This window comes from Ruditapes philippinarum, unplaced genomic scaffold, assembly GCF_026571515.1.
Source record: "Ruditapes philippinarum isolate M1 unplaced genomic scaffold, ASM2657151v2 ctg7170_1_1_1_1, whole genome shotgun sequence".
Classification (NCBI taxonomy): Eukaryota; Metazoa; Mollusca; class Bivalvia; order Venerida; family Veneridae; genus Ruditapes; species Ruditapes philippinarum.
Window position 1 is genome coordinate 1 of NW_026860540.1, and position 51,404 is coordinate 51,404.

Sequence of the window (51,404 nt, forward strand, 5' to 3'; positions counted from 1 at the left end):
TATATATATATATATATATATATATATATATATATATATATATATATATATATATATATATATATATATATATATATATATATATATATATATATATATATATATATATATATATATATAGTCTATAAAAATGAGCCAAATATATATATATATAATTTTTCTTCCATTGCTCATTTATCACATTATCATGACTGTGTTGTCTTAAACTTAACCTGTTGGATGCGAATATGTGTATAACTAAATGATCTCAAATAGAATTGTGTTAATGAAATTCAAGTGGAATTAATATCAAATTCTTTGTAAAAATTACTAAATCAAAAAGTAAAATGAAAAAAAGGCCCTTTTCCGGGATTCGAACCAGGGTCTCCATATTCACAGAGCGAACACTACCACTACATTATTTTGATAAACAAATGTGTGATTGTTTAGGTGGTAAAAGACTTCGGCGATAAATAGTATGTTTTATGTAATAGTATATGAAACGAGATAGTTACGAGGATATAACACTGGCTGGGGCGACATGAAGGGATGTTTCTGCCAAAATAATATTATGTCGAGGCCAATAGGCCGAGACGATAATTTTTTGCAGATACATCCCGAGATGTCGCCCCAGACAGTGTTATATCCCCGTAACTAACTTGTTTCATATACTATAACTGTTTTATCCCAATTTAAAAAAAAAAATGTTTTGTATTAGAAATTAGCAATAAATAAATAAATAAAAAGATAGATAAATAAATGAAGCCCAAGATAAAAGAACCAATACCATCTAAAGCTGTCGTAAGCTTACTTACAGCTTTTTATAATAAGGCAGTTGTTTGAAGGTGTTTTCGCTGCCGCCAAAGAAAAAAAGAACAAGAAAGAAAAAAAACGAATCAAATAAACAACAAACAAGATAATTGTGCAACCATTAAAAATTTAAAGGCGTCAAATGTTAGAGACGGATTGTAAACTGATACCTTGTGGAGAAAGTAATATTGATTCAAGATTTAAGTACTTTTCAAGTGGAAATAATTCATTCAGCGGATGTACCTTTTGATTTGAGCGAATGAATTGTATTTCATTGAATTATTCCGAATGTTCGTTACCATAACATAACATAACATAACATAACATAACATATAGTTTATTAGCATAATATGTGTTTACATACATACATAGCCATTTACAATGCAAGAAATACAGACATGAAATTTTTAACAGAAGAACGTGATCAATTCAAAAAAGGATAAGTATATTGATAGCATGTACATACAGTCAATTTTCAAAAAAAAAAAATACAAATTATCTGCAACTGTGACTAGATCAGTATATAAAACATTAACTATAATAATTGCGTTTCTTTGATCATTATATACATGTAGTATGAAGTATAAAATACTTAATAAATCGCCAGTGTATTTAAACGTTGTTATTGGTATTTCGTAGTTGAAAGGCAGAATATATGAATTTAGCAACATTGGTAATACTTTTTGAGGATTCACATGATAGAAGGGTTATGAACATTTGGATTGATGACCATCTACAATAATATGGTTTAAAATATTTGGTTCTTAGTTCTCTATATTTCGGGCATACTAATAAAAAATGATACTCATTTTCAATCATGCGCATATTACATTCTTGGCAAATTCGAAGTTGTCGATCGACATGTGTGTATCTTCCAGTTTCGATAGCTAGTTGATGAGAAGACAGTCTAAATTTAGATAATGCTATTTGGTATTTTCTTATACATTCTAGATATTTTTAAAAATTAAAAGTATGTTTAAATAGACAGTATGAAGATAATCTGTTAGAGTTGTTGATATTAGTGTACCAAGATTGTTTATAAATATCAAGGATTCTCTGTTTGATGAAATAATAAGGGATGACTATATTATTTTGATTAATCCATATGTCAGCTAATCCTATTTCCTCTAGAATATGTTTTATCTGATAAGCCCAATTCATGTTGTTATATGTAATATTTTGATTAGCATCATTTGACAACATATAATAAATCTTTCTTATTAATACATTGGAAGATGTCAATATTTTAATCCAGTATTTAATCATTAATAGTTTTCTATATATTTTCATAGGTACTCTTCCAACCTCACCATATAGCCCTTCTAGATTTGTAGATTTTTTTTACACCAAGCACCTTACGTGAGTATTTGAAGGATTTAACAACCTCTAATTGTTGTTCACATAAAATAAAATTATGTTGTGTATGACGTCCCCTTTCGAAAATCATTATTTTTGTTTTGTCGGTGTTTATTTTTAGGCCCCAAGTATCACAATATGCTTCTAGTTTGTTTAGTAAATCCTGAAGTGCATTTTGAGTGTTTGCAAAAAGAACCGAATCATCGGCAAACAATAAAATGAACAGTTTTAGCTCGTCTAGTGTAAATATTCCTTCGATGTCTGTGTTTAAATTTTCGACGATATCATTTATAAAGTATAAAAACATTAGACTAGAACTTGGGTCTCCTTGTTTGACCCCAATATGAGATTCGAAGAAGTCTGAATATTGGTTTTTATATCGAATACATTGTTTAACTACACTATGCATAGATTGCATAGCTTTAACAATTTTTGAACTGACATTTTCAGAAATAAGTTTATGCCATAGGAACGTTCTATCTATTTTGTCGAAACATTTTTTATAATCTACAAAAGCTGTGTAAAGTTTTTGCCACAACTGAATGATTTTGCGTTGACTGAGTGTAATAAAAAGATACAATCCGTAGTTGTTCTACCCTTTTGGAAGCCAAATTGATGATCATTTAATTTTTCATTTAATCGCGACCATTTTGTGACTCTATTTAATAAATCTTGCGAATATATTTTACCTAGTATATTTATAAGACATATACCCCTATATTTGTTTGGATTATCTATGTTCCCTCCTTTAAAGATTGGTACAATAGTTCCCTTGCCCCATATTTTTGGGTACTCCCCTTTATTAAACAGTCTGTTAAAAAGTGAGTGTAATACTAATGCAATCTTATTATATGAACATTTATAAATTTCATATTTCATCTATTCCACTACTTTTATTATTATTTTGCGATAAAACAGCAAACTTTATTTCATCATAGCTTATTTCTCCATCCAAATAATCGTCATATATTTGATCATTTTCAACATTCACCTGGTGTATTTCAAGTATTTCACCGTATACATTTTGGAAATGATCGAACAAATCATCTTTATTTAGATTTTCGGACTCAGTAGGTTCTTTCTTGTATTGGCGTTTAATATTTTTCCAGAATTGCCTAGGTTTTTCTTTGGCCATTCTTTGTAACTCTTTGTAATCTTTTCTTGTTTTTTATATGCATTTTTTGCTTTATTTTTAATCTTGTTATAGTTACTTTTAGCACTTAAGAATATATGTTTATTTTCTAGAGTTTTTTTTTCGGAGAAACTTATTTCTATCAATTTTATATTGTTTACGTGCATTAAAAAATTCGTGATTAAACCATTTTTGTTTATTACAATTTGGTTTTGTTTTATTGTGCAACGTTTTCGTTTTGCCAAACACATCAAAAGAATGCTTACGTATTATATGAACAAACTCTATGACAACATTATCTATATTAGTTTCTTCATTTTCAATTGACGATATGACATTTTGTAGATGTTGTTCATCTAGCCTATTTAAGAAATCATCCACATTTGTAGGATCCCATTTTATATATTGCTTATTTGAAGTATCATCATACGATGTATTTGAAATTTGTTTAGACAATAAAGTACATTGTAGACCAGAGTGGTCATAAAATTCGTTCGGTTCAGCTATTTCAAAATATGATATAAGCTTAAAGTCTTGTTTATCGAGCAAAAGGTAATCAACAGTGCTAGAGCCATTTAATGAATGAAACGTATACTCTCCATGCGTATCGAAGTGCAACCGGCCATTACCTATGACCAAAGATGTATTTTTACATAAATCAATAAGACGTCGCCCTTGGGCGTCAATGACGTGGTCACAATTATTACGAGTTGGAATGTCAAAAACATTATCAAAAGTATCAAAATTATCAAAATTTAGATATCTATCGAAATCTAACAAATCGCTACATGTCGAAGTTCTAGAATTTAGGTCACCTAAAACTAATATTTTACCTCTATGTTTAAATCGTTCTATATCAGATTCAATTTCTTCATAAAAATCAGAATTATCTTGGTTAATAACATTTGAACTTGAAGGTACAATATATGTGTTACAAATCAGTACGTCTTAGTCAAAATAAAACAAAGTTTTACATAATTTAATCCACATAATACCATTTTGATGTTGGTGAAACACAGATATTTTATCTTTGAATATGTTTTTATAGTATAATGAAAGTCCACCACTGTATCTCCCTTTGGTAATGTTACGTGTTTTATTTCCATGCAAGTGGACACCTATTGACCCTTGTATATCAAGATTAAAATGCACATTTTTATTAAGCCATGTTTCTTGTAGCAAAATGATGTCGTATTGATTAAGGATTTCTAAGAAGTCTGGGTCACTTATTTTTCTAACTAGACCGTTGACATTCCATGATAAAATTTGAATATGTTCTTGACTGTCTTAGTTTTTCACAGGCATCATAAAGGCTGGCGGGTCGATAACCTTGTTGTTCATGTAGACTTTGGTCAGTTTTCCGTTTACGTAAAGCTTACGTCCCTGATGACGTACCGTTTTGCCGGCCCGTTCGAATCCATCGATAAGGTCACCAAACATCTTTCTGGCATCACGTGTAACTTGGGGACGCTGTACCCCCACTCCCTGTCGGGCGGTTTTAAGTTTCTCCTTGACGTCCTTGTCGAACGACTTTTTGCGGATTGTTTCGCGTTCGTCGGGATTTCCGAATTTGGCCACGATGGGTCGCGGTTTCTTGGCTCGAGCGCCGCCCAGGCGGTGTACCTTTGGTAAATTAATGGATGTACTGTCAATACTAAGTTTGTCAGAGATCATTTCCTTGACAAGAGCGCGGCAATCCTCTACTGGTGCACCTTTGTTTACAAGTGGAGATGGCTTTTCCGCGATTCCATAAAATATAAGATTGTCATTCATTGCCCCATTGTGAAATAAAGCTCAACCGATATATAGCAGGTGCAAAAAACTCGACTGCTATGTAGCAGTCGAGTTTTTTTCCCTATATGAATCAATGAAAAAAACTGTACTGCTATATATCAATACAGTTTACAAATGCTCATTGAAAGTGTACGGAGTATAATTGGTTAGTAAGAACAAAGAACAACTTCCAAACCATGCGATGAATTAGAATTATCGACGCCCTATTTGTAAATATTGATGTAAACCGATTATGAAAGAAATAGCAAATTCGAGGTGTATTGGCCAAAAAATATTAACCTGGCAGTTCATTAACTTTTTAAAGGTCATTTGAATAAACACTGACCAGTATCTTTCGAATATATCGATATATTTGCTAACTTCACTCATTAGTGAGGTGTGGTGTATTGGTATAGCTGTCGGACTACCGATCTGAAGGTGTATGATTCGATTCCTTACCAACACCACTTTATGTTGTTGTTTTTTTAATTTACTTGCAAGATTTAATTTGAAATCGTTTTACTACACCTTGGTTTTGATTTGGTATAGTCGAACACGATAACGTTTACATTAACCGGTCGTACCATTGTTATATAATGGGTTGTTCAAGTTCTTCAATTATAACACGTTGCCTTTTTAAACTTGGATGTAAACACGCGTAGGGGTTAGAGAGTTCAGATTATGAAAATCTCAGGATATGAACATGGGTTTTCGAGTTCGAATCTCTAATTGTCCACATTTTTGGAGTATGGTATTTACTTTCAGAATTTTTAAAGTGTGTCACGCAACTTTTCATTTCTCTTTAATAATGTTTTGCACAATTTAAAGTTAAACTTATGAAGGCGAAGCAAAAGTGAATGTTTTTATTTTTTAACTGTCATTGAACAAATTAAACAGTATTATCAATTTTATCTGAATTCCATTCGCCACGTTTTTTAACAATTTTAACTCAGAGAGCGAACACTCTACCACTACGACATTATGCTTAACGCACAGAAAATGAATGATTTATAAGGTGGTAAAAGATTTAGGCGATAAATAGTACACTTTAATATAAGAGTTATCGACACCCCTATTTGTCAATATTGATGTAAACAGATAATGAAAGGAATAGCGAATTCGAGCTGTACACTTAGTCTCGAGTGTAACAGATAAAGGTAATGTCTGTTAGATAAATGACAGAAGTCTAGACATGTGTTATATTAAATGTTGATATAGGGCGAAAAGAGCCATTTTCATTTTACCTGATCAATAATAGTTTGTTAGATTTCAGAAAGCTCTTTATTGTTTTATGCCCTTTGTCTGAAAATATATACATAATTTACGGATCATCTGGAAATATCTGAGACGCCACGCATAATCACTATTGCGTGGCTATTTAACTCTACATGTTTTTAATAGTTTTAAAATCTTTACTTTTTTTCTTTTTTTTAAAACATTTTGATTAAACCAATTTTGATATATAGTGTAAGATGTATGATAAAGTTTTTCAATGATGTGATTTTCACCAAAATATATCATTTCACGATTATAACTACATGTACCAGTTTATTATTAATAATACTGAGTATTTTGTGTGCAAATCAAAATACTACTTTATTTACATTTGGCTATTTTAAGACATATTATTTCTCATTACTGAAGGAGAAGAAAAAATACTTATTAAATGTGCTCATTTCTAATAGTTACGTAATGTGCGTAAAAAGAACGTACACTTATAACTTTGAATTTCAAACGTGGTTTTCAAAATTAGATCTGTCTCAAAAAATATGTTGATTAATGGCAATTATAACAGAACCGTCAATGTGTATAATTTACTGCTAAAACATGTTTCATGCGTTGAAGGGCTTTGCCGATTTCCTCACTTCCACTCCGTCATTTTTTCGCCGAAGAAGGGGGATGAGCTGTTAATTAACCTGCGTGATTTGCTCCATTTCTGTTCCCTTTCTGGTAGGCCTGCCCGATTCCCGTTCTATTTCGGCACTTTGCCATTTGTTTTGTTTTTGTTGTTTTACAGAAAGAAGAAAAGAAGATCGCGATAGTTCATTGTGTGCGGGCTATTTTCAGGTCTGGTGGAGTCAGACCGTAACCGAAAAATACGAAAAGAAGATGTTAAATTGAATAATAATGATGTCAATGATTAATGTCGCCATGTCACATCGTGTTTTGTATTTTTTGCAACATCTTTACGTACAGACATCAGGTTTGAACGTCGAACAATAGGAGAGAAAAAACTCGAAAAACTTCAGACATACCAACCAATTGTTGAATATATCTACTATTCAAATCACTCGTAGTTTAAACTAGTTCACAGACTTTCATTAACAAAATTGCAATTTGGGTATAATTTTCAGGAATAACATAAATGAAAAATTGTTGTTTGTTTTTAAAACGAGAACTCAAAAGCTTTTGATATATACAAATAAAAGGTTTTTTAACAAATAATGCCTAAGAAGGAACCTCGATGATGTCCAGAGGCCTAAAACATAAAATTTGAATTTCTTACAAAGATCAACTTTGACACTCAAACGGTAGTAATGGTTTATATGCAAAAGATAATATATAAATTTCACTTACCACTACCCACCATTTCTTTTTCGAGTGCTGTACATGTCATGCCGTCTTTAGAACACCAATCCTTTTAAACTAGCAAGTCTTCAACTTAAACTTTTATAATATTATACTTCTCTATGGCAACTAGGGCAATACTAGCTAATATATTATTTCATGTACAAAATTATATTGTGCAAACGAAAAGATTTAATTACATGCATTCTTAATTAGACTACAATCCTATCTTTCTCTCTTTCTTCTCTCTGTTCTTTTTCTCCATTTGCCTACCATTTTGTTTTCTTCTTTTATATACATATAATCTTTATTATAATTTTAGATATCTACTCTATTAAAGTTTGTATATAATTTTAATTACCTCGTCTAGTATATTTTAAATATTAAGTTATTTAAGACAAACCATATAGTTCGCTAAAGGAGAACATTTACGCAATAAACATTGCAACAATTTCAAATCGATTTCAAGTAAAACTTGAATATTTACATTATCTCGTTTTTTGTTAATGATCCCGCAAGGCAAAAGTTACATGTGCAGTGTACATGCAAAGCATAGACTTAATTTAAGGTCCCATCATTATAAACAGGATCTGTTTAATGTTCTTGAGAAATCTGCTTGCTATTAAATGATTTAAAAGTTAACCCATTTTACATGACCCATTTTTCTTAATAACCTCTTTCGGGTCCCAGTGACATCTTCTTACATAAATCAACTTTTTCACTTCAAGCGACGTTCAGTCTTTCTAAATTTTAAACAGGTTATTTGTAGATAAAAGGTTTAGCATAATTGTCAAATCAAAATAATTAAGGTTGAAAATGAAATTTGCCAGCGACGGTAAAATAGGAAACACCTCGATACCCTTCAATTCTGCCCCTAGAGAAACAGTATTGATAAAGATTAACATTCATTAATGCAGGGTTTTCCATTTTTTACAGACCCGGGCTTTTGCTATTACGTTGGTTATATGAGATATAAACGGATTTTGCTGCTTTTAATCAGATGAGAAATGAAATTGCATGCTTGCTTTTGAAATTCAAAAGCCTACTGAGAGGGGACCACCAAAACCGGACAACCACCAAACCCGGACGATCCCGAAAATGCCTAATTTAGTATTTTCTTTGTTCAATGGTTGTCAGTCACTTTTTATCAACAATATATGCATGTTTCTTCTAAAATTAAGTTAATAAATTTATTTCAATCTCCGTAAAAGGTAATATTTTAATGTCTATTTCAAGAATGTTGACGTTGAAATTTGGGGGTCAAGAAAGAAATACATGACCTCATATACCAGCTATAATCATTTGCAGAGTAAACAATAGAATATCCAAAACTTTAGCATTTGTTGCTGAAATATTGTACATCATGTTAAAAATCAAAAATAAAAACACCCAAGCTTTTATCTGAAATAAATCTGGTCATGTACATATCTGTCCGGACACATGGTACTGTAGTGTAGACAATTTAGGTAATTTTGATACCCTCCTTGTCAAGCCTCAAATGAAAGTGTCAATACAATCAGAAATAAACAAACATTCAAGTGTGTTAGTAAGGAGAAGAACCTAGCTGAACTGTGTCAAATTTTAATATCTCTAGGTTTAAAATTTTAATATCTGTACGGAAAAATGTTCAAAAAGTGTCCGGTTGATGGTCCCCGACCAGTATATATTTGATTTTTGTAACGTTAAACATTTTAATACTGTCAATAATATCTTTATATTTAAAGATGCATGCCTCCAGATAAGGCAAAATATTTCAAAGAATAATCAAACTTGAGAAAAAATGTACTGACATTTTAAGAAATGTAAAAATATTCAAGATTAAAGTAATAAGTTCCATGTTATGCGCGATTAATGACTGATTTTGCAGTATATTTTCACCACATTTTATTGTCATTTTCTATAGCAAGCTGAATAATACGCCAACACTGGTCTAAAGGTCGTAATGCAAATAAGGCTATGAATGTTTCTATTCCGCAAGTATCTATAACTGAGTTTCAAGACAGAACATATTCTTTTCATTCACCGCACAAAAACACATTATAGGTGGATGATAATATTATCACAAAATAATTTACATTTGTTGCATTTGACAACAAATGATGGAACAAGAAAATATCCTATTGTCTCCATCAAGAAAGAACATACATATCCAATCTTTAAATCATTTCTAGAAATTGATAATAATAACGACGGCTTATCACAACCAATGATATTTAGAGATTAATACACGGCAGAGTAGGCCTAGGGCCGGAAGGTGATAATCCACCAGCAAAATGAATAATGGCCCCGAGGGTTCAGTCCGAAGGCAATATTCATTTTAGGGCCTAGTATCACCTTCTGGCCCATCTATGACGTGTATTAATGTCTTATATACACTCGATAGGTCTAAAATTTACTTGGATTAAATTTCTTCGTTGAAATTCCTATCACAGTACATTTCAACTGTACTATACAGTAACTTCTAAAGAGTTGCTTCCCTTATGTGTATGCAACAGAATCTAGAATCACGATTTATGAAATTGAAGCTAGCATTTTTCTTTAAATTTCAATAAAGATGTGTTTGTGGAAATTACGCTTATGTTCAAATTATAAAATCAAGCCAGTCGTGTTTCAATCCTACTTTAACTTAAAAAAAAACCTGTGTTGATGACTTAAAATGTGAAGTCATTGTTTCAGTGTGTGCACGTACTCGTGTTCAGTGGGCCGATTATGGATTGTACAATTTAAGATTTGATGACCATCAAATATAAGTATATAATTTTAAACTGTCCCCTTTGTTGATAAAATAATAATAATAATTTAATTTTAGTAAATACCCTTTCCACAATTTATATTCATACCATAATCTGCATGCAAACTGCCATGTGTATATATCATGTTGTTCTCATGTATATGTACTGTAGAACCTGATTGTAAATAAAAGTATATGTCTGTCTGTCTGTCTGGATTTCAGTTATCGGCCCCGGGCCGCAATAATCAGTTGAAATTAAAGGCCATTTTGTAACTTTATATAGTAACAAGTGTATAAACAGAACTTGTTTTTGGCCGTATTGAAATAAATCTATCAACTCGTTCTGTGCTTGCTTTAGTACATGTAGTAGGCTACCTACAACATTCTGAAGTGTCAACTTCCAAGAATATTTGAACGAAGAAAGTCCAGATTCAATGTATGAGTTTAATGTTTCCTCTTGACCATATTTTTCAATAATCTGAAGATATCAGGTATGAATCATGTGCTCTGTTTGTCAACATGTAAATAGCGCACCAGTCTGTGAACAAATATATTTTTGCCAGGTATTTTCCCGGTAAACGACACTTGTAATTGTCCAAAGAATTGTCATTTCCGGTAGTCAATAATGTTCTCAACAATGTTAATGCTTAATGCACTTAAAGCAAAGTCCGTCACGGTATTGCTACACAACTTTTGCATGTACTTTACACAAAATCTGTGAGATGTTTCTAATTTCTAATTTATGTCTGTCAAAGAGTATTTTTTCCATAATTCGCATCCGCAAATATTCATATTATACATACAAATCCATATTTTGACCGTTTTAATTATTTATTAATACAAGATAGAGAAACTGTGAGCTTTTCCCGCCTTTTCTTGTCCCTTGCACAACAGGGAAACTGTTTCATGTTAAACCCTGACATTTAACATAGCTTGTTGCGTTTCCATACATTTCTCGAAAAGCAATTATAATTTGTGCAAAGTAAAAACATTATATCAAATAGCATGCAGACATGTTGAAGCAATTAAATAAAGGTAAAACTAATTGGCTTGTAAAGGTTAAAAAGTTACTAGACCATCGTGGGTTTTCACAATCCAGATTGTGTAAATCTTAAAACATTTCATCTGTTGTGTAACGAACTTGCCCTTATCCTGGTGTAACGAAATTGCAGTGAGCAGTTCTTTGTTTGTATATAAATAGTTTAAAAGAATGTATTTAGATATTCTTCTAAGCAAGTTAAGAATTGTTCTATCCCAATTACGCATGTCGTCTCATCAGTAACTATTGAATATTGAAATTGGTGGGCATGGCAGAAATCGTGTGGATAGAAACCAGCGTTTGTGTTTATGGATGTGATAACAATGATGTAGAAGACGAATATCATTTTGTGTTGATATGTCCAATTCATTTATATTTTAGGAAACGTTTGATAAAATCGTTTTTTTTTTACAAGAGGCCAAGAGTTCATAAGTTTGTTGGAGTCATGTCATCTTCTAATATGCATACACTTTTGAAACTAAGAAAATGTATCTATTAAACTTTTGCCTTGCATATAACTCTAGTTTTTTGAGTGGTAGAATGATTTGCAATGTATTTTTGTTTAATTTGTTTTCATGTTTGCGTTTCGATATATTTTTGCACATTTTAAATAATTTATTGTAAACACTGTAAGCATACAACTTAGTTGGCGAGCGAATTATTGAACTCTGTGATAGTAGTACAATTCTGTATGTACCCTATGATGGAAAGAACTGATATATACAATGCCCAACCTCCGTTTATTGCTCATGGAGCGTTAATAACCACTATTTTTGTGTCTTTTTTTTTTCTTTATTCATTTGCCTTTTAAATTTCTATATTTCTTCTTTCACGTATGTCAATGCAATGTGTATGATGATGATCTGTCACTGGTCAAATCAATAAAATGTATTGTTGTTGTTGTTAATATTTTATAAATGTATTAAATATAATTCCTAAAATAAAACAGGTATGGAAATTTTAGCACAATGCCGTATTGTCTGATTTTTTTTCAATGTAGTTTATGAACCAGGATTTAAATTTTAAATGAGATATGGAATACCAAATATTGACATTTTTTTTATAAACTTCTGTCAGTTTTAAAGGTCCATTAAGCACTTAAATGCTTTTATTTCCTAGAGTTTTGTTATTATTATTATTATTATTATTATTATTGCTATTATTATTATTATTATTATTATTATTATTATTATTCTGTTACAGCTTTCGAGACGTGCACATTGGACTTATAGCTGAAGTGCCTTTTGCTTCATTCCCTGCGGTCTGAAGACCGCAGGGTATTGGTACGCGTTTAACTTTTGAGGCATATGGAGGAGCACGTGACCTGTTTTCGGTAAATGGAGGAGCAAGAGATCTGTAAACCGTACAGGATTGGTTAATTGACCTTTTCGAAAACCTAGCTAATACCGTTTGCCGGTACGATACGGATTTATCTCTAGGGAATTAGTCCGAATTACACCTAATTAACAACAAAAAACTATTACGTGATATATCTAATTTTCTATAATTATTTTAACCGTTTAAGGTGGTAAAACTTGAATGATGTGTTTAAAAATTATCAATGTTTCTTTAATATCTATCTCAAATTTTACAAAAAATAAATTGTTTATACTGATGTCCATATATCAGAACAGAGAAAGGAGAACATCCTGAATATCAATTTTAAACACTTGATATATATGCAGTTAGTTATGTAGTAAAGTCTAATGGAAGGTTAAAAGAGGGACAGTATTTGTTACTGTAAGAGATATGCATTTAATGGTTAGACACTCACACAACTCAATCTTTATTATACAGTATATGATATGGACTATTTGAGTTTTTTTTTTACTTTCATACTATTCATGATGTTCGTGAAGTTGGCAGCCTAGCAGCCTAGCAGCCCAGCAGCCTGAAGTTGGCAGCCTAGCAGCCTAGCAGCCTGGCAGCCTAGCAGCCTAGCAGCCTGGCAGCCTAGCAGCCTAAAGAAAACTAAGAATAGTACAAACATGAATTCGTCGGATATGAATCGGAAGCACATACTTAGACCATTGCACGTCTTATTTCAGTATCGCGATCTTTATTTTTTTAAATATTGAACTTTGTTTTTTTTATTTTGACGCTTCGAAATTTGTGAAGTTAGCAGCCTAGCAGCCTGGCAGCCTAGCAGCCTAAAGAAAACTAAGGAAAATACAAACATGTAAACCGTCGGAAATGAGTCGGTAGCACATACTTAGACTATTCCACGTCTTTTTTCAGTATCGCGAACTTTATTTTTTTAAATATTGAACTTTGTTTGTTTTTTTTGTTTTTTTTTTACTCTTCGAAATTTGTGAAGTTAGCAGCCTAGCAGCCTGGCAGCCTAGCAGCCTAGCAGCCTGGCAGCCTAGCAGCCTAAAGAAAACTTAGGACAATACAAACATGTAAAAGTCGGAAATGAGTCGGTAGCACATTCTTAGACTATTCTACATCTTTTTTCAGTATCGCGAACTTTATTTTTTTTTAATATTGAACTTTGTTTTTTTTACTCTTCGAAATTTGTGAAGTTAGCAGCCTGGCAGCCTAGCATCCTAAAGAAAACAAAGGATAATACAAACATGAAAACCGTCGGAAATTAGTCGGTAGCACATACTTAGACTATTCCACGTCTTTTTTCAGTATCGCGGCTATTGATCAAATGGGTATTGTTCTTAAGTTCAGATAATCTTTATGTTCATTAATGTGATCGTTTAAACATATGCATTGTATATCTCTTTTTATCCTGTCACTTGTATCAATTTCGGCCCGATAACAAGGTGCCGTATATTTTTACTGATCTACGGCACTTGATCACGTGGTATGCATTTTGCCGGACTACTTTTCAAGAAAAAATATAATTATTATTATAATGTTGGACTTTATGTTTGGTGGTTAAGTTTGTTTTCGCCTCAGAGTTTCCAATAGAAACGTTCTTTACAGGCCGTTCCAGTGGTATGAAAAAAACTCGTTAAATCTTCTGTGTGTAGAATAACGAATTTTGGAAACGTTGATAAAACTTTGTTTGTTTATTTTATTTCACTCTATAATTTTTCAAGCGAAATGAAAATTATTAAAAGTGAAATAAATGTAAAACTTAACTCGTTTGCGACATTAAAATAGCGTACTTGATTTGATTGTTTTGCACGTGCTGACTTGCGCTACATTGTGACGTCACGTAAACAATACTTTAAACGTCTGTACAGCGTTAACGACTGAATAAAAAATATTGGTGTTCGAATTCATTTTCTTAGTTAGACCATTTTCTATCATTCTAGATAGTTTTCAGAACAAAATTCGACAAAAAATGTTTTTATTTATCACATTTTTCAATCAAAATGACGCCCTCAATGTGAAAATACACAGGGAGATAATAAGAAGGGCGAGTGCATTGTTGTAGAATAATGCACGCTTCGGTCCTTCTTTGTTTATATAAATGATTAAAGGTAGTTTGCCTAATAAATTAAAAAAAAAAAACGGTGACAGGATAAATAGAATAATAGATTGGTGCCCACCCAATAAATTCCTCCGCCTCGCCAGATAAACTTTCTCCATCCACGGCACCAACCTATTATTCTCTATACATTTCAACCGATTTATCTTTACAGACCTAAAATAAATATGCGTTGAACATCGTCAACTTCATTATAAACATATACATACAAAATAGCATATCATAAATAAGTCACATGACGTCGCTTATTGTCCAAAGACAGCGACATTATTAGCCGCGAAAATGTTAAGATTAAGACTACTTCCTACGTTATTCGAAAATAGAGGATATTGAATGAGTGTAAGTTCAATACTGAATTTACTGCACGAGTTGAATAAAATTATATTATGCGAGCCTCTGGCGAGCATAATATTATTTTATTCATCGAGTGCAATAAATTCAGTAATGAACTTACGCGAATTTAATATTCTATTTATCACATACCCAAAATAAAGACCGTTTAAAGTGAAATAAGAGTCATTTTTCATTGACGCGCCTATAGTTTAACGCTAATATTTAGCGCGTCTTTACATTATATTTGTATTACGCTTATAACGTCACGTCAAAATATATGCACGGCCGTGCAATACCATATTTACGGAGTCGCAAAATCGGCACGGGTGTGTGATAAACATGTTTAATCCCGCAAATTTCGAAGCGTCAGAATGAAAAATAAAATAAAATTTATTATTTCATGCTTTCAAGTGTTTTATTGTAATATATCAGATGATTATATTCTGATAAACCACTAGTGAAATTTATAAAATATAATTTTCACTGTAGCCGGACTATATCTGAATGCGGATAAATAGAAAATCATAACGAAATAGAATAACAGGCAGAAATAAATGCTGTCATGCGTAAATTTTGCTTCTTTAGGAAAAGAAAGTCGATGTCATCATACATCATGTTAAAAATGTAACAAAATTAGACAAAATTTAACAGAACTATATTTCAAAATTATGATGTGACGTCATGATGTGATGACGTCACAAAGGAGAATGCGCGACGTTACGCGGCAAAATCAGTAAAAAATACTTAAAATCAATTAAAAAGCATGAAATAAAAAGAAAATTTATTTGTTTTACATATAAGATTGAAATATATTTCATTCGTGAACACCAGCTATTATATTTTCACTCGTGGCTACGCCACTCGTGAAAATATTGCATCTGGTGTTCACTCAGTGAAATTATATTTCGATCTTACATGCAAAATAAACAAATATCCTCTATATATTTAAAAAAATAAAGATCGCGATACTGAAATAAAACGTGGAATGATCTAAGTAGGTGCTACCGACTCTTTTCGTTTGTATTATCCTTAGTTTTCTTTAGGCTGCTAGGCTGCTAGGCTGCCAGGCTGCTATGCTGCTAACTTCACAAATTTCGAAGAGTAAAAAAAAAAAAAAGTTCAATATTAAAAAAAAATAAAGTTCGCGATACTGAAAAAAGACGTGGAATGGTCTAAGTATGTGCTACCGACTCATTTCCGACGGTTTACACATGTTTGTATTGTCCTAAGTTTTCTTTAGGCTGCTAGGCTGCCAGGCTGCTAGGCTGCTCTAGGCTGCCAGGCTGCTAGGCTGGTAACTTCACAAATTTCGAAGTGTCAAAAAAAACAACAAAAAAAACAAACAAAGTTCAATATTTAAAAAAATAAAGTTCGCGATACTGAAAAAAGACGTGGAATAGTCTAAGTATGTGCTACCGACTCATTTCCGACGGTTTACATGTTTGTATTGTCCTAAGTTTTCTTAAGGCTGCTAGGCTGCCAGGCTGCTAGGCTGCTAGGCTGCCAGGCTGCTAGGCTGCTAACTTCACAAATTTCGAAGTGTCAAAAAAAAACAAAAAAAAAACAAAGTTCAATATTTAAAAAAATAAAGTTCGCGATACTGAAAAAAGACGTGGAATAGTCTAAGTATGTGCTACCGACTCATTTCCGACGGTTTACATGTTTGTATTGCCCTTAGTTTTCTTTAGGCTGTTAGGCTGCCAGGCTGCTAGGCTGCTAGGCTGCCAGGCTGCTAGGCTGCTAACTTCACAAATTTCGAAGTGTCAAAAAAAACAACAAAAAAAAAACAAACAAAGTTCAATATTAAAAAAAAATAAAGTTCGCGATACTGAAAAAAGACGTGGAATAGTCTAAGTATGTGCTACCGACTCATTTCCGACGGTTTACATGTTTGTATTGTCCTTAGTTTTCTTTAGGCTGCTAGGCTGCTAGGCTGCTAGGCTGCCAGGCTGCTAGGCTGCTAACTTCACAAATTTCGAAGTGTCAAAAAAAAAAAACAAAAAAAAAACAAACAAAGTTCAATATTTAAAAAAATAAAGTTCGCGATACTGAAAAAAGACGTGGAATAGTCTAAGTATGTGCTATCGACTCATTTCCGACGGTTACGTGTTTGTATTTTCCTTAGTTTTCTTTAGGCTGCCAGGCTGCTAGGCTGCTAACTTCACAAATTTCGAAGCGTCAAAATAAAAAACAAAACAAAGTTCAATATTTAAAAAAATAAAGATCGCGATACTGAAATAAGACGTGCAATGGTCTAAGTATGTGCTTCCGATTCATATCCGACGATTTCATGTTTGTACTATTCTTAGTTTACGCCTACCTGCTAGGCTGCTAGGCTGCCAGGCTGCCAGGCTGCTAGGCTGCCAGGCTGCTAGGCTGCTAGGCTGCTAGGCTGCCAACTTCAGGCTGCTGGGCTGCTAGGCTGCTAGGCTGCCAACTTCACGAACATCTATTCATGTACATTATAATAGTTTTCTTTCTACAAGATTATGAATTATTGTTAATAGGATGCTATATTTATTTTTAATCGAAACTGGGAATTATTAATGTAATGTGCATACATGTATATCTTAGTATATGGATATAATGTGTATTTCTGTATTTAAAGACTTACAGTTATGATGGATAAGACCAATGTTAATGTTATTGTTAGGATTTCATATTTATTTAATAGAAACTGGGAATTATTAATATTATGTGCATACATGTATATCTTAGTATATTGATATGATGAGACTTATAATATTTCTGTACTTAAAGAGTTACAGTTATAACATTATTATTAAAGGGATGAGAGTCATGAGACTTTCATTTAAAGTTATAAATGATAATACATGTATTGATTGAAAATGTCCTTAAACTTTGATCAAGCAATATAATTAATAAAGTCTCAAAAAATCATATTCTGAAAAGTTATTCTAATTTTTTTTCTAACATGTGCATACTGTAGTTTGGTTTGAAAAGGACAGCTTCTGTCTTATCTATTGTAATGGAGGGACACCAGTGTCTCAACTTCCAGGTCTCCAGAGTCAACCCGACAACAGACTTTTCATAGAGTAGATTGTTACTTGCCCTTGAATAAATTTGTGCACTAAATTTTATAGTGGGTGATTTGTGCCACATGAAAACCAACAAAGTACAAAAAGTAACCGGGCACCAGATGAAAACATGAAAATACAGTCTACCACAAAGTGGTTCGTTTTTTTGCATTTTCATGTTTCGCCTGGTGCCCCTGATGCAAAATACAAAATCAACCTTCATAAAATTTCTTATCATAGAAAAAAGTTTTTTTTTATCTGTTCAAAAAAAAGGTATTGTACCCTTATAGTACAGTTATGTTCACTTTCAAATTGACCTGTTATGAATAATAATGGCACAACCAATGACTGTCTAAGCCCTTTTTAGTAAAAATAATTATAAAATATATAAATTGTGATTTTGATTAAGACTATGAGTATGTGCATCTTGGCAAGACAGAGTCTATTCTTTTTGGTTTAAGTTTCAACTTAAACTGGGCCTAGCCTCCAGGTCACATATATTGGTAATGCTATAAAGTACACATGTTTTGTTAAGTATTTAGGTGCAAAACTTGATCAATTTTTTTGGCGTCGCCTTTGATGCTTTGCATCAATGCTTTTCTGGTTATGTTTATATAATGCCCGTCCTTTACGAGCACTGGACACATGGTTATAAAAGAGGAGTTATGAATACATGTAGATGGTTGTGTGCACGCACACACATAAACTATGAGAGAAAAGCACTTAATGTAGGTTCTAACACCGGCTGTCGGTACAGACGACGGTAACGAGGCTTTGCAAAGTTTGGAACCGCTAAACACTTACCCGAGAGCTAGATATTACCGTCTGTGACGGCAGCCGATGTATGATTCCTTTTCTTGCATATTATATGCGAGTTAAATTTCGGAAAGTAATAACAAAAAATGTTATCTTTTCATTGTGCATTTTTTTTTCTTAAAGAAGCTATAAATTTACAACTTCCGTGGTGTAAGGTTTTTCTACCAACGTTGTAAACAGTAATAAATTTTTGGCGTTTGACGTGCGCCGCGATTAACTTCGTTGTCATGATATCTTTGTCAATATTTTGTTAATTGTTTTTTATTTTGTATGTAAATCTGGACAATGTTTCAATTGTATGAGTTTATGACTTATTAAAATATCTAATTCTTACCTATATGTATTTAATTTGTGATTTTAAAGGGCCATTATGTCTGACAAATGCTATCATTTTCATTTTTCAAAAACTGTTTATTTTTGGTATCATGTTACATTTTCCAAAAACATAACCGTGTGCTTTATACAAGGACCATCGTTTGCATCTGTACTTCTGTTTGAAGTCAAAATACTTCTTTGATTGACATTTTTAAAGACTTTAAAAAGGTGGATTTCCTGGGCATTATGTGCCTTTAAACAGTTTTGTAGCAGAATACTAGTCTAAGTCAACATTTCTTCAAATAATAAACTATTTATGAATGATAAGCGCACAAACAGATGGAGGGTTTGAGGGAGAATCTACCTACAACGCAACATTGATTTTAATTCTCCAAGAGGATTTTATTTTATTCAATTAACAGTTCCAGACCGTTCAAAGTCGTCATGGAGTTAATAAATAAAAGAATTCTGGCATTTGTAATATATGTTTCGATAACAACAATTTACTGCAGCGCTAATTTTCGAATTTCAAAATGGAATACGTGTCCCCCGGAAGAAAGTAAATTCCTGTCGCTGGAGAAAATTTCTCTAGAAGTCTGTATTGACGAGTGTTTTAGAAGAAATCATTGCTTTGCGGCCGGATACAAGCGTTTGTATACTTTATGCGAGCTTTACACGGAGTTTACGCCTGCATCAACTAACCGTGGGCACTGTGTGATTGTGAAGAAAGACGACATTCAGAGCCCGGATGTAAGTGTATCTTTGTATTTTCAAGATATTCTTTCAGAGTATATTGCGATATAAATAACCCTTTGTCTTGTACTGTGCTCTGAAATAGGGCAAAGTTGTAATGTCTTAAATTCAAGCTATCTTAGTACGCAACTTATAACTTTGAAGTATTGCCAAACTTTGATATAATATTCCTAAAATTTATATGATTGTTTTTTTTTCGTTTTTTTTTATCATTTTGAATATTCTTATTAATTTTAGAATGTAAAATAATTCAACAACTTACTTTGATATTAAGGAATCAATAAATGCGGATCAAAGCAATGAATGCGGCGAGTGGCAAGCGAATCAGTCCACCGGAACCGAAAGCACGTGTTCGAAACAAGGTAAGACATCGAAAACACCTAATTTCCGTTCTAATGAAACGAATATCAGACGTAAGAATGCTTATTTGTGTATGTAATTATTGTTATAAGTGACACGTATTGCAATAAAATTATGTATAATCAGTTCTATTTATAATCAGTTCAATAAAAAACAAACCCTCTTTTTCTTAGCAGAAGACATTTGGATTTTCTTTTTTTTTTTTTCTTTTTTTAAACTACAATAGTTATAATTTACATATTGTAAGCGATAAATGACTGATTTGACAGTATTTATCCCCAGATTGCTACTGTGTGACTCAGTAAGGGCTATTTCTGAATATTTTGACCTCTGTCAGGTAATTTACGTAGCTTGTAAGTGCCGTTTGCAATGTGTTAATTACTTTCTTTGTTCACTTCACAACATAACAATTTTTATCCATTTTTGCAATTTTCATGAAAATGCACATGAGTCTGAAGGCATGCTGCTTAAATAATGAAATACTTTGTGATACAATTTTATTGCGTGCGTTTTTTTCCCAATTTGACTGGTATCTGAACGCCTCAACTTTTATATAAAAGTAACCGATTCTAATTCGCTGCTATGAAGTACTTTCAGTGCTTTGATAAATTAATACAGTCATTTACTCTAACAGAATGTCAAAGACAAGAGATTTTGGAAAATGAGGTTCATCAAGGTAATATGAATGAGATAGGCTCCAAGATTGTCTCATGTAAACGAAATGGAAATGGCGTGGTAGATGTCCAGGCGCTAGAATGCTCGTCTAGCGGGGAATGGGAAATTAGTTCAACAGTAGACCGTGAGTTGTTTCTAATTTATTTAATTCTTTGTTGACATGAGCCACTCGAATGATTTATGAAATATAGTCAAAAGCCACTCAATGAAATCAAAATATGAAAATACAAAGATAACAAATAAGACATTTATGACTTATCATTATGATAAACTGCCTCCTTATATTCAATCATTCCATGTTCAAATGACATGGTAAAGTACGTATACATATTCAAATGAAAGCGTTAATAATATAAATTATCTATGTGCGTTATCAAAATGTACAGTTTTATATGTACTTGAATGAATAAAAAGTCCACAAATGTAAACATATGGCTTCGCATAATATATATTGTACATGTATTGCAAAATGACGATTCATAGAAGTTATTGAATGAGTGTAGATTTTATACTAAATTCATTGAACGAGTTGGATAAATCATAAACATGCAAGCTTCTGACGAGTTCAATAAAAATTTAATATTGAATCTACACAAATATAATATTCTATCAATCACATATTTAAAATAAGAACGGTTTAAGAACAGCTATAATAGTCATTTTTCATTGAAGCGCCTATAGTGTAACGCTTTTACGCTATGTTTATATGCAAAGGGCCAGTTACAAAGACGGTCGGTCCCGAACCGGTCATTTATCGCTGTTATGATCGCTTGACATGCGTGATTTTATTACTGGTTTTCTGTGTAAACGGCCATCGGTGACAGAAAGCAAACTCAAACGAAATTGGATTGGTGATAAAAATGCTGAAATACTATCGGTTTTTATCGTTTGTAAATCGGAGCTAAATCGGGCGTAACGCTGATTAATCGGTGTTTGATAGCTAGTCATCAGTGGTTGTATCATAGTTTGGGGACCTTTCTGTTGAAAATGTGTCAGAGTTAAATCGTATACATATACATGCACAGTGCGTTAACTGGAGTGCAGGTATTAGTTACCCGCACTCCAGAGCATGCCTATTGATTGACTAATATTTGCTGGGGTTTACTTATTGTGACGGAAGAGAAAGAGAAAGCGATAGAAATGTCGTTTTCAGATGCTCGTTAATTGGCTCCTTTTTTCTTGGGTTTTATATTGTGACAACAGGGATCGTGATTTTATGTTTGACTATGATACAAAACAGAAAGAACATCAAAACACTAGGCAATCTGATAAATACGCGGAGGCTACGCCCCCTCGAACAAATCAGATACCCTCGTGTTTCGATGCTCTTTCTATTTCTTCTATAACACTTTCCGTAAGATATGACCGGTGACTCATATTTTGTTATCTTTGTCCGATCGGCAATATCGATGATTTAGAGCTTGCATATATCGTGATATAAGTGCTGTCGGTTATTTGTAAAATATTTTCACCGATCGAGAATTTTAAACATGTTTAAAAATCCCAATCGGTAATGTTCACCGATAAAACTTATCTTTCCCAAATAGCAGTTGATAGGTGAAAAACAGGTGACCAATAGGTGATAACGGTGTTAAATGCGTCGTCACCGGTTGACTTCATAATTTGGCTAAAAAAATCTACCGATCAATCACCGATGGCTCTCTGTAACTAGGGTGTAAACATGTTTAAATATCTCGATATACATATTTATAATTTCACTTAAATTTGGTATACCACCTCAATTATAACATACAGGATCTTTTGGTACGTTATAAATAGAATATTATTTTGATTTAGGGTCACTCGTTCAATAAATTCAATATTGCACCTTCACTCATTCATTATCCTCGGGATTGTGTGATAAATATTAAGCTGAAATACTTTCACTTTTCTCATTTGAGGGTTTTTTGTCAACCTTTATTGTGTTCCCTTTTATCGCTGGGCATTTGATTGCCCATTGAGAGGCTTTCGGACGTTTTACCCAAAGTTAATCAAGGGTTTGTTTGATCAAGGGATTTGGTCTGGATACTTAATCTGTTCTAAAACTACCAATTAAACGATTTTGTTAATATAAAAATTAGCAAGAAAAGATATTAGCTTTTATAAATGCTATTCGGCAATGCGATTCGGGATCGTAACCAATACACGTAATGTTGCTGGATATGTATAGTTAGCTTTCCGATCGCTGTACCTGATTACAAGCTATTCATCATAATGGGCATCATCATTTGTTTACGATTATATTTATCATTATACTTATGATTACATATGTAATTATTGTATTTTATTTTCGTCATTTTCCGTGCATCTACGGTGAATAAGTTTTCGTTGTATCTTAAATATCAAAAGAAGATTGGATTCGTTTTCCGGTGACAATATGATTTCAGTTTTTGAACCCCCCACTGATTCATCACTTTTCCTTTTATAATGATACCAGGGTGTTCGTCAGTGGTTGCTCGGATGACTCAACTGTATTGTTCACAGTCAAAAATACAAATATTCACCACCACGATGTCACAACCTGACGCCGCAGAATTCTGCTCAACTGTTGGCGGGAAATTGGTCAAAATCGACGAGAAATGGAAATTCGACGCTATTCAAGCACTAATACGTGACTGTCCAGGTACAATGTGATATGTTTACAATGGACTAATGCACTAGTACAAAAAATATGCTGGCTGGCTGATTTGTGGCATGCCGTGGCATGTCGTATTTCCCTCTGTTGGGCGTCAGACGAAAACATGATAACATGGAGCAAAAATAAAACATGGCACAAATCAGCCACCATAACAAAGAAATAACAAGTATCTTTAATAAAATTGTCCACTGTGCCACCTGGATTTATTGTTTTGGATTATTTGAATTCAGAACATATTTCATATGTAAACTCTGAACTGCAAGGCTGAAACTACTTAATATTAGGTTACAACTGCTTTCCTTTGTTTTATAATATGTAATAAAATTTCGAACGTTCAATGAGATTCCCAGATGTCAGTTTTTGTAATGGCCAATCGACCTTCACTTTTTTAGTTTTTATCCGAGTGGCCAGTGTTGGCTGGCGTTTCTTAGAGACCAAATTGGGCGGCGTGCAACTTGTGGACTTTTTATGATATTGTTGCAAAAACCAAAACTTTGAACATGTGTTCAATAGTTTTATTACATTGGCCCAGTATTAAAGGGAATTTCACTAGTTTTTTTAAATGACAGGAATAGAAATAAAAACGAGGTCATATTTGATAAAAAAAAAATTTTTTAGACCATTCGCTCACTCGTTTTTCCCTCCAGAATTCTTATTGTTATTGAAAAAACAACAACAGAAAACTGAATATCGTTGCAAGTCAAATCGGGCTATGAACAACACAACAAGAGGACCATGATGGCCCTGAGGTCGCTCACCTGTATATAGGCCCCCCCAACCCCCCCACCCACCAATGTTGCAGGGCCAATTTAACCCAAGGGCTTTTATTTGCACAAACTTGGTAGACACCCATAAGAAGATATTTCATGCTAAACATCTAAGCTCTAGCTCATTGGGCTTTTTAAAAGAAGATTTTTTTAAAGTTTTTACTATACACATATAGTTAAAAACAATGACACTCCTGGGGCCGGGCCAGTTTTGACCCCATGGCTTTTATTTGAACAAACTTTGTAGACACTTACTAGAAGATGTTTCATGCTTAATATCTAAACTCTAGCTATTTGGGTTTTTTCAAAGAAGATTTTAAGTATTTGCTATACACATATAAAGAAAATCAATGACCCCCGGGGCGGGGCCAATTTTGACCCCAGGTCTTTTATTTGAACAAACTTTGTAGACACTCACTAAAAGATGTTTCATGCTTAATATCTTAACTCTAGCTATTTGATTTTTTTCAAAGAAGATTTTTTAAGTTTTTGCTATACACATATAAGGAAAATCAATGACCCCCGGGGCGGTGCCAATTTTGACCCGAGGGCTTTTATTTGAACAAACTTGGTAGACACCTATTAGAACATGTTTGATGCTAAATATCTTAGCCATAGCTCTTTGAGTTCTTTAAAAGAAGATTTTTTAAGTTTTTACTATATGCATATAGGGAAAATCAATTACCCCTGGGGCGGGGCCAATTTTGACCCCAGGGCTTTTATTTGAACAAACTTGGTAGACACTTATTAGAACATGTTTCATGCTAAATATCTTAGCTCTAACTCTTTTGGTTCTTTCAAAGAAGATTTTTTAAGTTTTTACTTAATAATATGCATATAGGGAAAGTCAATGACCCCCTGGGGCGGGGCCAATTTTGACCCCAGGGCTTTTATTTGAACAAACTTGGTAGACACCTACTATTAAAAATATGTTTGATGCTCAATATCTTAGCCATAGCTCTTTGAGTTCTTTAAAAGAAGATTTTTTAAGTTTTTACTATATGCATATAGGGAAAATCAATGACCCCCCGGGGCGGGGCCAATTTTGACCCCAGGGCTTTTATTTGAACAAACTTGGTAGACACCCATTAGAACATGTTTCATGCTAAATATCTTAGCTCTAGCTCTTTGGGTTCTTTAAAAGAAGATTTTTAAGTTTTTACTATATGCATATAGGGAAAATCAATGACCCCATGGGGCGGGGCTAATTTTGACCCTAGGGCTTTTATTTGAACAAACTTGGTAGATACTCACTAGAAGATGTTTCATGCCAAATATCTAAGCTCTAGCTCTTATGGTTTTTTAAAAGAAGATATTTAAAGTTTTTTCTTTCGGTTGCCATGGCAACCAGAGTTCTGCATGGAATTAAATTCTTTGAACAATTTGTAAAGGTGACAACCAAAGGAACATTCCTGTGAAGTTTGGATGAAATTGGCTTAGTGGTTTATGAGGAGATGTCATTTAAAGTAAAAGTTTACGGACGGACGACGGACGGACGGACGGACGACGGACGGACGCCGGACGAAAAGCGATCACAAAAGCTCACCCTATCACTTTGTGACAGGTGAGCTAAAAATACAAATACGATCTTCATCATTTTTTAATATATTTGTTTCAAATTATTTTTATCTTTTATAAATCTTTCTGTTTTAAGTGCCCATGCAGCTGGTCTGTGTAAAAAATCAAAATTTTATTGTTTAATGCGTTTGAACTATAATGGAGTTCCTTTCACAAAAGTTTGGAATACAAAAAAAGCAAACGTGTAACTAGTTGTCTAACTTCTCACATTGCATATCGTTATCTATTCCGGCATAGGGTTTTGCAATGTGTTGAAGATTGTTTACTACATTGTAGTTTATTTTCAGGTCTAAATACTGGCCAGTACTGGGTGGATGGCTACAACGAAAGAAACAAAGTAGATGATTGGAAATTTTCAGACGATACTTTGGTCCCCATGGGAAAACATTTCTGGAAAGATAAAGCTCCAAATGGACAGAAAGGTGATCCATCTTGCATGCGTATGGTACGTCACAGTGATGATAGAATAGGAGACCATCGTTTCGACGATATTGAGTGCTGGAAAACCTTTCACTTTATATGTGAACAAAATTAACATACATTATGTCGTTGGGAACAAACCAAATGCAAGTGTATCGTGATTAGTTCACTTTGGTTGGTTAAACAAATTTAACACAGTGATATTTGCATGTATAAAAACCCAAACATGATGTCATACCGTACCCGGGATATGTTTTCTAGAAATCCGTTCTTTTAATATAATCTCTGTACAATACTAATTTTGTTCAAAAAGAAGTCTGAGCTGAAATATCCTTTATTAAGGCAGGAAATTCTATAAATAAAACACAAAGCAGTACTTTTTTATCAAATCTAAGTTGAACATTATCTGACCTTGCAATATGGCGTCATATTTTGATAATTACAAAATATAAAGTTGGAAGTGAATATCTTTTACACATTTTTTCTAAAAAAAGATAGATCTTAATACATGTAACAGGAACCTTTGACCTTTTAACCTGAAAGTGAATGTGGCAGATACAAACTATCAAGGTACATATACAGTAACTATGTCAGTGCACTTTGATTTTATTAGTCGCCGCGTGCAAACGGCGTCTAGTAGATATGCATTTGTCCCCATAGCAATGGGGAAAATTTTGACTTGACTTTGTGTATTTTTTTTTTGTTTTAACAAAATCAAACTGTTTTCAAATTTTCTAATAAAAATAGCTTTTCTGATGAACAACATGTCAGAGAGCTGTAAGGGATTAGTACAAACGTTTAACTGAAGTGATAGTGCCATGTTTGAATTATCATTATCTAATTGTATCTACCTAATAAATAACGTGCCAATGAGCCAGTCTATAAACTTAACCGTTGACTGAGGTAACGACTGAGGCAGTGTCACTCACTTCATTTGCTCCGCCTCAGTTGAAGTTCGGCTCCGCCTTAAATTGTCGCTAATGATACAGACGATCGAGGTTTGACGGCTTTTTGTCCCGTCTCCCTTTTTTGAGGCCTCGAACAGTAAAAAATGCCCTAATTAAACCCAAAACGCTGTTTTTTTCGTTTGAGAAATGTTGTTAAAAAAGTGACCACTTTTTCGGCGTAGCCCCCATCAAAATGGTACATCAGGGGGTTGCCAGAAGGGGGTGTGCCCCCTTCTGTTTGGGGGGTTTGAAGGGGGCGTAGTTCCCCTCATCGCCAAGAAAATTTTGGACATGTGGCAGGCTAAAAATGGCCTCAGATCGATCTTAGGGTAACTAGTAACCGACGCTGAAAAGCCTTTCACTCTATCTCAATTCATTGAGAAGTTGCAGCACTTTGAAATCAGTTTTGATGGAAAAAAACAATTCAAAATTGTGATTTTTGGCAATTTTGAGACGTCCCACCGTTGCCATGGTAACAGGAAATTTGCGATCAGAGACTATGGTCGTGCAAAGTTTCATCAGTATTGAAGCATTTTTGGTAGCTTCATAGCAGCTTGAACAGGAGGCTTTTCATTGAATCACAATATGCTCAGAGGGTAAAGGTTAATATGATGCTCCGTATGCTAGCATTTAGTCTTCGTTGACGGGCCGGAAGAGAACCAGGACAACTTTGATCAATATCACTTGTCGAATCATTAAATTACAAGTTACAAAGCCTAAACCTAGCCCACTATCACAGAGGCGGTTCCCCCTCAACCGTTAAGAAAATCACAGGAACTTGAAATTCTATCAAATAACCAATATTAATTATAATATCCAAATATACCCCCTATATACTATAAAAATGTTTTTTTTAAGGTATATAGGGGGTATATTTTGCATATTATCGTTAATAGTGATAGAATTTCAAGTTCCTGTGAGAAAATATGCCAAACTCTGCGCAGCGGTTACACTACGGCCAGTAAGGGGAAAACACTGCAGAACATCTCGTCCTCAAAATCATTCGAACATTATGTAATTCGCACCAATATTTAATTGCACATAATGTCTTGAATTTATTTCAAGTATACCAATCATTTCAATTTATCTTATTTATTTTGCTTCGACCAGACGTTTCAATCTTTGTCGCAAAAGACAATCATTTCAGATTTGAGACATGGCATTACTTTGTGAATTTATGCATTAGGTTCTACTTTTTCAGGGCAGCACGAAATACCCAAATATACCCAAATACACCCAAATATTGCCTAAATATACCCAAATATTGCCCAATTATACTAAAAATAAATGTTTTATACTAAAAAAGTGCTGTTTTAATCATGAATACAATATACACTTTCACTAAGTTATAATCAAACATACTCAAATACATGTATACATTTTCCTATCATTGTGTTTTGAACCAAAATACGTACAATATATGTACTCCATTAAAGCTATTTTTTTGAAATAACATGGACACTTGTATATGATATGAAATGTCAACAAAGTTACACCTTAAAAATATATATGTGTAGACAACAAATATCATATCTTGATTTAAAATTGCAAGTACATTCATAAAGAACCTATATAGTAGAATGCAATAGAATATAAGCAAATGCCACAACTTTATTTTCTTACAACATCTTAGCTGCCCATTTCAACGGAATGAATGAAAGTTATAGCAGGCTAAGTCATATTTTTTTTTAAATATTTATTTATTTCTCATTATAACCTATATTTTATAGAAACAAAAAATAAATATTGCTATATTTGGGTATTTCGTGCCGCCAACTTTTTCACAAAAATATGCAATTTAATTATGAAACAACGAGAACATACCAAGAACATGGAGAAAAAATTGATTTGTGCTTCGGATTTTCAACTGTAATAGAGAATGATTTATTTTCAATGCTGATTGACTGTTCACATCAATAGGCGGCGTCTTTGATGTGCATCATCAACATGTAACTCGTTTTGTTAGTGTTATGTTTGGTTAGACCACAGTGGGTGTTACAGTTTGAATAAATAAATGTGCATCAACATATGTCCTGATCTATAGTTCTGTAGGTAATGAAGTAAGTGACCTTAAACTAAACATAAACGACTGAAAAGTGTATTTCAAGTTATGGCAACCTTGACCTTTGATCTTAAAAAAAAAACAGTCAAGAGAGGTCATATTTCCAATAAAAAAAACAATCAGTCATAACATTATGATGTTTAACAGATGTGTAAATGAAAACTTCAAAGTATTTAGTTTTCAAAGTATTTAGAGAGATAATTAAATAAAGTTCAAGGTCATTAATTATGACCTTGGTTGGACCTAGTGACCTTAAACAGTTTTTTTTAATTAATTGGGACAAATGATATTTAATCAGTTAAAAGGAAACATACAGACTGTTGGACAAACAGACATGAGGAACATAATTTCATTATATTCTTATAATACACAAAGTGACAAGAAGAAAATCTGATTTTAACAAGTTTATTACATTATCAAGTCCAGTTAAAGCAAACTTAACAAAATCTATAATCACTTTCAAGCCATGTTTACAATAATGTTTAAAGAGAGAAATTAAAATAAAAACTTTAAAGAATACAGCGGTTTAATAACTTAAATTTAAATAAAAGCTGTTTGTAAAACACTTTCACCAGAAGGCAAAGAATGACAACTAACGTAAACATGTTATTAATGGAAAAACAAAAAAAGATTTAGTTAATGATGAGTTTTAAAGCATCATTACATTCCATTCAAGTTATATAATTACACTCTCTTTCCACTTTATTTTTCACTTCATACTCTTTACATGTATAACTTAACTTGGACAAATACTATCCATTCGTGAAAAAAAAAACCCCAAAAAACCAACCTGTATATTATGATTATAATAAGATAATTTTGGTTAATTAAACTAATTTTAATAATCTACTTAGCATTACAGGTAAACCCCCCCCCCCCACTATCTAACACATACCCCATACCCCTACCAGTATATATAATCAACCCAACTTATGTTTATTATAGAAGAATGTATGATGGGGGATATTAGATGTCAAACACCTGTGCTTAGTATATATATAACAAGAGCTGTCGGTAGGACAGCACGCTCGACTATTCTAAGTGCTTGACAGTAAAAGAGCCTTAATAATGTTAAATATTCTAAGTTCACAAAAGGGCTAATTTTTTTTTATAAAATATAAAATTGTCCCAAAAAAGGCACAAACCCTTCAGTAGTTATGGAGATAACAACTTAGAAGCAAAACTTTACCATGAATTTTTTAAGTTGAAAACGGGAAGAAAAATCAGCCTAAATGCAAGATAGAATTATGGATCTTTGTCAGTGACCTACAATTCTGACCCTAAATGCATATGTGAAGTTTTAAATAAATATCTTTAATAGTTATTCAGATATGTAAAACTTGCATTTAAACATTAACCAAGAGACTAAGTAGAAAAGGGGATATGAATCAGCCTTAATGCAAGATAGAGTTATGGAACTTGGTCAGTGACATACAATTATGACCCTCAAATTATGACCCTAAGTACATGTGTAAAGTTTCAAGTAAACATCTTTGAAGACCTTTAACCTTTAACCAAAATCTCTAAGTTTCAAAGGGGCAAATAATTCTGCAAATATTGCAGACAGAAATGCAATTTTGCAAAATGATGTACATTGTTACTATAAAAAAAGTATTGTAAATTTCAATTGAATATCTCAAGCAATAATTGAGATATTTGACTTTACAAAAAAACTTTAACCAAAATTTCTAAGTTTGCAATGGGGCATAATTCTGTCAATATTGTAGGCAGAGTTATCCAACTTGTCAATCTGATGTACCTTGTTACTATAAATAAGTATTGTAAGTTTCAATTGAATATCTCAAACAATAATTGAGATATTTGACTTTACAAAAACTTTAACCAAAATTTCTAAGTTAAAAAGGGGCATAATTATGTCAATATTATAGGCAGAGTTATCCTACTTGTCAATCTGATGTACCTTATTACTATAAATAAGTATTGTAAGTTTCAATTGAATATCTCAAACAATAATTGAGATATTTGTCTTTACAAAAAACTTTAACCAAAATTTCTAAGTTAAAAAGGGGCATAATTCTGTCAATATTGTAGGTAGAGTTATCCAACTTGTCAATCTGATGTACCTTGTTACTATAAATAAGTATTGTAAGTTTCAATTGAATATCTCAAGCAATAATTGAGATATTTGACTTTACAAAAAACTTTAACCAACGCAGACGCCGACGCGGACGCGGACGCCGACGCCGACGCCGGGGCGACTACAATAGCTCTCATATTCTTCGAATAGTCGAGCTAAAAATGTGAGCATAATTAGTAAAAATGTCACATTCAAAAAATCATAATCTCAAACTTGTATTTGGCTCTTTAATATAGCACTTATTGCTTCCTTACTACCTTGTCTACCTTGCAAAGGCTTTTTTTTGTTTTTGGTGGTGTTTTACATCGCAGCAATAGTATTATACAATAGAGGTCATACCGTGACTTTACTGGCAGAGGAAGACCTCAGGGGCCCTCCATGCAAAGTATAAACCACTGAGATTTCTTAAGCTAGATGGATAGCCAAAGTTCCTGGCTGGATTCAAATCCACAGTGGAAAGGAGGAAGTGGTTTGACGTCAATGATCTTGATCCTGTGCCCTTGATGCCCCATTGGAACTGAATACTAGTTACAGTTTTAAGGAATTCATATAATAAGTTTTATAATTCCATTTTATGTTAACCCTTAAGCTGCTGAAATTGTGCAATAGCCTTGCCTTGCAGTTTATAAGCATTTCAAGATTCTTCCTCTCTTTTTTAAATAAAATACAAAGATTTAGTAGCTATCAGCCTAGTGCCAGGTAAGAAGACAACACTTAATTTTTGGCTGGCCTGGATCTATACAAGAAGCATAGATGAAGAACCTTTCACTGCTTGTATTTGAAATGGTGACTTGTGAACTTGTCACAAAAACATCACTCTATTTCTACCTAACAACTAAACTAACATCTTGTATTCTTTCAAACAAGTACTTTCTATAATTTTATCAAAATAAAGGTCATTTGAAATACTGTTAACATTCTTTTATATATCATTGTCTTATATATCTATTGCACAGTGTCTTAAAATTAAGTTAGGGTTCTTTAACTTTTTCTGTCAAAATGGCTGACTTGCACATTAATTTCTATTATTATAATACAGGTTTGTATTTAACATTATCTTTGCCCTCAAAAATTAGTTCCAAATTCAGCCTTCAACAAAGGGACAAAACTGGTGCTATATTAGTTATCTGGACATATCTTAACAAATGGCACATTACAGCCGAAGTTCCAGCAGTTTAGGTCCTTAAGTGCCCCTCTAGAAGACGGACACAACAAAAGAACAAATGCTTTATGTTCTATTCACATGAGGCTGGCTTAAATTACAAATTCAATGTGTCACGTTAGAAAATGAAAGTACCGAATAGCATTTATTAAGACTATACATACAGATTAACTTATTTGTCAATGTTAATAAATAAATTAATTTGTGAATAAATAATTGTTGTTAAAAATTCTTAAAACATTAAATGTTAATCTGGAAGTCTTTGAGTAAATAATGCATGTCCAAATAATGACTAAAATATATACTGAAAAGTTCATTTTATTTTGGGCTAAGTCACACAGACAACTTTTCATGTAATATGGTGACTTTCCAGCTTTACTGGATCAATATCATCTCCTGTATCTCTAACTAAGGGCCTGAACACAGACACGAGCGGGCACCTGTGTACAAAAGTGTTTACTGTAATAGATAATTAAGTATAACAACAGATAGTGTAACCATAGTAACTAAATTTTCTCATTAACATTTGACAAATTACAAAGTCAGCATTTTATATACAAAATGTACATGTACAATATGTGAAGAAAGTTTTAAAATAATCTTCAATTCAAATGTTTAACACATATTTCATACCTATTTATATTTCTCAACACACTCACCAATGCCTCATCACAAAAATTTTACTCAAGCCTACATATATGTCATGTTGCATAAATTTTGATATTAAAGTTTTACAAAAAATTTCTTTAACAAAAACTACAAAATAACTTGCAAGTACTCACTAAAACAATCTACCTCTAACTATATCTATTTTCATTAACTGAAAACCCTATTTGTTTCTTTTTCTCAAGTAATTTTTCAATTTTGTTTTCACTGTAAACAAATTATGTTGCCTGATTGAGTTTTAAAGTGGATTTGTCTATAATGGAAGGTATGAAATACCATTAATAATTATGTTGATAGTATTTAGTATCATACATAACCACAAACCACGAAAGAATTATTTATGAATGTTGTTGGCAAGTGTGAGATGCATGATTCAATATAACATACAAGTATTTATATATAGCAGAATTGATAATAATTTGGTTCTAGTTCAAAAAGTTGTTATATTCTGTATACATTGTAAGTGGTTAATTTAGCGACATTGACATATTTGCGATTTTTACCAATTGAAATTTTTGTGACGCATTAATATGCACATATACAGTATCACATACATATATGTTCATACTAAATTAATTGGAACTCTTTTAATATCATTTAAAGGTAATATTTCAGTAGGATATCCAAATGATACATTTCTATTGTTTTTATCAATATTTGAAATATTTACTGAAAATCTGCCCATTGTAGACCAATCCACTTTAAGTCCTACCCGCACCTTGAGGACTTTCTATCTTTACTGGAGGAGGAAGACCACAAATGCTCCCTTGTTCATTAGCATGAACTCACCTTTCATTAACAAGCTGGATAGCTTTCTAGTATGAATAATCTTAAGTCCTCAGCAGGATTTGAACCCATAGGGCTGAGGGCAGGTGATGAGAATTCAGCTACCCTAACCACTTGATCAGGAAGAGCCCACACAAGATTTCTTAAATATATCAATTCAACTCATGCAAATATTGCAATGTTTAAATTTATCTATGTAAGGCTAGATTTTGGTAATTGATCAGTCAGCTGTCACATCTTAACACATAAAAAGATGCTACTTATTTCAACAAATACATCTTAGAACTAACAAATAACACAACAGAACTGATTTTCATTCCAGATTTTATGAAAAATAAATAATGTACCATAAAATAGGATAACCAATAAAAAGAATTTGTTCTCTATCTATAGTAACACATAACTACGTAACATCTCTATATAAAAACAAATGGGTTCATCCTGTCTATTTTCCACTTTTTCACTCAGCAGAACATTTTTTGACAAAGTTTTCCATTAAAAACTTTTATATGCATAGTTGAATTCAGTGTGACTTTTCAATTTAAATATAAATTTGCCAATGCATGTAGTATCATTTGTAATAAAATGCAGCAAAAGTCAAATTGGAATTCAGAATTATTTTGAGTAGAGAGCTGAAACATCAAAATTCCTTGCCGTCACAGAATTTATTCCTCTCTGCATTTGCTAAACCATTAAAAATAAAAATGCTTTTAAAAATCACACAGGGCTGCTCTACCTTTGGCTATTCTTAATTATAACGGTCAATTTTACAATTTACAGAGAGCACTTGACTCTCGACTTTCCATAATTACCACTGGAACATACATAAATTAGAACAAGAATTAAATCAGAAAAGTCAAACTGCATAGAACCTTAGCACTGTCTGTAGCACTTTCTATGCAAGGCCCGTCTATAAATATTAAAAACATTTTCTAACGTAGAAAATCTAAAACTCTGAGATAATTTTCCTCATAACAACATTGTTGATGGGTTTTCGAGATATTTACGGAACTCAGCTAGCCACTTGGCACCTACAGCGCCATCTACCACCCGATGGTCACAACTCAATGTTACTGACATCACTGTCGCCTCCGTGAAACTGTAAAATAAAACATACACAAACTTGCAAATTGTTCAAAATACTCATTTTAGTTTGTAAGGTGTGAAAACTTTCTTCAAATCCACTTCCTGGAAAAAGTATTTTACCCTTACAAACCTTGTTTTGTAAAATGGATTTGCCCTGCTATGACTTTGGAACAGTCAAATGTAGTTTTAAGTGATTTCGGTATCAAAATTCTGAAGTTTGGTTACCCAACAGTAAAAAGTCTGATTAGACTGTAAAGAAGGCAAGGCTCACAAATCAAATGCACTTAACTATCAACTATGGGACATACTGGATACTACAGTGTCCAATAAAGGAAATACATTGAGCTGTCACATGGTACAAAAATACTAAGAAACAGATTAAGGATATAGAATAATCATGCCAGTGATTTTTTTTCCTGCATTTTACAGCTGAATAAAGGCTGTTTCCCCTAGCCCTAAATAGGTACATTTTCCCCTAAAAATGCTACTATTTTTCCCCTAAAATGCCCTTTGCACATTTTTCACTAGAGCCATGACTTAACAGCAGCTGACTTATATCAGCTTAAGACAGAACGCTGTCCCTACAGATAGCCCCTGCATGTATCATGGATGTTAAATTGAATTGAAGTAGAATATTCTGAAACATGTGTAGGTAAACCATTCTCAGTTGTTAGAATTTGATTTTCCCCTTTTCTGATTTATCGCGCTATATTTTCCTCTTCAGAAAGCCACAGGTTGTTTTGAAAATTGAAAAAAAATCACTGCATGCACGTTCTTCTTCTTCTTCAAAAAAAAAAAAAATGTTTGGAACTTGTCCTCAGTATGTATGTAACAGTCCTCCTTTTCTAAATATTTTAACTTACCCTGAGCTACTGTCCTCATCAACGACTAATCTCTTTTCAGCCCCACCTACTGCCAGAATACACGCCTGTGGTGGATTGATAACTGCTGAGAATGACTTTATACCAAACATACCCAGGTTAGAGATTGTAAATGTACCACCCTGCAACAATCAAATAATGTCATATTACAGTGATAAGAAAACAAAAAGTAACAAAAGCACCGCTAGGCGGAGCATTATATGCCCGAAAGTGTTTTTTTTCTTTTCTAAGGATGAAGCATTTGTAAGACATTACATAAATTAAATAAAGTATTACCTCCTTCAAATATCAATCCTCCTATAAAGTTTGAATATTGTGGGCCAAATGGAACTTCAGTTATGCTCTGGAAACTGTTTTTAGTTTTGAGGTAATAGCTACCTTGAACTTTGACCGTGTGACCCCAAAATCAATAGGGTCTTCTACCCAATATGGACAATCATCCTATGAAGTTTCAACACTATGGGCCAAATAGAAAGTAAGTTATGTTCTGGAAACTTTTTTCAGTTTTTAAAGTAATAGTGACCTTGACCTTTGACCTTGTGACCCCAAAATCAATAGGGGTCTCCTACCCAATATGGACAATCATCCTCTGAAGTTTGAATATTGTGGGACAAATAGACCTTAAGTTATGCTCTGGAAACTGTTTTCAGTTTTAAAGTAATAGTGACCTTGACCTTTGACCTTGTGACCCCAAAATCAATAGGGGTCTCCTACCCAATATGGACAATCATCCTATGAAGTTTGAACACTGTCAGCCAAATGTAACTTAAGTTATGTTCCAGAAACTGTTTTCAGTTTTAAGGTCATAGTGACCTTGACCTTTTACCTTGTGACCCCAAAATCAATAGGGGTCTTCTACCCAATATGGACAATCATCCTATGAAGTTTGAACACTGTCGGGCAAATGGAACTTAAGTTATGCTCCGGAAACTGTTTTCAGTTTTAAGGTCATAGTGACCTTGACCTTTGACCTTGTGACCCCAAAATCAATAGGGGTCTTCTACCCAATATGGACAATCATCCTATGAAGTTTGAACACTGTCGGCCAAATGGAACTTAAGTTATGCTCCGGAAACTGTTTTCAGTTTTAAGGTCATAGTGACCTTGATCTTTGACCTTGTGACCCCAAAATCAATAGGGGTCTTCTACCCAAAATGGACAATCATCCTATGAAGTTTGAACACTGGCGGCCAAATGGAACTTCAGTTATGCTGCGGAAACTGTTTTCAGTTTTAAGGTCATAGTGACCTTGACCTTTGACCTTGTGACCCCAAAATCAATAGGAGTCTTCTACCCAATATGGACAATCATCCTATGAAGTTTGAACACTGTGGGCCAAATAGAACTTAAGTTATGCTCCGGAAACTGTTTTCAGTTTTAGGGTCATAGTGACCTTGACCTTTGACCTTGTGACCCCAAAATCAATAGGGGTCTTCTACTCAATATGGACAATCATCCTATGAAGTTTGAATGTTGTGGGCCAAATGGAACTTAAGTTATGCTCCGGAAACCAAATTGCTAACGGACGGACGGACAGATGGACGGACGGATAGACAGACGGACGGATGCAACATATTATGCACAATCTGACAAACCGTAACTATCAAAGTACATTTTAGTCACTTATCGAAAAACTTTATTTGCTTACCCTTGCCCTCAACAATGTACCTCAGAACAAAAAGAGGAAACTACACAGAAAACTTACTTGGAATTCATGTGGTTGTAATTTGCTGACAAGGCAGTATCTAAAGCTGCCCCAGTATAATAGATACATGTTTTACCTATAACAACTCAAATTCATGTGCAACAAGTTATTTATAACTTATTATTATTATACAAGCTATGTAAACCAAAAAACAACTGTAACACATAATTTACAATCTGACAAGCCGCAACTATAGCATGGAATACATTTAATTCACTTAGCGATAGAGCTGTCATCGATATCGACAATATCGATGATATTTTTTTTGTCGATCAATAATCGATACACATTTTAAAAATCGATACTTTTGACTTATAAATTAAATGTCTAGAAATTATACAATTCACCCAAAATATATGCAGAAACAATTATTTATATCAAATGTGATGCTTTTGTTATATAGTGGAATTATTTCATAGCAATGGTGACAAAAAATATTGTCTAGAACAAATCATGCAGTGGACAAGACACTGTACAGAACATGTTTTTGACTGAAATCACTGAAACAGGTATGAAAATGAATGACAGACAAGTGAGTAAAGGATATTATCGATATATCGGTTTATTGTTGATTTTAGTTACTTGATATCGATATATCGTTGATATGCTTTGCACTGAATCAATGACAGCTCTACTTAGCGAAACAACTTTTATACGCTTACCCTGGCCCCAAATCAATGTTCCTCAGGGACAAAAAAGTGCTAAATTCATAGACAACTTACTTGGAATTCATGTGGTTGTAATTTGCCATCTCTGGCTTTAGCTGCCAACATTCCTACATCTTCACCAATCTGTGCAAGACCCTGTAACATATAACATTTCACATGATTATATCCGAGGACAAATACTGTATGTATATGCAGTAAAAATTGCCTTAATTCCCCAAATAAGGGAAAAGGACATGACAATTTCCATTTCTACAAGTATAGTTTCCCCCCAGGACAGAGAGCCTTGGTTACCCACTTGGCAATGTGTCTCTTTTTGCCAAACGTAGCTACACTTGACTTTATATTTTTTTCCTAATCAAAAACATTAAGAGGAAGAATATTGAAGAATTATTTGAAAATAGTCAAGCTAACAATGATTGAAGATATCTGTTTAGTTTGTTTCCAAGTGTGATTATTGTGTTTTTATTTAACAACAATTTAAATAAAAGCATATAATGCCTACCTTTAGATCGGCTCTAAAAACTATAGGTGTGATAAGCCCAGAATCTGTTGCCACGGCAACATTTATATCAACTGTATTATATCTGAAATATAGGTATAAAATAAAGTAACTAAAGTAGTAAGTACTGCTGAAATCTTAGTACATGTAAATCTAAATGAAAGAAAGTCTCCTTTTTTTTAATTCAAATAAACATTCAACAAAATAATAATAACAACAGTATTTTATCACTCAGGCACATAGAAAAATAACAACATAGGGATGACAGTTTAATATGATACACAGTACAGATAAAATATACAAGATATCAGGACCATCTTGGAATCACAAACAGCGTGACTCCCGGTGGATTTTCAAAGTCCCAGACATAAAAGATTGATTATTCTCTGTGTTAAATTTGTAACACTAATATTCAGTTTCTTTTTCTATGAACAAGATTTCAAGGTGATATTTGTGGACTTTTTGTATATCAGCTATATTCTGATGATAATTTTTGTTATTACCACCTTATATACATGAATTATAACCACAGTAAATGCACAACAGTTGCTTGATCCAGGGCAACATTGACACTTCAGTTTAATGTATTTATGACTTTTTTTATGCCCATTTTAAACATGATTTCATTCTGGAGACGACATGAAGTTGTATTCCAAATTGCATAATATCTTTTTTTGCAATTACTCAACATTTATTCCCAGCCAGAAAAAAAAATCAAACTGGATGAGAACAGTTATATTAAATTTTGGTTATTGTCACATAATGTGCGAGTTGATTTCCTTTACAGACAAAGCCTTTTTAAGTATGTTAGGCTATGAGCTGACACAGAAGGAAATCTCCAACTTTAAATCAACTGTAATAGCCTTTAAAGGTAACTCTCAAGCTGGAAATCACAGTCTGTATTTGCAGCAAATGTTAGATTCAAATATTTAAGCACCAGCTGCAGCTCCTAGCCTGATATAGATAAGATACAGGTTTCACTGAATTTACTTACTGCCTAACAAAACTATCCTGCCATGATGAATTAGCCTCAGGTATCTGCTTACACGCTAACGCCGATGCTTTTATGATGAAATCATTCACAGAGATTTTTTTGTTATCTTTAGCTAATAAACTATTTAGTTCTTTTCTTAATCTGAAATAAAATACATAGAAAACTATTAAAGCCATACTCTCATGTCATCTTATCCTTTACCTGTGAAATGTGTAACAGCAGCAGGCCTCCAGATTCATGCTAATTTTCATGAAATTTTTTAAAATGTATTCAAAAGTTAAGTCAAACAGAGTAAACAAAGATTGTAATTTACACATTGCAAATGACACTTTAAATCTATGAAAACATCCAAAAATTTGTCAGAATATGCGAAAATATCCCTTACAGTGTTAGTTACGCAGTAGAGTATGATGATAAATACTGAAAAATCAGTCAGTAATTGCAAATAACAAGTGAATTATTTCTTGAATAGTGAATAATTTTACTTTTCTTAATCTCTTAGTACATTTTTCACAAGAATGATTTTCTTGAAATAATTTGGCTCATCTGCAGCTTTACATAGAATTGTCCAGCTTTCAGTAATGGAACTGTCCATTATCAATTTTGGGGATATCAAGATGAGTTAAGATAAAAAGATTTATTTTTCCACACTAAAACTATACTAAAAGCCAACAAACATAAAAAATTAGTTGAGGGATTTTTTTTTGGGCGTATTTTATAGCCATTATTGGGTCATATTCCCAATTGAAAATAGTATATTATTTTCCCAATCCACAGGAAAAAATTCCCAATTGGAACTTAAAAAATAAAAGTATTGAAAATTTTTTTTCTAAAATCTTTGAAAATAAGGACTTAATCACTGTTATGGTGCTTGAATTTTTGAAGATGCCATCCTAGACAGTAATTGTTGGCACTCATTTAAACACTTTCAATTTTCCCGTCATGAAATTTTTCCCCAAATTTTTAAAAAAACACTTGCCCGAAAATTTTTAATTTTAATTGGGGATAGGTCTTTTTTCCAAAAAACCCGGGGGAAAAAAACTTTGTAGTTAGTCAAAATATCCAGGTAATATAAAAGCAAAAAACTCACCCTAGTGTTTTATCTGTGACATCAAAATTTGTAAGGTTAAAAATTTGGGTTAAGTCTGTTTTGGGCTCCGTTAACCTCCCTTTGCTATTGTTTGAAAACAATAAAATTAAATGCCTTTTAAAAATGTTTTTTAAAATTCAGGGAAATTTTATTACTTTTATCATCAGGAAAAACCCTTATGTTGAATTTCACAGCCCAAATGTGGACGGGCAAGTTTTTGAAAAATTTTTGAATTTTTTCATGGGAAAACACAGATCTTTCATTCTAAAAGTGACCACTAGTTCTTCAGTGAGCACAGACACCATGCTGGTTTTAACTTTAAGTCTCATCCAATATATCTACACTAAAATCAGTTCACTCTCTTAATTTCATATTGTCACAGTGTTTTTCATGTCCAGTAAATAATACCACATTTACACTACCTATGGAAAAACGTTTTTCAGGTGGAGAGAACAGATCTCTAACACTAGCCTTTAGGGGTTATTTCATTTTTGGGCCCAAATTTCCCTTTTCCCGGCCCCCACTTCCCCGGGGTATTTGTCTTAATACCTTTTTGGTTTGATTAAAAGTGATTTAAAAAAAAAACAAAAAAAACAAAAAATACTTTTTTTGGGTTTTTTTGTTGGGGAAATTTTTGTCTCATTTCCCGTTTTTCCGAGATGTTTTGTTTTTGGGTTTACAGCAGTAAATCTAGAAGCTTTTTTTTTTCATTTTTTTTTCGGAAAGAAAATTTTTCGTATTTTTCTTCAAAATTTTCCCAAAAGTAACCAAAAAATTTTTTTGGTTTCTAAAAATGTTAACTCTCACAATAAAAAAAAAAACGTTCGTGCGAAAATCTTTTCCCTTTTTTCGTTAATGGGTTTTTATGACAAAAAATGCGTATTGTTTTCCCGTTTTTTGCACTGAAAATTTTTTGCGGGCTGATAAAAAAATTCTCGGGGCCCCCGGGGCCGGGAAAAACCTAATGGTCACGTGACACTCTAAACAGTTTAAAAATTTGGGAAATTTTTTTCTATAAAAAGTAAAAGTGTATTTTTATTTTATTTTATTCTTTTATAGGATTCATTCACCCAAAATATCAAATTTAAAACTGAAAAATTTAGTGGGAAAAAACAATTGCTTTTAACGTTATTGTTTCATGTTGTTGCTTTTTCAGGGAATTTTGGTTTTTTAAACAAAAAAATTGATTATTTGTTTTTATAAAAAAACTGTTTTTCTGGAGGGCCCACATGTAAAACCCTTGCACTTTTTCAGTCCTAGAAAAATGGGGAAAATGTGAAGAACAAAAATTTAAATTTCAAGTAGACAAAGGAAATTCCTAAAAGAAATAATCAAGGTTTTTTAGAGGTTTAAAAACTACTTAATTTTAAAATAAAATAGAAATCGTGACTGAAATCATGACATTCTACTACAGAGGAGGCCCCCTTAAAAAAAATATTTATACGACTTATTTCAATTTGTTGGTTTTAAATATAAAATCCACAATAAAAAAATTTAGCCTAAAATCAAAAGAAGCCCTTTATACATGAAAATTTTCTTCACCCTTAAAACGACTCCCTTTTTTAGCCCCCGGGGGTCCCTTGGGGTAAGGGGGTGGAAAAAATGGGGGGTCCCCTTGATGCAGTTTGGTGGGGGGGTGGAGCCCGGATAGATGGTGCTTGGGGTGGGGGTGGCTGGTTAGGAGGGGGGCAGCTACTGGAGGTTGGGGGGGGGGAGGGGGAGGGGCTGTCTCCCCCCTTTGCCCCCCTTTGGAATCATCAAAGGTTGGTACATTTGTCTTTAAAAGCAGCAATTTTTTATCCGCTACTATTATAAAAGCAACTAAAAAATTAAAATTTCTTTTTCCTTAATTTACTTAAAGACAAAATTTCCAAAGGGTTTTTTAAAAAAAATTTAAAAACCCAAACAAGAGATTTTTAAAGGGTTTTTAGGGTTTCATTAAGAGCATTTAAATTCAATTTAGGGTCTTAAAAATTAGGAAAACCCAAAAGTGGTTTTAAAGTTTTAAAAACCCACGTGCCCTTCAAATTTTAAAAATGGGAAAAAAAAATTTATTTACAAACCTGGGTTTTAACATTTTAAAGCTTTGCCTTTTAAAAGGAAAAATGGATTTTTAAAGGGTTCCAAAAAAGTCTTGAATTTTGAGGGGCTGGGTTCTGATATTTTTTGGGAAAGTATCAATTTTAAAAAGGTTTGGGTACCCCATTTTCCTTTAAAAAACTCAAAAACATTTTCACATGTGTAAAATTTTTACCCAAAAAATGTCTTTAAAATTTATCTCCCTCTAAAAAAAAAATTCGCGTGTAAAATTAAAATTTTTTTGTAAACAAAATTTAAAAAAGACCAACCTTCCCAAAGGGAAAATCTTTTGGGCCCTTTGGATGAAAATCCCTTTCTAGGGCCCCTTCCCCTGAGGATTTAAACCCCTGGTGGCTTTGCAGTTTAATTCGGCCAATAAAACACCCTCGGGAAAACCCTTTTTACCCTTCTTCTTTGCCCTTTAAAGATTGTTCCCCTTTCCCTGTAGGCGTAATGCTGGCAGTGTTTCTTTAAAAAAGGGGCAGGTACATCTGAAATGATATATTTTCACCCCCACGTTTTATTCTTTTTATTTTTAAAAAACGTTGAAATTTCATTTTAAATTTTATTGAAAATTGGGTTAAAAAAAAGGAAAACTAGCCCTTTTGACCCTTTTTCCAAAACTGCATGTATTTTGGGTGGGTTTAAAACACCAAAATTCCCACAAGTTTTGTTATGTGTAAGTTTTCCCTTTTTTTTATTTTAACCGTATGTTATTTTAAATCAATAAAAGGGGTTATAAAGTATTAAATTTTAGAAAATAAAAAATCCCTGGTTTACCACCCTCTTTTTTGGGCAAAAACCCCCCCAAATGTTTTTTTTTCCCGAACATTTAAACCCCCCATTAAAAAATTCCCTATTTATTGTAAAAATTAAACATGTATTTTCATTTAAAAGTCCTTTTTAAAATTGTAAAGTTCCGGGAAAATAGCAAAGAATTTTTGTTAAGATTTTTTTCCCTTTAAAAAGCAAAAAACTGTAAAAATTTTGTGTGTGTTTTATTTATTAGTTTTAAAAATTTTTGGGGGTTTTATGGCCCTTTAAATGATTATTTTTAAAAAGGTTATATGCTAAAACTTTTTTTGATGTTCCTGGCAGCTATTTTTTAAAACAGCAAAATTCCTTTTTTAGGGGAAAAAATGAGTTTCTTCTAAATGACGGGTTACATAAATTTCTATATAAATTTTCATGATTTCCAAAAAACGCACAAAACTGCTTTTAAAAAAATTGAAAAGAAAACTCAAAATTTTTATTTTTTAAAGGGCAACATAATTTTTGTTTAAAAAGGCCTATCAATTTTTATCTCATCTTCTTTTTTTCCAAAGCTTTCTTTAAAAAATGGGCCGTTTATTTTATTTTCTGCTCTCTATTTTTTTGTTTTTTCTGGTTTTTTTCCCATTTGTTTTTTATTTTCAAGGAAAAAAAATTGGCCTTTTTAGGAAAACAAAGTGACCCGATGTTTTTTTGACAAAAATACAACCCTTTAGTAAATTACCTGAAAAAAATCTTTTTTTGTGATATCCATGGGCTACTCTTTTTTGCAAATTTAAAACACTGGGAACTGGCGGAAAAAAATAATTTTAAAGTAACAAAAAGGGCCCGTTTCATCCAAATTTAATAAAAAATTTTTTTTTATTTCCCATTGAGACAAATAAAAAAATTAATATTTAGATTGTAAGCCCCCCGGTTGGTTATAAAAACATTCCCCCCCCTGGCTACAGCGGGAAAATTTTACTTTTGGGTTTTAATCCCCACTCAATTTCCCAAGGGAAAGCTAAATCTAATTTCATACAGGAAAAGGGGAAAACTGGAAAATTTTCGTTGTGGCCTGCTTCGCTAGAAAAAAAAAATTTTTTTTATTTCCTTTTTTAAAGAAAACCCCTTTTTGTGACAAAATTCCCTTGGGAAAAAAATCACCTTCCCAAAATTGTGCTAATTTTAAATTTCTGCGGGGTTTTTCCAACTTAATTTTGGGGGAAAGGCCTTGCCTCTTGATTTTTGGGGGAAATTATGGCTAAAAATTTTTGATTTGGGGGGGTAAAAAAAATATTTAAAAGGGTTAAAATTTTTGGGGGAAATGAGCTTTAAAGAAAATTTTAAATTTGGGAAAAGGGCCTTTTTTTTGGGGAAACTATTTAAATTTAAAAAACTATAAAATTTAAAAAAGTTTTTAGTAAACAAAGTTATTGCCCGCCCTTTAAATAGTTTTTTCTGTATTTAAATTGTGTATTTACTTTTTTTTTCTTTGGGCTTATTTGTACAATATATTTTATTTTTTTTAAAAAAAAAATCAAAAAATTTTCGCTTTTACACTCATTTAAATGAAATTCCCCAAATTAAAATGTTTGGAAAGTACAGAAAATTCCCGAAAAATGGGTTTTCTAGGTTTTTTATTGGAAAAAAATTTTTTACCTTTGTTTCTTAAATTTTGGCTAAATCCCAAATACTAAAACTTAAATTTTAGGTGTTTTGGGTTTAAAAAATCGTGGTTGTAAAAAATTTAATTTTTTATTGTTTTTATTTAAAAAGGCTAAAAAGGGTTTTTAAAAGTTTAAAAATTTATTTTAAAGTAAATTGATTAAAAAATTTTTGTCAAAAATGGCAAGGAGTTGTGTTTCTTTAAAAAGCATTGTTCCTTTTTATCCCTTTAGTAAAAAGGTTATATTTGCCCCTTTTTTTTTCAAATTTTTTTTGGGGTCAAATCCCGTGATTCTTATGAAAAACCCGGGCAATTTACCCTTTGGCACAACCCATGCTGACCGGCCCCCGTTTCTCACCCTATTTTTATTTGTTGATTTAAAAGCATTTAAAGTGGAAAAAAAACCCGTGGGGTTTGTGTTCTCTTTTACCCGCCTGTCCCCCTTTAACCCTGTACAAAATACCCAAATTTGGTTGAAATAGGCATTTTTGCGGCAATATTAAAAAGGGTTTCAAAAAACAAATTTTTAAAAAAAGTGCAGGGGGAAAATAAACTTAAAAAAATGAAAAAAAGATAAATTTTGGGGAATGTGGCTATTTGTTAAAAATTTCCCTTTTCTTTTATGATTCCCAAATTTTTTCCATAGGAAAGGTGTTCAAAAATTATTTAAAACCCTGCTTTCCCTAAAAAGGGAAGGGGTATGAAAATGTTAAAAAAATTGGGATTTCCCTCGGGAAAAAACGGGGAAAAACCACTAAAACGGTTTGGGGTTTTTTTTTACACCAAATTTTCCACTTAACTAGTTTGCAGAGTGATTTTAATAAAAAAAAAAAGAGAAAAAGTAATTCAAAGCCCCCTATATGAAATTTCCCAAAATCTTTAAAAAACTTTATTTGTCTGTTTTAAAATTCCTTTGTATTATTTTTCTATTTTATTTTATTATAGAAAAAAAAAAATGTTTTAAAAAATTTTTTTTAAAGAATTTTTTAAAATAAAAAATCATATCTGTTTTTAAAAAATAAAAAGGGTTGGGTAAAACCCCCTGGGCGGCACTGGGTTTTTTGTCTGAAAAAAATTTTGGGTTTTTACCCATATCCAAATCCGTGGTTAAAAATTTTATCCTAATCGGGGTTTTTTAAAACGCTTTAGCTTATTGGAGTTTGGAAAAGGGCCAGCTTTTTCAAAAATAAATTTCCCAAACCTTTTTCTGAAAGATTTTTTTGATTTTGTTTAAAAAATGGTTGGCACTGGTACGGTGATCTATTTTAATTTTTTTGAATTTTTGCTTTAAATTTTCAGATTCCTTTCAATTTAAAATATAAGAATTTTTTAAAAAATAGTTTTATGAAAAAGGGCACCAGTTTAAGGGATGTTTTATTAAGAATAAAAACAATTTTAACCAGGCTTTGAACCCCAAAAAATCAATTTGGGCGCGGTATATGTGACATTTTAACAATTTGCTCTTTATTTTCGCTTTTTTTGCGATGTTTTTTTGTTTTTTAAAAGGGTGCAATGCTAGTGCCCCCCTTTGCGAAAATTTTGAATCACCCGTCGTGTTTCAAAAAGTTGGGGGGAAAATTTTTTTATTTTGGGGGCAAAATGCCCCCGTTTACCGTTCAAAATCCTTGGTTTGTTTCGATTTTTGACCCTTTATTTTTTTTAAACAAAATTTTAAAAAAATAAAGTTTTGCCAAATTAAAAAAAAAGTGGGGTTTTTTTTTAAAAATAAAAAACTGTTTAAAAAAGAAAAAAAAAATAAATCCCTTTGGAAAATATTTGGGGAAAAAAGCTTTGTTTACGTGCTCCCGAAATTTTTCAAAAGGTGCGCCCATTGGGTTTTTTTTTTATTTTTTTTAACTTTTTTTTGGGTTTTTTAAAATTCCGGTGGGTTTGTTTTGTTTTTAGTTTTTGTTTTTTTTTTTTTGGGGTTTGAAAAAAGGGTTTTTGTTGTCCTTGTTTGTTTTGGGTTTGGGTTTTTTTTGGTCCCGTTTTCCCCAAACAGAAAAAATTTTTTTTTGGTTTGTTGGGTTGGGGTTGTTTTTTTTTTTTGGGTTTTGGTTTTTTTTCCCCCTTTTTTTTCTTTTTTCTTTGTTAAAATTTTTTTATTGGTTTTTTTTTGGTTTCCTTTTTTGTATGTTTTTTTTTGGTTTTTTTTTTTTGCCGGTTTTGTGGGGGGGTTTTGGGGGCCCCCTATTTAAACTTGGTTTAAAAATTTCCGGGGGAAACAAAATTTTTGTGTTTAAAAGTTGAGTATTTGATTCTTAAATTTTCATTTTAGTCATTAAATTTATTTTTAATGGGGTGCGCAATTGGGAAAATTTGATTTTTTTCCCGTTTTTAAAATGTCTTGCACACTTTTAAATCAAAACCGTGAGACCGGGGACCTTAAATTTGGGAATATTATCTTTTTTCCTGCCGCCAGTTTAAAAAAATGGTAAAAAAATGATTTTTTTTTTTTTTTATGTAAAATTTTAAAAGGGCCAAAATACGTTTTCTTTTTGGTTTGTTTCATTATTTTGTTTTCAAATTTTAAAAGTACATTGAAATTTGGGTATGTTTTATGTTATTTAGCACTATTTTGTTTTTTGCTTTCACATAGTTTTAGAAATTATTTTTATAATTTTTTATGTTTGTTTTTCTTACGAGGACTAGCAGGTATTTTGATTTTTGTTTTCTATCCAGGAAAAATTGTTTCTGTTTCTTTGGGAAAAGAAAAAATGTTATATTGTTACTGTTTTTGTCCCTTTGGCTGTCGATTGAAACAACAGTTAAAAAAAGACTTTAATGCAAAAAACCAAAAAATGTATCGATATTTAAATCAAAATTTAAAATTTTAATTAAAATGGAAAAAAACCCCGAGCCAAAAAAACCCCCAAAAAATTTAATATCTTACTTTTTTAAATGATAGTTTTTATATTATTATATTCCTTTAAATTTCCCCTGTATATTGGTTTTATTTTTGTCTGTTTTTAAAAAACTTCTGTAATATGTTTTATATATTTTCTATATTTTTATGTTGGATTGTATGATGAAAAATAATGAAAAAAATTATTTGGGTTAAAATTTCTTATGTGTATCTGGGAGTCTTTAAAGGGGGTAAAACTTAAAAAATAAAAAAGGAAAATTTTTTTCTTGCAAAATTTGTTGATGAGTTTGACCCCCAAAAGTTAAAAGGGTCCCCGGGGTTTTTTTTAGATGACGGGGCTTAAAAAATTTTGCCTTTTGATGGGACTAAAGGGCTTTGCCCTTAAGGGGGGAAAATGTTCAAAATTTTAGTCTTTTCTCTCTCCTTTTTTCCCGAATCTTTAAAAATTTTTTTTTTGTCGAAAAAGACCCCAAAAAAGCAATGCTTAAAATTTTTTACTAATGGGGGAAGGGATGTTGGTTTTAATTTTTTTTTTCAGAATTTTTAAATTTTCTTTTTTTTTTTCCGGCCCCGGGGGGTTTTTTTGGGGTTTTGGGGCCCTTTAAGTGGGTTCCTTTTTTGTTGAAACCCTTGTCTCTTCCTTAATTAAAACGAAGGGAAAAAACTGAAAAATTGAACCCTTTTTTCATGACTTAATTTTAAAACTTTAATCGTCTGAAAAAAAAAACAAAAAAACTACCCCCTTTTTTTCCCTTTGGAAAATTCCAAACAGTTCCCCGGGATTTTTACATTGAAATATTTATTAAAAGGGAAATTTTTGGGCAAGTGTTTTAAACTGTTGCCCTTTTTAAATTTTCATTACTTATCACAAAATTTTGTTTTATCCAATTTTAATAATTTTAACCTTTTATTTAAAAAATTTTTAGCAAACTTACTGGAGGGAAAGGGGTTTTAACACATATGTGCTGGTTTAAAAGATCGAAAAAGTGGGACTAAAAGTTTTCTTTTTTAAAAGTAAAAAAAGTGGTCCATTTTAAAAAAACTATAAAAACTTGTGTTATTTTTCCCAACCAAAAATTTGTTTTAGAAAAAAATTTAAGGGTTAATCTTTAAAGTAACGTGTCATAGCCTGGTATCGGAGAACTAAGTTTGATCTTAACTGTAAATTGCCCAGTATAGTAGAAAGTACAACCCCTGCAGAGGGAGGCCCTTTGTAGAGCAATAACGTCTCTTTACTAAATGCAGTAACAATTTTTACCGAAATAAAACTTCAAAACTTATAGATATAAAAGATCTTTAGAGCAATACCTCACAGCAATATCCAAAACTGTAGTTGTCTCCCACAGAGTGTTGCTCTGCAAAGGTGGTTTTAAAGTTAGTTATAACTCCATCATCAAACATTGTTTTAGGTTTGATAGATATAAATGTATGTATCTCAACAATCTGATAAGTTAAATTTTATTAGAATGAAAATATGGCATAAGATTATGATTTTCACTATCAGTGTTCTTTTGGGGTGTTTTATTTAACAAACAGTCTGTTGTATAAAATTCTGTAAAGATGTGTTGTTTTTTGTCTTTGGTATATACATAAGAACATGTATTCATAATTCATTTTTAATGTTTTGCAATTAGAATTATTGATTAACAATATAGAATACTTATATTTTTCATTTTGTAGTTCATATACTAACTCTAACACTTTTTTTATTGAGCTTCAAGTAATCAAATTCATTCCAAGGAACTTTTTACAATGATGTTATCAATTCATATCCAATTGGGGAATGTCACCATGGCTGATAAGTTAAAGTGACTGCAGCCTCTCAGACTTCAAACCTCTTGCCCCTCACCTGCTGTTGGTTCAAAGTCTACAAAGATTTGATGCTTTCTTGTGAAGAAGTTTATAATCCACAACAGTTGAAGGTTGACTGCTCACATGGCTTTATCTGCTATTTTTTTTTTTTTTTTTTTTTTTGCAAACCATATATAAACCCCCAATTATTTTTTTTAGGCGAATCAGTTATTCTAAAATCATGCAAAATCTAAATAAATTCTATAAATCAATTTTTAATCTGAATTGCAAAAACTTTAAGTTTCATTTATTATTTTACGTTACTTATAAATTCGTAACTAAATTGTATGATGAGGTATTATGATAAAAGTATCATAAAGTTACCAAAATATATTGTCTTGATACTCTGTAGATCAGATGGATTTTACAATAATAATACAAAGAGTTGGAAATAAGAGAAACTTCCTGTTCTTTCCTGCTTCTGATCCTTTTACCCCGGCAGCCTTTGCAATATCCTGGTCAAGGCTAATCCCAGACTGACAGATATAAGATAATCTAACATTACTTTTATGGTAGCAGTATTATATATAACATTCTGTATTTCTGACACACTGCTACTGTTTGATCATAATTCTTTTAATTTATACTTTTTTAGCTCACCTGTCACAAAGTGACAGGGTGAGCTTTTGTGATCGACTTTTCGTCCGGCGTCCGTCCGTCCGGCGTCCGTGCCGGCGTCCGTCGTCCGTCCGTAAACTTTTACTTTAAATGACATCTCCTCATAAACCACTAAGCCAATTTTCATCCAAACTTCACAGGAATGTTCCTTTGGTGGTCACCTTTAAAAAATTGTTCAAAAGAATTTAATTCCATGCAGAACTCTGGTTTGCCATGGCAAACCGAAAAGAAAAAACTATAAATATCTTCTTTTCAAAAACCATAAGAGGGAGAGCTTAGATATTTGGGCATGAAACATCTTCTAGTGAGTGTCTACCAAGTTTGTTCAAATAAAAAGCCCTGGGGTCAAAATTGGCCCCGCCCCAGGGGTCATAGATTTTCCCTATATGCATATAGTA

The 51,404-nt window shown here is 32.3% G+C and overlaps 2 protein-coding genes across 2 annotated transcripts; one reads left to right on the forward strand and one right to left on the reverse strand.

The window, feature by feature from the left end:
• The first annotated feature begins 19,433 nt into the window (after positions 1–19,433).
• LOC132760515 (uncharacterized) lies at positions 19,434–26,876 on the forward strand. Its single transcript, XM_060752503.1, has 5 exons — positions 19,434–20,088; positions 20,366–20,453; positions 21,086–21,250; positions 23,564–23,749; positions 26,397–26,876. The coding sequence occupies exons 1-5, from the start codon at positions 19,783–19,785 to the stop codon at positions 26,642–26,644; spliced, it is 993 nt and encodes a 330-aa protein (XP_060608486.1). The 5' UTR covers positions 19,434–19,782; the 3' UTR covers positions 26,645–26,876.
• Positions 26,877–29,929: 3,053 nt separating this feature from the next.
• LOC132760524 (dihydrolipoyllysine-residue acetyltransferase component of pyruvate dehydrogenase complex, mitochondrial-like) lies at positions 29,930–46,006 on the reverse strand. The gene is made up of 6 exons (XM_060752511.1): positions 45,990–46,006; positions 40,084–40,224; positions 39,093–39,174; positions 38,645–38,725; positions 36,200–36,339; positions 29,930–35,349 (listed from the first exon to the last, which is right to left on the reverse strand). Exons 1-6 carry the CDS (start codon positions 46,004–46,006, stop codon positions 35,220–35,222), a joined length of 591 nt encoding a protein of 196 aa, XP_060608494.1. The 3' UTR covers positions 29,930–35,219.
• Positions 46,007–51,404: the final 5,398 nt, after the last annotated feature.

Excerpts from the sequence above, each read along its gene's own strand:
- LOC132760515 (XM_060752503.1), top strand. The coding sequence starts at position 19,783 with ATGGAGTTAATAAATAAAAGAATTCTGGCATTTGTAATATATGTTTCG. Across the intron at positions 20,089-20,365 it reads ACGACATTCAGAGCCCGGAT|GAATCAATAAATGCGGATCA; the intron begins GTAAGTGTATCT and ends TTTGATATTAAG. Across the intron at positions 21,251-23,563 it reads AATTAGTTCAACAGTAGACC|GGTGTTCGTCAGTGGTTGCT; the intron begins GTGAGTTGTTTC and ends TAATGATACCAG.
- LOC132760524 (XM_060752511.1), bottom strand. Across the intron at positions 39,175-40,083 it reads CAGGATAGTTTTGTTAGGCA|ATATAATACAGTTGATATAA; the intron begins GTAAGTAAATTC and ends CCTATATTTCAG. Across the intron at positions 35,350-36,199 it reads GATGAGGACAGTAGCTCAGG|TTTCACGGAGGCGACAGTGA; the intron begins GTAAGTTAAAAT and ends TTTATTTTACAG.